This window comes from Adiantum capillus-veneris, chromosome 29, assembly GCF_014529385.1.
Source record: "Adiantum capillus-veneris isolate H3 chromosome 29, ASM1452938v2, whole genome shotgun sequence".
Classification (NCBI taxonomy): domain Eukaryota; kingdom Viridiplantae; phylum Streptophyta; class Polypodiopsida; order Polypodiales; family Pteridaceae; genus Adiantum; species Adiantum capillus-veneris.
In genome coordinates, this window is record NC_140959.1 from 88,343,970 (window position 1) to 88,415,709 (window position 71,740).

The 71,740-nt window shown below is 47.1% G+C and overlaps 1 protein-coding gene across 4 annotated transcripts; it reads left to right on the top strand.

The window, feature by feature from the left end:
- Positions 1 to 610: 610 nt before the first annotated feature.
- On the top strand, positions 611 to 49,008 carry LOC147419547 (O-fucosyltransferase 38-like). 4 transcript variants are annotated; one of them, XM_086505278.1, is made up of 13 exons: positions 616 to 1,098; positions 1,207 to 1,697; positions 1,788 to 1,889; positions 46,114 to 46,180; positions 46,283 to 46,350; positions 46,467 to 46,555; positions 46,719 to 46,899; positions 47,003 to 47,131; positions 47,216 to 47,349; positions 47,557 to 47,767; positions 47,878 to 48,062; positions 48,136 to 48,231; positions 48,435 to 49,008. In XM_086505278.1, exons 2-13 carry the CDS (start codon positions 1,506 to 1,508, stop codon positions 48,667 to 48,669), a joined length of 1,689 nt encoding a protein of 562 aa, XP_086361404.1. In that variant the 5' UTR covers positions 616 to 1,098; positions 1,207 to 1,505; the 3' UTR covers positions 48,670 to 49,008. The 4 variants fall into 4 exon arrangements, with proteins under 4 accessions (XP_086361406.1, XP_086361404.1, XP_086361403.1 ...); XM_086505280.1 differs by having other exon boundaries at positions 611 to 1,697; positions 48,185 to 48,231; XM_086505277.1 differs by having other exon boundaries at positions 616 to 1,697.
- The last annotated feature ends 22,732 nt before the right edge of the window (positions 49,009 to 71,740 follow it).

Consider the following 71,740-nt stretch of genomic DNA (forward strand, 5'->3'; position numbering starts at 1 on the left):
ACTCCACATTGCCCAAATGGATTGATTCACTGGTCTCACTCCTCATTGCCCACCAGTGTTCGGGAAAAATCGTTTTTTCAAACATACAAAATTCCTTTTCTTCATTTTGTAAATAGGAAATTTTAGAAAATTATGCCATTTTTCAGGTTTTTACACTATTTTTCTCTATTTTGGGGCAGAATTTCTCCTTTTCCCCTTATCCTCAACTAGCATTCTTGAAATTGAAAACGGCACAATATTAAGCTGAGACACATTTTTCCCGAACACTGCTGCCCACGGGCCATAGCGTGTCCATGTGGGCGCTGGGCATGGTGTAAATTCCCCCAAATGGATGTCATCACGTTGGGGCGCGTTTAACCAACTTAACGACCAAATAAAGTGGACGCTGGGTATTTTGAAAGTACAAAATGTAGGGGTGGCGCGCTATCAGGACAGCCTGGTCGAGAAACGACGTGGCGAGTGCTTATTGAGGACGACTTTGAGTGCACGGTAATGGAGCAGTGAGGAAAAGCCACGTTGCACACAGCTTTCAGAAACCCCCTCCACACACACACACGCACACACACACACGACCGCGCGCGCGCACAGGCTCATAGCTCCAGCCAGTGACCACCCACTCCCCTCACGCCCCCATCACCCCCATTACTCGTGCCCCCGTCCTTTTCACCTCCCGCACTGCTCTTTTCTTGAACCTTTTTGACTCCCACATCAGAGAAACCCTGCGGTTTGGCATTTCCCTAAACCCTACCCCGTCCTCTGTTCCTTCTTCTTCTGCAAGGTGGATTGCGCTAAGTAGGTCTCATCTCAGGTGAGTCTATCAGTTCTTTGTTGACGCCTTTTCGAGGATGTAGCCTGTTTTTGCTCTTCTCTGGTTTCGCCGAGCTCTGCCTTGTTTCTGCAAAGTCCCCTGCTTGCGAGACCTCACTATGAAACCTGAGTAGATGCAAAGGTTCTTCCAGGCTTCGTTGAGCAGCATGAGATGACCACAGCCACCTGCTTTCATAAAGAGCAAGATGAAACTAACGCTTGCAGAAGTTGTATCAGAGCACGGAGCCAGCATCGCCTATGTGGAAACCAGCAGAGAGGGCTTCCTTGAAGGCATGGATTTTACCCCACAGTTTACTTGTTTTAACACAGGCTTGAACCTGTCGTATCATCAATCCAAAAGCTTAAGACTTGAAATCTGCTTCATGGAGCTACCCGCAGGTTACAAACTGGAATTGCAGAAATAGAGAACCGTCGCCCTCTTCCACAGACTTCAATGACTTTCAAGATGCAAAATTCCTGTAGGTGTTAGGAACATGCACATGGAGAGACAAGCCATTGCAGAATAGCGTCAAGGTCTGCACTCACACACATACGCACTCACAAACACACCCACACACACTCACAAAAGCTTACAAAATAAACAGATACTAACACCCACCCACCCCCACACACACTCGAAAAGGCTTACGACGCGCGCACGCACACACACACACACACACACAGAGACACACACCACAATGCAAAGGCCCTTGTCTGCTCAGCTCTGTAGAAAGAGAATGCGATCAACTACTTCTTGCTATCGTTTGATGTGGATTATTGTCTACCTCGGCTTGGCAGTAGCAGCTTTGTCCTCCACGCTACTTTTCCCTTTTCTTCTTTCCCTGTTCAGATCCCGTGCGATCCACGCCGAGCCGTACAAGTTTCAGAAGGTATATTTACAAATTTTGGGTTGTAGTGCACTCTTGAGAATGCACCATGAAATTGGCCATCAGATACTGAAACATCTTGTGTTTTTCCAGCATGGCAGAGTTGGTGGTCTAACATGGACTCAAGAAGTGTTGCCAAATCTGTCACGCACTATACATTCCAAAGATAGGCAAGCATTGATGGATTTAAACAAGGTGAGCACTAAGCTAACTTGGTGTCAAGTGTTTGTTTCAAAGCTAATGATCAATTTCCCTAGGATTCTCGCATACACACATAGATAGAAATGATTTGTTACTCATGCGAAGCTCAAGGTGAGAGAAGCACAGAATTATGCGGGTTAGATTGGATCAGGACACAATACATAACCACAAATAGGGGTCAAAAATGTGCTTGGAAATCTTTAGTGTACCATATAGTTGTGGAAATCCTCATGGCAAGAGAAACCAACAAAAAACATTTCGTACTAAGTGCAGCTCATGTCCATATTTGAGATTGGAGCAGGACTTTATATACACAGCCAAATGCAGGTATAGAAAAGCTGAAAAGTCTATTGAGCGACCTCTTTTGCATTATATGCCATCTAAATAGTATATTTAAAACATCTATTCGAATAAGGGTGAGTCTAAACATTGCATCTATGGTTGGAGACCACCGTAAATTCATTATGCAGATAATGGAATACATGGCAAGCTTTCCCCACATTAGAAAGATAATTTCTTATTATTGTCTACCCCTATGGTTTAGTGTGACTTTCTTATCGTATATATCGTAATGAGAAGTGCCTTGGTCTTGCAGCACAAGGGTGCATCAAGAACATCGCATCCATGAAGAAGCATAATGTAGGAAGTTCAAGAAGGATGATCGCTTGCACTATGGAGTGTCTTTGAGCTTTGACCACATTTTATTGGTAATTTTAAAAGTACAACGGGAGAGATTCCCTTGTGAGCGCCTGAACAATGGTTGACATTGCCTTTGCATTACTCGCATCCCAATCAACGTATGTAAGGTGCAGCGGAATGAATGTTGAACTTTGCTCAAGATGAGTGCTCCGAACTGTGCTCAAGGGTTCCTTTTATGTACGGAAGGGAGAGCCTTCCGTTCCTTTAGTGAGAGAGTGCAATGGACACAAACAAAGTGAATGGACACAGTGAATGGAAGAGCATGAGACTGAGAGATAGAGAAGAGAATACGACACCAGAGATGTTGTAAAACCCTCCTCCGAAGGCCCCACTCTCTATGGCGAGAGTGGTCTACTTATGATTGCACAAATCTCTACAATGCTTGGACTTGCCGACGATGTCGACGACGATGAGGACGACGACGAGACGAGCTGAAATCTGAAAACGCTAATGGCTGAAATCTGCAAATCTTGTATCTGCAGAATTCTGACTCTTATGTCGATGACGATGTCGATGGCAACGATGCGACGACGACGCGCTGAAAACGCAGATGCTGAAATCTGCGTTTTCCGAGCTGAATCTGTAAACCTTGCGAAATCTGACCGTGCAGCGAGGATCTGCTACGGGAAGGTGAGATCTGCGAGGTTCGGGGGTTCTTCTGTGAGTGCTAAAGGCTGAAAACTGAAAACGCTGGTGCTATGGCTGATTTTGTCTCGATGATGTGCAAAAACGCTAGGGTTGTTCTGCAAACCAAAAACGCTAGGGTTGAAAAAGGTTCTCTGCTACTGTCGGTGGCCTTGCAATGCAAAACGCTAGGCGGTCCTGCTGTAGTCTTGTCGCCAAGCCGATGCATAAGCAAAACGCTAGGCTGATCTTGTCCAAAACGCTAGGTTGTTGCAGATGCAAAAAACGCTAGCCTTGCTGATGGGGGGGTCTTGCTGAGAAGTTGCCTGTTGAGCGGTGCTCTTGCTGCCTCTTCTGCAAGAAAGCGCTAGTGCTCGGTTTTTATTTATACAAACTTAGCAAAATTGCCCTACCTACTTTCCAACAAAAGTCACTTAAAAATAATAAGTGAAAAATGTCAAAAATAGGAAAAATAGGTCTATGCACTTTAAAAATGCTACTGATGGGATCTGATGGGAATCTGATGGTCATGCTGTGTGCAACCAAAGGATATGCATCTAATGTAAGTGTCTGGACATGCACGGTCTGCGAACAGAATCACAAAAGTGCCAGATCACTTCCTATTCTAGACTGACTTGATTGAACTGAACCTTGGTCATGCTGTAGCTTGTCCACGGACACATAGGGTTGGATATGTCACGTGACATCCCCTCCTTTTCAAAGTGAGATACTGGCACCGAATTGTATGGCGTCGAGGGAGATCGCCAATAGCATCCGGAATCTTGGAAGGGACTCTTCGTCGGCCCACTCTGATGTGTGGGTCGTGCAGTACTTGAACTTCATAAAGGTCTGCAACGCTTGCTTCTTTAGGCCGCGTCGAAAGTGACAGTCTTTGGTGGCTTCTTCAATGCTTCAACTTCGTCTATAGTCATGCTTCTTCCTTCTTCAAGAATCTCCATGGTTGAAAATCCCTGAAACCATTTCCAACACAAAAACATGAACATACCTATTCCATGTAAGTAACTGGAAAAAATTTTGGCTTCCTCAAAGACTGTGCATGCAATGTAGATGAACAAAGAGACGGAGTGCTAACCCGTTCACCACACATACGCAAACAATGAGATCGAATCTTGTCGTGTTGATCTAAATCAATCAACTGTGGCAAAACCCAATGGAAATGCCCACGCTTGGTGCTCATACTTTCATGTGCTCTTTCTACAACTGTGTCGTGCCAAGGAAGAGACATGGAATGGTGACTTACTAGAATGCATACTTGTCAGCTTTTCATGAGAATTCCACATACATCCGTGCTCATTCATGAGTGAAACGTGCTCAACGTACAATATGTCATGCCTAGGAAATGGGATCACATAAAGACGCTGACTAAAATATAGGAAACGATCACGAATGAAACACTCGAACAATGCGTGCGTCCTAATCATGCGAACACATAATACTTCCTGTGAGGGTTCTTTGGACCTAGGCTCGAGAGCCAAGATCGGTTCTTCTTGAAGGGGTGCTTTGGACCTAGGCTCGAGAGCCAAGATCGATCCTTCGTGATTGATCGAATCTGCAACGAGGTTGGTTAGCTTCGCTAGAAAAAGCATCAACTAACTCATCATCCTTGTGAACTATCACGTCATCTTCATGCAAATGATCATACTTGTGAGAAATCACATCTTGATCATGTAAATCATCATGCTTGTCATTGTCATCCAAATCATCATGCTCATCATTATTATTCAAATCATCATGCTTATCATCATGCAAATCCTGTGTGTCATGCTTTGGAGAAGATGAGACCGAGAGAGTCTCCTTCTCCTGAATCCGTTCAATCTTCGCCTGCACATTGGAAATGAGAGAGGGAGAATGAACAACTTGCTCTCCACGAATGACAATGGGAGAGTCACTTTTGGCATTGAAAGTGAACGTATTTTCCGCCTTATCAATGAGAGGGTTATGCTCACGAAACCATCGAATGCCCAAAATCATATCACATTCTGAGAGAGGAGAGAGAATTTTTTTCTACGGAAAGCAGCTTGTTGAACTGTAAACAACACATCAAGGCACTCTTTCGTGATGAGAGAGTCTATACCGGGAGCAAAGCCAGAAACCTCAAGTGGAGATTTCTGACTAACCTCTAGGCGGGGTCTCTCAACAAGAGAGGGACTGATCACATCATGCATACTGCTTGGGTCAAACAATATGACAAAACGCTGCCCCGTCATATGACCATAACATTTAATGAGAGGTTCATCAATGGGAGGGTCAGGAGAAACTTCGGACACACTCGTGTTGTCATTGATTGCATTGACAGAGGAAGTGGGTTCTGTGGATTCTTTAAATTCATTAGAGCCAAGCTTAGGACATGTTCTTTTTATGTGACCCTTAATGTGACAATGAAAACAACGACCTTCCTTAGAATAAGTGCTTTGCTCTTCCGACGTGATGTATCCTCCTAAAATTCCTTGTGCTATCTTTTCATCTGGAGTGAGCTTAGGTTTAGCAATTGTGGTAGCTTTACCCTTAGGTTCATTTTGAGAGTTCTTTTCTGAGAGACTATTGGAAGATTGGTTAGAAGAGTTACCGTTCTTACCATTCTTACCGTTCTGAGGGTTCTGAGACGTCTGAGAGGTACTTGTGGAAGTCTTGTTTTCCTTAGGCTTTCCCTTGTTGTGCTTCATCTCCTGTGTGAGAGCAATCGCTACCGCCTTGGTGAGATCGATTGGATCGAGCAGCTCCACATCATACTTGATATACTCGTCCAATCCATAAAGGAATGCCTCTTTGCGCTCATCATCTGACTTGCGTAATTGGGTACCTAGCTGCAAAACACGATTAGAGAAAGACATAACTGGCATACCATTTTGCCCGAGAGCACGCCGATCGTCCTTCAATCGTGCGAGGTATTGAGGTGGCATAAAGCGCGCCTTGAGCTTGTCTTGGAAATCAGCCCAATTGAAGGAAAGGGGCGTGAATTCGTCGGCTTCCTCTAGGTGCGCGGCTAACTGTGTTATCCTCTTGCCATGCGTGGTACCAATTGATGGCATCACCGGCAAGGTACATAGCTGCCGTCCAAACCATGCTATTTCCTGTCTTCTTAGTTGTCGCAAAATAAGCATTAAATTGATGCAACCAAGAATGAATAACCGTAGCATCATTTTACCATCATACTTACTGAATTGGATCTTCGCAGTGACAAGGTTGTTGGAGTCCGAATCACAGCTTGCGCCAGTTGAGGAACTACCAACATATTTGGCTGGTTCGGACTTCGAGGCAAGAACCTGTCGAACCAATTCTTGAGTGCGTAGGTGTCATGTGACACATCCCAACCCTATGTGTCCGTGGACAAGCTACACCACAGCAGGGTTCAGTTAGTTCAGTCAAGTCTAGATTAGCAGTGATCTGGCACTTTTGTGAGTCTATTCGTAGACCGTGCATGCCCAGTCACTTAGCATAGATGCATATCCTCCGGTTGCACATAGCATGATCATCGGAATTCCCATCAGCTTGCGCCAGTTGAGGAACTACCAACATATTTGGCTGGTTCGGACTTCGAGGCAAGAACCTGTCGAACCAATTCTTGAGTGCGTAGGTGTCATGTGACACATCCCAACCCTATGTGTCCGTGGACAAGCTACACCACAGCAGGGTTCAGTTAGTTCAGTCAAGTCTAGATTAGCAGTGATCTGGCACTTTTGTGAGTCTATTCGTAGACCGTGCATGCCCAGTCACTTAGCATAGATGCATATCCTCCGGTTGCACATAGCATGATCATCGGAATTCCCATCAGAATCCATTAGCATCAGTTAGGGGAATTTTCCAGTGCATTTAGCCTATTTTCCTATTTTTGGTTATTTTCACTTATTATTTTTAAGTGACTTTCCAACAAAAGTAGGTAGGGCAATTTTGCTAAGTTAATATATAAGCAAACCCAAGTTAGCACTTTCTGGCAGAAGAGGCAGCAGGAGCTTCCCGCTCAATAGGCAACTTCTCAGTAGTACCCCCCCTCAGCAGTAGACCCTCGCCATCCACTCCTTCCCTTTGGCGTTTCCTCCTAGCAAGCCATCGCTTACAAGTCCTCTTGCCTGGCGTTTTCCAACCTTAGCAGATACATCCCAGCCAGCGTTTTTAGCCTTGACAAAAACGCGAGCATCACTTGCAGATTCAGCGTTTTTTCAGCCTTGTCAAAAAAGCCAACCCAGCAGTAGCAAAAACACAGAATTCAGCAGTTGGATTCTCATAGTTTTACAACCTCTCGGTGTCGTATCTCTTCTCTCTCCTTCTCTCAGTCTCATTCACTTGCACGCACAATATCCACTCACTTTGTTCGTGACCACAGCACTCTACAAGACGGAAAACTCTCTCTTTCCCTAAGAACTAAAAGGAACCTTGAGCAATAAGGATCACTAATCTTGAGAAAATACAACATCATTCCGCTGCACCTAACAGTAGGTCTCTTTAAACCTCATGATCGGCCTCCAAGGCCGCTCGTCTTGCTTCAGCTTCCTCCTTTCTTTGTGCTTTTCTTTCTTTTCGTGCATCGTGCTCGCGTTCCAAAGCAATGCAAGTCGCTTCTTGTTGTTCTGCTTTTCTTTCTAGTTGTGCCATCGCAACGCGATTCGTTTCTTGTTGTTGTGCCATCATCTCCAACATCGACTTGACCATCGCCTCCATAGGATTTGGTACAACTCGTGGCGTAGATGGGGAGGGTCGGAAAAACCTCCTGGTGGGGAAAATTCTTCGTTGCCTCTCTCATTCTCATCACCTCCAAGCGAAGTATTCATTCCTCTTCGAGTATGACCATACACTGTGATCTTGGGTTCTTAAGTTCATGAGGAACTTAGGTTCTTGTGGGTCTTGGGTTCTTGGGTTCTTGGGTTCTTGAGGTTCTTCTTTCGCTTGCAATTTGTGTTAGAGAAGGATCTTCTCTTCACCCGAGTTCTGCTCTTTTCCGCGGGCGCACCCCTTGGCGGCTTTGCGCTCACACCAAGGTTGCTTTTTCCCACCTCGCGTCGATTGGCCGGCCGCTAAGTGCACGGTCCGCTCTCAATGAGTGAAAAGAGGCACAAGGGGAGGCTAGACAAGCCCTTCTTTCCTGGGATTCCTATCACTCTTCCAAAACACGATTAGGAATCGACATGACCAAGTGAACTTGGGTTCATGCGACTGCAACAAGCAAAAAAAAATCTTGTGATTCTTCCTTGAGTGATACAGAACACTGCCAAAGCTCTGATACCAATGTAAGGTGCAGCGGAATGAATGTTGAACTTTGCTCAAGATGAGTGCTCTGAACTGTGCTCAAGGGTTCCTTTTACTTACGGAAGGGAGAGCCTTCTGTTCCTTTAGTGAGAGAGTGCGATGGACACAAACAAAGTGAATGGAAGTGCATGAGACTGAGAGACAGAGAAGAGAATACGACACTAGAGACGCTGTAAAACCCTCCTCCGAAGGCCCCACTCTCTATGGCGAGAGTGGTCTACTTATGATTGCACAAATCTCTACAATGCTTGGACTTGTCGACGATGTCGACGACGATGAGGACGACGACGAGACGAGCTGAAATCTGAAAACGCTAATGGCTGAAATCTCTGCAAATCTTGTATCTGCAGAATTCTGACTCTATGTCGATGACAATGTCCATGGCGACGATGCGATGACGACGTGCTGAAAACGCAGACGATGAAATCTGCGTTTTCCGGGCTGAATCTGTAAACCATGCGGAATCTGACCGTGCGGCGATGATCTGCTACGGGAAGGTGAGATCTGCGAGGTTCGGGGGTTCTTCTGCGAGTGCTAAAGGCTGAAAACTGAAAACGCTGGTCCTATGGCTGATTTTGTCGCGATGACCTGCAAAATCTCTAGTGTTGTTTTGCAAACCAAAAACGCTAGGGCTGAAAAAGGTCCTCTGTTGTTGACGGTGGCCTTGCAATGCAAAACGCTAGGCGGTCCTGCTGTAGTCTTGTCGCCAAGCCGATGCATAAGCAAAACGCTAGGCTGATCTTGTCCAAAACGCTAGGTTGTTGCAGATGCAAAAAACGCTAGCCTTGCTGATGGGGGGGTCTTGCTGAGAAGTTGCCTGTTGAGCGGTGCTCTTGCTGCCTCTTCTGCTAGAAAGTGCTAGCGCTAGGTTTTTATTTATACAAACTTAGCAAAATTGCCCTACCTACTTTCCAACAAAAGTCACTTAAAAATAATAAGTGAAAAATGTCAAAAATAGGAAAATAGATCTATGCACTGTAAAAATGCTATTGATGGGATCTGATGGGAATCTGATGGTCATGCTGTGTGCAACCAGAGGATATGCATCTAATCGAAGTGTCTGGACATGCACGGTCTGCGAACAGACTCCCAAAAGTGTCAGATCACTTCCTATTCTAGACTGACTTGACTGAACTAAACCTTGGTCATGCTGTAGCTTGTCCACGGACACATAGGCGTGTGCTTTTCTGAAAGCATACCAGTCCTACAAAAGAACAGACAGAGCAAGCTAGAGACTACGGGAATTTTATTTGAAGTAGCTTGACCCCGGACTTATTAGTCACTCCCACCCTTCATCGCGCATTTGCGGGCGCGCTCTCGTCTTCACTGCTCATGTCTTACAGTGCATAAACCAAAACGATTACTTGCAAGAGAAGGATCCAAGATTTATTTGAAGTCACTGTTTTTCTCAAAAGCAGTGCCATGCAGATGTTGATGTCTATAGCTACCAAGGACTTGGCAAGCTTTCAAGAATTTTTTTTTGCCCGAAGTTATATGGTTTCTGACATCTTCCTTCGGAGTGCGACTTTTGGCAAAATGGGGTATCCTGAAATACTTGCCATGGACACCCTAGCAGCTTATATCCTGAATTTTCTTGACATCTCTCAGTAGATGTCTCTTTTTGAGCTAAACCTTGGAGGTCCAGTGCGATTGCTATCTTGGGACTACCATCGCCGCCAAAGAAACACTGTTTGTCCAATAGCTGATGGACCATGCTGTGCTCGGCTACGACCCTATGGAACCTAACCCTAATTTTTTGGTGTAGGTTTCAGGATGGAAAGTGACTCGACTTTTTCAGCTCGACTAATGTCGAGATTGCTTTTTAAGTTTGAGTTCTGTTTGAGAACTTGTTTGGTGATCTTGTTTGAAGTTTGTTTGAAATGAATGCTATCTGTTTTGAATCTGTCTTGGTGCCGATTTGAATTGTTTGACATGATTTTAATACTGGTTTCATAGATTGGTGATTGTACTCTCGGGTGGAGAAGTGAGAAATACTGTTTTGGTATTGTTTGAACCTCGGAACGATGTAGGTCGATGCCTGGGGAGCGTTTCGTTGTATGCTAGGAAACCTCCGAACGACGCAGGCTGATGCTTGGGGAGCGTTTGGTTGTATGCTTAACCTCCAAGCGACGCATACTGCCGTTTGGGGAGCGTTTGGTTGTACAGTCCTCTGAGCTTATGGCCCGGATCTTTTTAGGTTATTTGCGGGGGGAGTGATGAGGTAGTCGTTGAGTAGCTTCATACCGCAGACCGTTTGGCTCAAGGGAGTGCTCAGAGGCGCTGTTTGTTGTGTCTGTAACATGCATATGTGAGCATTTGTGTTGCATTGTGATGTGCCAACCATTGAATATTCCTAATTGGATGAGATTGCATGGGTATGTAATTTTAGTGCGTCAAGACACCTGTGGAAGATCAGTGCGGTCTGGGTGTGATGGCTAATTTTGCTACGCAAGAATATCAAGAGTTCCGACATGGACGAAAGAAGAAGCCAACTCCTTTATTAAAAGAGCAGAAAGGAGAAGCCAACTCCTTAAAAGAAAAAAAGCAAACTGATTGTCCCTCAGAAAGTTTTCAGCTAACTTGAGTTGTTTTGCAGATATGCCGTAATCGCGGACAAGTACTCTCTCTCAAGAAGGGGAGATGTCACAAACTGTTGACGTGTCAAAGCCTTGAAGAATGGAGCCAACTTGTAGATCCCGGCCGAGGGGCCTAAACCGTAAAAAGAACAAGTAACAGAAGAAGAAGTCCTACCAACTTATGGGGACCCCGTTTGATGGGGCCCCAGAGACATAAAGGAGTTAAAATAAAGCAGGAAAATTGATGACGTGGTAGATTTTTGGAAATCACGCGGACAGTGTTGACGTGGCACACTCTATGGATTTCCGCGTTTTGCGCTGACTGCTGACGTGGTAGTTGTACGGAATTCTGTGATTTACATTGGCAGCTTTTTGGCATTGCTTTTGGACTAGAAGCTTTTGAGTTTGAAGGCTTTTCATGTAAAACTGCTTTTGGGGCCTAGGGTCTTTAAATATGAGGCCATGGGCTTATTCTCTGGCATGCTTCATGGAGAAGGTGCAGAGTCTGGAGTACCGGCTTGTATTGAGTTGATGCAATATAAAGAAATACTGAAAGGGGCACCAAGGTTTGGGGCCAAAACTCTCTGGGGTGGAATTCCGCCACTCCGTGTCGCGTGCCTCTCTCTCTCTCTCTCTCTCTCTCTCAGTTCAGTTGTTATTGAAGTGCTAAAATTCTGTTCAGTTTGTTCTTTTCTATTGGTACGTGATGCCCGTCTTCTGACAGATCGCTTTTGCATCTGATATATATATATATATATATATATATATATAGAGAGAGAGAGAGAGAGAGAGAGAGAGAGAGAGAGAGAGAGAGAGAGAGAGAGAGAGAGAGAGAGAGGGCGTTGGTATATGGCGGCCCGCCTGTTTCATGCTTGCACCACACTTTCTAGGCGTCCCTGGATGCAATTACATTCACAGATGCAATGCAGACATAGACTTCCTCGCGGGAAAGCGTCTATTTTCCCAAAAAAGCAACCCGCTTTCTCAGAAAAGCAACTGTATTTCCTCAAAGTTTTTTTCCTCAAAGATGCGGAAACAGCGGGCCCGCCAGATGAACCAGAGAGCTAGGCCGATGATGAGCTCCCAACACTCCTCTCTCTCACTGCACCAATCTTGTGGAGTCAGCTCTGTAGCAGGCTGGAGTGTAGGTCGCCCCCCCTGCATCACTATCATCCTGCTGGTGGAAGATAGCTCAAACTGAAGTACCGGGCCCATGAGGGTGGACCAAGCCGCTGCCCCCCAAGTGTACTGTCGAGCCGTGGAGAGGGCAGGCATCAGCCGAAGAACTCCTAGCCACACCTGCTGGGCCGAGGGACAGTCCCAAAGACAGTGACGCTGACTCTCCACCAACTGGTCACAGGGTGAACATGCGGCCGAGAGACCACTATGCACAAGCCAGCTCCCTACTGCTGTGGCTCTGTGTGCAACCAACCACTGGAACAAAGTGACGCGCCTCGGCTGTTTGGAGTCCCACAGCCTCTGCCAAAAAATTGCCAAGAACTCGACTGTGAGGCCCACCTCCTGCCAATGACGTGCTGCAGCGGGGCGGGCCTCTCTGTGTGCTGCAAGTATATGACGTCCAAGCCGAACAGTGTACTGAAGAAAGGGGACTCCTGGGCGATCTGCAGAAGAGAAGGGGTCCCTCCATAGCCACTCACCAGGATCCCACTGTACTCGTGCCAGTGGACAACACTCCCAAGCCCATAGCCTCCAGTGTCCAGTCTCAAGAGCTGCTGGGTCAGGGTCTATGACGCAAGTCCTCCCACAGATGCCCACAACTCGGCATAGTTACCGGGGAACGCCCCCTAGCCCCCGTTCCGGCGTTCCGGGGGGGCAGTTCCCTTCCCGAACGTTCCGAAACGTCCCGAAATGTTTGACGTTCCGGGTGGCTAGTGCAAACCGGAACGGCCGTTCCGGAACGTTCCGAACGCCCCCAAAACGTTCCGGAATGCCTCTGGAACGGCCAACGGCTACAAACAAATTTGGCAAAAATTGAAAAAATTGAAGTAAATGTTTGCGCTTCTTTTTGAAGTGTGCAAGGCCTCAAGGACTCATAAAATGCACCCCCCTCCCCCTTTCTCTCCACAAGCTAATCCTCAAGGCTCAAGCTCTCTCCCTCTCACACTCTCAAGATCTCTCCCTCTCAAGACTCACTCTCTCAAGGCTCAAGGCTTTAAGCCTTCAAGCTCTCTTCCTCTCCCTCCCACTCTCTCAAATCTCTCCCTCTCCCTCTCACTCTCTCGAGTCTCTCCCTCTCTCTCTCTCTCTCTCTCTCTCTCTCTCTCTCTCTCTCTCTCTCTCTCACACACATCATCTAGTCATAGCAAGATTGAATGGTCTTCAAAATGAGTTTTTTGTGAGTATTAGAGTCAAAGCACTCTAATACTCCTCGTATTTAAACACAAGAAGCTAAAAAATGCACTATTTGGGTGTCTTTTATACCTCCCGTTCCGCACCGTTCTCGTTCCGAACCCCTAGCGGTTCCCCCGTTCCGCGGGGATCCCGTCGCCGTTCCCGTTCCGCGTTCCGGGTAACTATGCAACTCGGATCCTCTGGAAACAACACTCTGCTACCTGCGGGGCCTCTACTGCAACTCGCTGTAATCGTCCCCCACTCTGAAGCTCAAAGAACAGGGCTGGGACAGTCTCTGAGCAAGCCCTGACTGAAATGAGAACCTCCAGTCGTGTGAAGGCTCCCATCCACCGGGGTGCTACTGGCTCGAGAGGCGTGAGCCACTCATCTGGAACAGACTCTGAGATGTCCTGACACATGCTCTGCACCCCTCTCATGCCCTGTAGCTGGACAGCCTGCACCTCCTCTGACAAACCTGTGAACTCTAGCCAGTCACCTAGAGAGCGAGCTGGACCTGCTGCCATGGGACCCCAAGAAACATGAGGCCGACTCCCAACCAAGTGGCCTCTCTGAGTGCTAACCATGGGGTTCCAGACGAGTGGCTGCCGTAGGCGCTCCTCCGTGCACGTCGGCTGTCTCTACTCTAGGCCACGCCGTAAGAGCTCCCAAGATCGAAGCAAACTCACAGCGAATCGGTCCTCTAGTCTCCTGCTCAAACCAGCTCGGCGCAACTCTATAAAGATCCATCTGGTCGAAGGTTGCCAAGGGCCTCCTAACCAAGGCACCCTGGCACGAAGCCTCTGCAGCAAGAACTCCTTCCAGGGCTCCTCGCCTGGAAGAAGTCCTCTGACGACGAACTTCCCAAGAAGGGCTCTGCTCTGCTGTGCTGGATCAATGATCCCAAGCCCTCCCTGAGAACAAGGAAGTGTGATGACCGACCAAGCCACCTTGGCTCGGGCAATCTGAGTGTCGCGACCTGACTAAAGGAAGTTCTTGATCAGCCTCTCTTCCTGGCTGATACAAGAACTCGAGAAGATCCAGCAAGAAGTGATGTACCACATAGTCGCCAATAGCACCTAGTTGGCAACTACTACTCTACTAGCCAGCGAAAGTCGTGTTGAGCTCCAATGTAACAGCTTTCTCTTGATGGACAAGAGAAGAGGAGCAATTTGCTGCTCAGGGGACAAGTCCAAACCAATTTGACAACCCAAGTACCGAACTGCAGTCCCTGGAGGAATCCACCTGAAACCCTCTCCTGGCATCCAATCTGGCACAGGAGCACTGCCAACCGAGAAAGCCACTGTCTTTCTCCAGTTGATCAGTGCGCCCGATGCACAGCAGAAGGTCTCCACAGCCTGCTCACATCTGTGTAGATTGGCCTCTTGGCCCTCTAAGTACAAGGTTGAGTTGTTGGCAAACTCAGCGTCCAGAAGCTCATCTCCCCGTATAGGGAGTGGTAAGCCCCTTAGACCAACCTGCTGTGACCAAAAATTTGCTCATCGCCTCCGCATAGAACAGAAAGAGAAAGGGGGCAAGAGGACAACCCTGTCTGACCGATTGTGTGAGCATGAAGCGCTCATCTCTACCTCCTGCCTAAAGCACCTGACTGTGAGACTGTCTGTATAAAGCTGACACCCCTCTGATCCAAGCATCTGAGAAGCCCATCGTGCGGAGCGTGCCCTCTAGAAAGTCCCAGTCAACTCTGTCGTATGCCTTCTCAAAATCGAGAAGAAGAATCACAAGGTCCTCCCCACGGAGCCGTGCCAGGGCAGAAGCCTCCCAGAAAGTGAAGATGTTGTCAAGAAGCCTCCCAGAAAGTGAAGATGTTGTGAAAGAGAAAGGGGGCAAGAGGACAACCCTATCTGACCGATCGTGTGAGCATGAAGCGCTCACCTCTACCTCCTGCCGAAAGCACCTGATTGTGAGCCTGTCTGTATAAAGCTGACACCCCTCTGATCCAAGCATCTGAGAAGCCCATCCTGCGGAGCTCCGCATGCCCTCTAGAAAGTCCCAGTCAACTCTGTCGTATGCCTTCTCAAAATCGAGAAGAAGAATCACAAGGTCCTCCCCACGGAGCCGTGCCAGGGCAGAAGCCTCCCAGAAAGTGAAGATGTTGTCAAGGATACTACGTTCCTTGACAAAACCTGTTTGAGTCCCATGTATAAGGCTCTCCAAAAGTGGCTGAATCCTCAAACTCAGAGCCTTGGCAAGAATTTTGTAGGCTGAGTTGAGGATGGTGGGGCGCCACTGTCGAATCTCATCCAAGGAGCCACCCTCCTTTGGAATGAGGTAAATCAGGCCCTCACTCATGCTATCCGGCATCACTCCTGTGTGCAGAATGTATTGAAAGGCACTACAAAGATCTAGGCCAAGCAGGTCCCAGTACTCCAAGAAGAAGCTGGGAGTCAGCCCATCCTCACCTGGACAGCTACCACGAGGGAGGGCCCTAAGAGCCGTGTGCAGCTCCTCAAGCTGAAGAGGCATCTCTAGCCTCTGGCGCATCTCCTCAGTCACAAGACAAGGCATCTGTGCCCAAACCTGCTTCCTGCATGCATCCTGTCGCTCTGACTGGGGCTCAGCCGATAGTAACTCACGGTAAAAGTCAGTAGCAAGTGCACGCATATCCTCGGGCTCACAAACAATTGACCCATCAGATCTCCTCAACTGATTGACCTTGGCATGCGAGTGCCGAGTCTCAAAAAAAGCACCTGTCACTCTGTCACCCACCTGAGTCCACTGAGATGCCTGTCGGTGAAAGGCAAACTCAGGACGCGTCTCCTCTGTGCAAGCAAGCTCCTGTCGAGCCTACTGTAACTGCTCCTCCAACCATGGACTGTCTGGATGCTGCTGCTCCTCTCTCGCTGCAGCCCGTCGAGCCAGAGACTCCTGGAGAAAAAAGTGGCTAAGCTGAGCTAAGCCTAAGGCCACTCTGTCTGCAGGTAAAGCCTGGCTGTCCATGCCCTCTGTCCATACAGCCTCTACCCTCTCTCTGAGTGCTGAGTCCAACAAGACCCGCTCTGGGATACGAAGCATCGTGCTCCCACTCCTTTGCCTGTCTGCCACTGTGAGGATCACTAGTGCATGGTCCGAGAAGGATGTCCCTGCCAAGATGCCCACTGATCCCCCCAAGTCACTGAAGTGGTCACTAGTGTAGAAGCGATCTATCCGCGATAGATTCACTCCTCCCACTCTGCGGTCCGATCTAGAGAAGGCAAGACTCTCTGGAGGCCTCACAAAGCCAGAATGCTGCCATGTATCCGAGACCCTCAAAGTCATACACAACCTCTCCCAAGCTGCTAACTCGACTCCATGCACAGTAGCATGGTTGCCTCCGATCATGTCAGAAGGGTCCTCCAACATGTTGAAGGCCCCTCCTACACACCAATGGTCAACCTGTGGCAAAGACTCAACAATCTGTGACCAAAACTCTGCACGAGCACTCGCCACATTGGGCGCATAGATGTTCAGGAAGCCCACAAGGCCACCCTGAACGTGCATAGTAATCCACTGAGCCGTGCCTGGCACAATAATCCCTCTGCCCACAATGGCCTGCTGCAATGAGTCCGCAATAGTCATACATACCCCACCCTGGATGCCTCCAGGTCCAAAAGCAGCTGACCAAAAGGTATCATAACGTCCACGCAAAATCTGACCACATCGCCGAATGCGGCTCTGAGACAAATGGTGCTCCTGAAGCATAAGGAGATCAATCTCTCCTCCCACAAGGCAACGCTGAAGCTCCTGACGCAATCGGCCCCGCTGTCGCTGAAACTGGGGCCCACCTAGTCCCTGCACGTTCCACGAGATGATCCTCATGGTGAGCGAGAGAGAACAGATGCTGCCGCAGCAGCAAGACGGGCTATCTTCGAGGCTGGCTTGGATGGGGAGTAATCCGTATCCGAGTGTCCTCTAGATAGGCGAGACTGCAGTGAGTGCCTGGCCCAAGCCCAAGCAGAGCGAGTCGTGCATAAAGCAACCTCCTCTGTCCAGGAGTCCTCATGAATGTATACATAGCAAGGCAAACACTACGTATCAACAAAAAAGTACACCACAATGTGCCTACATCCTGCTGAGTCTGGGGGTGTCACCGCAAACTTGGCCAGTGGCCACAAAGTCTGCAGCAAATCTGTAACTCCAAGTTCTCCCATGTGGTGAGAGAACTCGAGAACCTGTGTATGCAACCATCCCACCACTGAGTCGAGGGACCACTCTGTCTCGGTCCTACCACAGAGGGGGAAGGAGAAACCAACTGCCGAGTCCAAGGCCTCTGTCCCCCTAGCGGCGAGGAACAAAGCATGGACCCTGAAGCAGGCTGTCTCGTGGTCTGCTGCGGAATCGCCGAGAAAGCGAGTGAACCCGTAATCGAAGAAATCCCAGTGGCCTCGGAGGTCAATGCTCCTCAGACCACGAGGGATAGCTGCAAGGGAAGATGTCTGAATCTGCAGAGGGGGCCGCAAGAAAGGCTGATCCTCTCTTGCTAGGTGACTCGCGGCAAAGGCGCTGCCAAGAGATCTCCTAGTCGCCGGCGAGGGACCAGTCTCCTGAGTCGACTGTGGTACTGAAGCAGGAGGAGGGGGAGAAGGAGCTGGGGGGGGGGGGGGGGGGGGGGGGGGGGGGGAGAAGAGAAGCGGGGTGGCACGACAGAGGCAGGGGGGCGAGGTGGGGAGTGGACGGGAGCAGAGGGCGGGGGGGGGGGGGATGAGGAGGAGGAAGAGAACTCTGAAGGTGGGGCGGCTGGCGAGTGTGAAGCAGAGGTGGAGGCTAGCGTAGGGGGCTCCTCCTGCTCAAGAGGACCAAAGCGGTTCCTCGTGGGAACCCACTTCTGTTGAGTAGGCACCTGAGGGCCAATCTGAGTGCCAGGCTGTCGCTGTGGCCCCTGGCGTCGACGGCCATGGGCCTGCTGCCACCCCTCCTCCGCTGGAGCCCCAGGCTCGGAGGGTGGCTCTGAATCTGTGCGCTGTGCCGTTGGCTGTGGCTGCGGCCCAGCCTTGGCAGGCTGGGGCTGAGGCTGAGGTGCAGGTCGTGGCCTCCTCCGTGGACAGGCCTTCGCTAGGTGGCCCATCTGTCTGCAAATGAAGCACTGGTTCGGGAGACTCGAGTACTCCACACTCTGTCTAAACCAACCCCCACTCACCCGAGGCAGAAGGATGACCTTCGGGAGCGTGTGGGTATCTCTGACCAAAACTCGAACTGAAGGGATACCAGCCGCCTTGGCAGCTACTGATGGTGTCGTACGAGGTGTCTCCAGGACAGTCCCGATGGCGGAGCCAATCCTGGAGAGAAGTGGAAGGTACTCCCTCCGTAAACCCGGAAAGCAGACTGAGATGGGGATGTCTGCCTCCTCTACTAGCACATCCGAAGTCGGGTCAAAACCATGTCGCCACTGTTGAAAGTGGGCGCGTGATGCTCGGATGGCCAGTGGACTCATAGCTATGACCTTGGAGGCCATCTCGGAAGTCTCGAACTCGATCTGGTAGTAACCCCGTCCGAGAATCTGGACATCCAAGATCTTGCCCACCTCTGCGAGAAGGCGGGCCTGGAGAAGGTCTCGCAGCTCTCCTCTGCTAGGTCGGGTGCCGTTAACCTTGCAGATGACCGAAGTCGCCTGCAAACGCTCTACCTCTGCGGCAAGGCTCGCTTGCTCTGTCGGCGAAAGAGCAAGTCGAATGGTGGGCTCAGCAGGGTCAGGCGAGGGGGCTTCAGGAGAGTCCCTATGTGGCGAAGCTGGAGCCTCCATCTGTGTTTACTGCTGTGGCGTAAGAAGAGATGGTGGGCGGAATCTGAAACTTGGCACACAAAGCACTGCCCCAAAACGGAGTTAATGCTGTATGTACCGATATGCAGGATGCAACTGTGAGGAAAAAGAGCAGGCGGGCCGGGGGGGGGGGGAGTGGCAACGGGTGGGGACTGCTTATGCGGGAGCAATGGTGGGAGCGGCTGCAACAAGGGGTCGGCAACGGGCGGCAGGGGCGGCAGTGGCGGGCTAGGCTGTAACAGCGGCAGTGTCGCGAGCTGCTTCAGCAGGGGTGGGGCAGCGCGCGGACAAGCAAGGCAGCAAGGGGGGCAGAGAGGGCAGGCGGGCAGCGCTGGGGGGGGGGGGGGGGGGGGGGGGGGGGGGGGGCAGCGTAGGGGGGACAGCAGCAGCGAGTTGCCTTTTCAAAATCATTTCCTCAAAGTTTCCTCTGAACCCATCTACATTCAAGTGCTTGCTCATCCTTATGCACAATTCTAACATAGTTCGGAATTTCCTCCTGACTTTGGAATATTCCCTTTTCGATGCCCTAGTCACCCACCATGTGACGCATCAAGAATACCCATCACCTAGTCCTTTCCTACTGAACTTACGTTACAATCTCCTTCACGATGCTCTATGTCACCCACCCTATGACGCATCAGAGATGTCCGTTCTTAGATGGTCGAATACTTCTTCCTGATGCTCCTCGTCACCCATCTGATGTGACGTATCAAAAGTACCCGTTCTTGGTGGCTTGATAGATATTCCCGTTCGCAGTGCTCCCAGCTTTACTCTGAATGACGCACCAGAAATATCTGTACTCGGATGTCTCTAGTGAGAAAAACCCTCTCACTTATAATTCCAATAATGCATTTAGAATTATTTTTCTCTCAGATAAAAGCTAATTTAGCAACATGATTAGTTTCCAATGCGCATAGTTGTCTTTGGTAAGTTTGTCATTGACATTCGAACTCTCACAGTGCTCTCAAGCCATTCTTTGGGGCTAGTGCATCTTGAATCGGAACTCCTCCATATCGTGTCGACTCTCCTCCTCCTCCTCTCTCTCTCTCTCTCTCTCTCTTTATTCAAGTTTATTTAGTTGTTTGTAGTTCCCTTATGTGTGTTGAATTTGATCATTGATTTGGACTGTCCAAGTCTATTACAATGTACCTCCAAGTGAGCTCTCTCTATAGGTGTCATCCTCTTGTATACTTGCTCTAAGTGGCTCAAGATAGCTTGAGCATTAGTCATACTCCGAACATGACGAAGTGTGTGCTGCGTACAATTGAGGAAGATAAATGATCGGATCCTTGCATTGCAAGCTTCGTCACCACCGTGGAAGAGAGAGACCCGAAGCCTTTGGCCGCTCAATCTCGTTGTGCCCTAGCAAGATAAGGTCATAGGTCTCCAATATTGTCTCCATAAGCACATCGAGTCCTGATAGTTGGTGGGATCCAGCTTTTGATCCCACGAAAACATCGGCAACATGGGAATTTTATGTCAAGTAAATCCTGCAATATCTCGTTATGAGTAGACCTTGACAAACGCTCTCAAAGCATCGTCCATTGTCACAAACTGCCGGCTTGTCAAGCCGCTGAATAACGGAGCCGACCTGTAGATCCCCGATCGAGGGGCCTAAACCCTAAGTAGAAGCAACAGAAGAAGAAGTCCTACCAACTTATGGACCCCATTCGATGGGGCCTAGGGGACCTAAAGGCGCGCGCGCGCGCACACACACACAAAGTAGATGATGATGACGTGGCAATTGTACGAACAGCCCGCATAACGTGCTGACATGTTGACCTGGCACCTGTACGGATTTCCGCGTTCCACAAAACGCGCGGACAGCTTTTGGACCAATTGCTTTTGAGTTTGAAGCTTTTCATAGGGCAAGGGCCTTTAAATTTGTGCCATGGGCTCATTCTCTGGCATGCTTCTTGGTGAAGTTGCAGAGGATGGAGTACCGGCAATGTACTGAGTTGAAGCAATATAAAGAAATCCCGAAAGGGGCGCCAGGGTTTGGGGCCAGTGCTCTCTAGGGGTGGAGCTCCGCCACCTTCTTTTCCGTTGGCACGTGGTGCCCGTCCCTGTTACATCCACTATGTTCCGTTGTAGACTTCTTCAACATCCCCATCATGAGAACTCTTCTCAACATTCTTCTTCTTATGTATCATCGTAAAGACACGTCAAGGTCGTAAAGCAATCCTCCTAGACATGTACAAACCGGTGTTGATGCAATATTAAGAAATAACGAAAGGGGCGCCAAGGTTTGGGGCCAATACTCTCTGGGGTGGAATTCCGCCACTCCGTGTCGCGTGTCGTCTCTCTCTCTTAGTTCAATTGTTAATGAAGTGCTAAAAGTCTGTTCAATCTGTTCTTTTCTATTGGCACGTGGTGCCCGTCTTGTGACAGTGGTATCAGAGCATCAGGCGTGTGCTTTTCAGAAAGCATACCGGTCCCACAAAAGAGCAAACAGAGCAAACCAGAGACTTCTGAAATTTATTCGGGGTATCTTCGCCCTCCAACCCAGACTCGCCCTCCAACTCGGACTTATTAGCCACTCCCACCCTTATTTCATCGCGCATCGGGCGCGCTCCCGTCTTCACCGCTCATGTCTTACAGGGTATAAGCCATTAAGATCACTTGCAAGAGAAGGATCCAAGATTTGTTTCGAGCTGCTATTTTTTCTAAGAGACAGTACCATGCAGATGTCTATAGCTACCAAGCAGCACACTCCAAGGACTTGGCAAGCTTTCAAGAAAATTTTTGCCCGAAGCTATATGGTTTTTGACATCTTCCTTCGGAGTGCAACTTCTGGCAGAGTGGGGTATCCTGAAATGCTTGCCATGAAAACCCTAGCAGATTATAACTTGAAATTTCTCGACATCTCCCAGTAGATGTCTCTTCATGATCAGATGACCTTGGAGGTCCAGTGCGATTGCTATCTTGGGACTACCATGGACGCCAAAGAAACATTGTTTGTCCAAGAGCTGATGGACCATGCTGTGCTCGGCTATGACCTCATGGAAGGAACCTAACCCTAATTTTTTTGGTGCAGGTTTGAGGATGGAAAGTCAGCTGACTTTTCGAGCTCGACTGATGTCGAGATTGTTTTTTTAAAGTTTGAAATCTGTTTGAGAACTTGTTTGGTGATCCTGTTTGAAATGGATGCTATCTGTTTTAAACCTGTCTTGGTGCCAATTTGAATTGTTTGACTTTGGTTTTAAAACTGGTTTCAATGATTGGTGATTTTACTCCCGGGTGGAGTAGTGAGAAATGATGTTTGAGAATGCTTGTTCATACTCTTGGCCCAGACCCTTGTGGTTATTTGCGGGGGGAGTATTGAATGATTGAAAAGTGCCGTTTTTACTCATGGCCCGGCCCCTTGTGGTTATTTTATGGGGGGAGTATTGTTGTTGTGACTCCTGGCCCGGACCTGGATGGTTATGCGGGAGGAGTATTAAGAAGTCTGAGCAGTGGTTACTCTCAGCACCTCCAAACGACGCAGGCTGTGGTCTGGGGGGCGTTTGGTTGTAAAAGACCTCTATATCTCCCGGCCCGGACCTTTTTAGGTTATGCGGGAGGAGTGATGAGGGAGTCGTTGAATATCTCCCGGCCCGGACCTTGTTAGGTTATGCGGGAGGAGTGTTCATCGGTAGCTTTATGTTTCTATGTCTTGTAACATGCATATGTGAGCATTTGTGTTGCATTGTGATGTGCCAACCACTGAATATTCCTAATTGGATGAGATTGCCTGGGTATGTAATTTTAGTGCATCAAGACACCCGTGGAAGATCAGTACGGTCCGGTCTGGGTGTGATGGCTAATTTTACTACGCTCTGCGTTGATCTCACATCCTGCCTACAAGTAGTCTCCTGATGGTATTCCGCCACTCTAGGTAATGTGCCGCCAGGAGTCTGACGTGTTTCCGAGAAACAAATAACGTCTGTTCCTTTAAAGCTATCCTCAAATGTGCCTACATCTAGCTTCATTGATCCATTACAATTCCATGCTGCCATTTTAAGGTTGGTCCCATAGGTCTCGCACCGTCATGCAGTGTGTTTTTCCAACACCACTACTCTCCCTCCCCTGTAGAAAGCAATTTTCCCTTTCTCCCTCGCCGCCTTGATCTCTGGCATCAGCTCTTGCATGTGTGCTACATGTGTTAAGAGTGAGGTCATCACCCAAAACTATCCCAATTTGCTTGAGTGTTGGTGTCTTCTTCAGGAATTTCTTCCTAGCTTCCAATGTAGGGAAACTTACAATGAGTGCTCTTTCCTTGGGCCTTCCTTGCTCATGACTTCCCTTCTTACCAACTCTCCAAGCACATGAGTGTGTGGGTTTAGAAATACCCATGCGCTTCAAGTCAAAAGTTTAATGATGTGTACATCTCATCACGCTTACCAAACATCTATTTGTCCAACTCTTTCCTCACATCTGCATACATTGCTTTTTTGTAAGTCTCCGCATTTGCATATGTCTCTTTTTCAATGTCACCCCTCAAAAGGCTCAGCTTCTCCTTGATCATCACCTGTACCTTCTCATACATTAAGTCATCTTTGACTGTAGACAGCTTCTCTGCTCTCATTGAACCTCGCGATAGTGAGCTCTCTCGAAACCTCCGCCTAAATGTTGCTTTCGATTTAGGAAGGGTTTTATAAATATCCTTGCCCTCGAGGTCAGGTCCATGCTCAAAACCTGCTCACCGATGGCGAGCTGCTCTTGCGTACATGGTTGCCCTCTTTTCTTGCAGGTCGACGCCCTCAGTCCTTGCGCAGTGTCGCCCTCAGCCTCCACGAATCTCGCTTCAGTCTGGGTGCTCGACTCCTCCCCATGTGGGCGCTATTCTGCTGCTCGCTGGTTCTCTTAGCTCGTGTTCATGCGTGCGTGAGCCTGGCTGCCCCGGCGTAGCCTTCTTCGCAAGTTTAATTACGTGCAGCATAAGCTTAGTTTATCTTTAATTAATGTTGACGTGGATTTTGTTGCTGGTTGGGATTTGCTAAGCACCGCAATTAAGGCTGCCAAACTCCCCGTCAGAACAGAGAGCAATCATAGGAAGGGCGAGAGAGCGCACGAACATACGCATGCACAAGGACGCCAGAGAGAGAGAGAGAGAGAGAGAGAGAGAGAGAGAGAGAGAGAGAGAGAGAGAGAGAGAGAGAGAGAGAGAGAGAGAGAGAGAGAGAGAGAGAGAGAGAGATGAAGTAAAATGTAATATTAACGCCTTCAAAAGGCCAAAATGACCTATGAGACCAAAAGGTTACATGTGGTGAATCTAATACCAAATCTGGGTACAAAAAGTACAAAGAACTGAAAAGAAAAGAAAATAGTGGGTAGGAGTGGGGTGAAAGCTGATACAAAGGGTGAGCTGATACAATGGAGCTCTCTGACAGTCGAGGCATCGTATACATATACATCAGTATCCAAAAGGCTATAGAGATTCAATGTCCTCCAAGGTAGACACTCTGTCGGGATGGCTCCTATGTCGCGCTAGTATGGTATGGATCCTCTATCGCAATCTGCGTCGATGTCAAGAGGGCCCCCTCATCCGTGGGCGACAGGACCGCCTATCGCCCGATCAAGCAGTATGTCTCTGGTGCCTCTGGTGTTGTTATGCTGTGGGGGCTGCTCGAACTCCTTTGTCTGTGACTGAAAGAAATCTGTAATCTTTCGTTGTCAATGGATCTCTCTCATTGTGCCCCTCTTCAAGAGGTCCTCTCTGTGTTTGCGAATCTCCAGTAAGTATAAACCGAGGCATCTCTGATCTTGGTATCTCATGACTCTAGAAAGTGGCCCAAAACCCTCTTTGAATAGACAGTGAAAGCAGCCTCGTATCTCATAGTATACTGGGCAGTGACATATGTAATGTAGCTCTGTCTCGGGCTCTATCTGGCACACCTGACAAATCTTGGACTCAACGGGTACTCCTCTAAATCTGCATGTCTCGATCTCTAGCTGATGTGAGGATGTGCGTATCTGACCAATAGCACATCGTATCCCGTGGGATAGATGAGTATCCATGTATCCTGGTCTGATCACAAAACCATTCTCCGTGAGCTGGAGAAGATACTCTTTATAAAAAGTGATCTTCGTACCTAGCTCATGTGTAGGTTGTATCCATGTCCTCTTCGTATCCAACTGAACAAGTCCTGTCTGATGAGCTTGGTAATCTCTGCCCTAGTGAGGGAGATGGAGGGTGCATCCAGGAGTAATGAAATGGGGGTAGCCGATCCATACTAAAGCCATGTAACTGAAACCAAGATGCCATCTCTGTATACCAACATGATCTATCTCCCTGTAATGCCAGCTGTCGCGAAGACTCTAGTGCTAATCGAGCATATCTGTCTCTAGGGAGAGCCCAAGTGCTATGCATAAATGAAACTGATCGAGTGAGTGCCTCCACTACCAATGGAGGAGCAGCGAGCTCCGCCCTAACAATGTCATGTGGTACTGAGGCCTTGGCCCTAATCATCCGAGGAATCATAGACACCAAGGGCTTCTCCATGCATCTCCATCCATCAGTACTGCTAGCTCTGCTATGATGATCAACTGAGGGGCCCCATATCTCCACTCAGTACAGCATGGCTGAAGTGATCAAAGTGTCAAAGAGCCAAAGCTTTGTCCGAGGTTCCTGGAACTGAACTTGCGAACCTATCCTCTCAAGTCTCCCCAATGCTGTATAGGCTCTGGTCAATCGCGTATCTGTTGCACGCCTCAGGGAAAATATTGGACCACTGAAATCTGCCCCAAGTTAAGTGTTGTATCTCCATAGTCCACAGTCTCTCGCCCATTTGTAAAAGTGGGGGCGGACCTCCTTACCCACTGCGCACGAACATACTCATCCACAAGGACGCCCTAGCAATAATGAGAGAGAGAGAGAGAGAGAGAGAGAGAGAGAGAGAGAGAGAGAGAGAGAGAGAGAGAGAGAGAGAGAGAGAGAGAGAGAGATATGATGAAATGAAATGTTATATTAACGTCTTCAAAAGGCCAAAGTGACCTATGAGACCAAAAAGTTACAAATGTGGTGGATCTTATACAAAGTCAGATTAACAAAATGACAAAATGAAAATACTATGCTATGGAATCCTAAACTGCCAGGTGTGAACTAAGCAGCTAGCTGGGATAGCTAAATCACAAGAGAGATCACAAGAGATCCAGCATTGGTCGTTGGCGGATCTCATCAATCTCCTCCATGGTCAATAGTGTGCCCGGGCGTCGTGCATGTTGGGCCAAAGTGATCCGTATCCTCTGATGCAGCCTCCGTCGATGCTGTGTAGTCCTCCACAATCGTGGGCGTCTGGATCTCCCCATCTCGGTCGCTTGATTGATCAGTGTGCCTCTGGTGTAAGGCGACAAACTCTGCTGTGGTGGTAGCTCCTCCGATGTCCAATGTCTGCTCTAAAGAAGTCTGTGGTCTGTCTCTCAGACTGCCTAACCTGTCCTCTCGTCAGGCTCTCTCTATGTCTGCACAGCTCGAGCAAAAACAAACCCAGGCATCTCTGATCCTCGTACCGCATGACTCTGGAGAGTGGTTCAAATCCCTCTCTGAACAAGCAGTGGAAGCGGCCTCGTAACTCGTAGTAGACGGGGCAGTGGTATGTGTAGTGCAACTCTGTCTCAGGCTCCATGTCACACATGGGGCATGTCCTGGCCTCTGTTGGTACTCCGCTGTATCTCCTAGTCTCGATCCGCAGTTGGTGTGAAGATGTGCGTATCTGGCCAATAGCACATCGTATCCCAGGAGACAAGTGGGTGTCCATGTATCTGGGCCTTGTCACAAAACCGTCCTCCGTAAGCCGGAGAAGTTGCTCTCTGTAGAAAGCCATCTTCGTGCCCAACTCCTGTGCTGGCTGTATCCATGTCCTCTTGGTGTCTAGCTGAGTCAAGTCCTGGCGGATGAGCCTGGTGATATCGGACTGTGTAAGAGTTAGAGAGAGTGCATCCAGTGAGTACTGGAAGGGGGCAATCTGTCTATGCTGAACCCATGCGCCTGAAACCATGATGTCATCTCTCCATACCAGCATGCTGTATCTCCCTGCATGGCTAACTGTCGAGAGGACTCAAGTGCAAGGCGGGCATATCTGTCTCTAGGAAGTTCCCAATGCGGTGTATGAAGGAGATAGATCTGGTGAGTGCCTCAACCACTAGTGGGGGGGCAGCTAGCTCTGCTATGATAATGGCACGTGGTACTGAAGCCTTGGCTCTAATAAGCCGCGAGATCATAGAGACCATAGGCTTCTCCATGTCTTCCCATCCATCAGTGCGACCCGTCCTCCCGTGATGATCCAATGAAGGTCCCCATATCTCAGCTCCATAGAGCAATGCAGAAGCCACCAAAGTGTCAAAGAGCCAGAGCTTCGTCCGAGGTTCTTGAAACTGAACCTGTAAACACATCCTCTCTAGTCTACCCAATGCTGCATGGGCTCTGGTCAATCTAGTCTCTGTTGCTCTCCTCAATGAAAATGCTGGTCCACTAAAAACCACTCCAAGGTAAGTGTAAAACAGTAGTGGAATCCATGTCTCTGCCAGCTGTGCACCTCTATCACCATCTCTCTCAATGTAGTCACAAGCCTCATCCACATACATACCAAATAGAGTAGGAGAGAGCGGGCAGCCCTGCTTCACCCCAATAGTGGAGTAAACCGGTGTAGATAGACCCTCCGAGGTGCGTACATGCCCCACTACTGACATGTATAATGCCATGATCCCCCAAATGAGCTTTGTGGGTACTCCCATCTCTTGTAATCTGCGCATCAATCTAGCTCTGGGTACTGTGTCAAATACCTTGCGGAAGTCCACAAAGCTACACAATAGATCCGTCTCCCATGTGAACTGCCCTCCTCAATGATGGCTCTGAGTGTCAAGATATGGTCAAGAATAGAAACACCTCTCCTGAACCGTGCATGTCCGGCTGCGCTTATCCCCTCCCTCTCTGCCCATCTACTCAGTTGTTTCTCAAGAATGGATGCGTACAACCGTGCCAATGTGTGTCCAATCATGATAGTGCGATAATTCCCAAGCTCCATAGGGTCTCCTGACTTGAAGATAGGTACAATAGTAGATAGGCTCCAAGTATCAGGCAAGCCCTCACACATGGCACGGTTAAACATAACGGATAGAAGCTTTGCTAGTAGATCTCTGGCATGCATGAAATGCTCAGCCACTAAGCCATCATGATCATATGCTCTCTCAGTCCTCATCCTGTCAATGGCCTTCTTCACCATCTCAGCGGGTGAAAAAAGCACATGTGTGTGGGCATGGATCGGGGGGGGGGGGGGGGGGGGGGGGGGGGGGGGGGGGTCGAGAAGGGGCGGCTGTCTAGGAATTGTGTACAGAGATGATGCGTATTGGCCCCAGGCCTCTTTAGAGGTAATGGGGGGGGGGGTTGCTCATGAAAGAGCTGCCATGCCTCACGTGAATCCTGACTCAGAAATAGCTGGTATAGATCTTGTTCTACGTGAGCCAAAAATGCCCTCTTCTTCCGCCGCACTAGGCGTCGGAAGTCAATATGTGATTGTCTGTGAGTGATGTCCTCCAAAAGCACCTCTCTCTCAAGTCTAGCTCTAGTCTCTCGACATTCCTCATCATACAAGCTCTTCTAGGGCATGCTCCCAGAATGGCGTCTCTGCTCAGGTTGGGTGTGTGATTATGCCTGTGCTGCTGCATCATGTAATGTCTGTGTCAGTATAGTAGTAAGCTCCTCTATGCACAGGCGTCTGTAGATCCCATGTATACAGAGTCCGTCTCTCGCGTGAAGGTGTAGCGAGTAGGAGCTGCTGCCCGTAGCCTATGTTCTAGACTAAACTAGAAAGAGATGGTCAACGACACAAGAGCATGATCCACTGCCACACCAACCGGTTTGGGTCCAACCGTGAGATCCTGGATACTAGAGATGAGGCTCGGTTGTGTCATGACATAATCCACTGTGCTGGCTCCATGTCTGTGTGGAAAGCATGTAAAACCCCCCGTAGTGGGAAATCTCTGTAGGCCATTCAAGATGGCCAATCTATGTGCCGTCCCCATGTCTATCAAGTGTCGTGCATACTCAATATATTCCCCATCCTGTGATAGTCTGGATAGGCTTGTCTCTGAGCCATCTAGTTCTCTCAGCATCTCCTTTGAAGTATCATAAAATACTGTTTGACGATGGGCAGTCCTAGCATTGAAGTCCCCTAGAACGATGATGTCACCATCTCTAGAGAACTCCCATATGTCATCATCCAAAATAGAAAAGGGGGACTGTCCTCTGGGTGGTGCATATACTGACGTACTCGGGGGGACGTAGCAAATAGCGATGTAAAGATCTGCCTGTCTCTGCTCTCAATCTCACTCACATGTACCTAGCTTGCTCATCCCTGCGGGCTATATGTATCAATGGCTGCAACTCCTTCCTCAATAACAGTGCCACTCCTGAGCCCCATCCTCTGTGCTCTGAACGTGTCTCCTTGCTACAAGCTGTCTCCCATCTGTATCCACTAATGTGAGGCATAGATTGCCCAGGGGCTTGATGTGTCTCATAGTATAAGATGATGTCTCTTCTTGTAAAACTATCCTCAAAAGCACCCACATCAAGGCGCATAGATCCATTACAATTCCAGGTGGCAACTTTGAGTGTGGTCCCATAGGTCTCACACTGTCACGAGGACGTGGCAGTTATTAACCATGTCACAGAGATGTGGCAACTGCTAACCTTGGTTGTTGGTTTCTTTCCAATGGGGTTTATTTTATTTGTTTAAGACCCTCTTTTTGAAGTAGCAAACGGTCAGACATTGTATGGCCAATGTGAACGGTAGATTCACCCGCAGATGGGAAGTGGTCGGCACTGGAATTTGTATGGTAAGAGGATGTCTAGGCTCAGAGCAAGATCATATAGTTCCCCCCGTCGCACTTAGCAAGTTGGTGGATACTAGGAAGTGAACTCAATTAAGGCGTAAAGTCAAGGTGGGACTTCCAACAAAAAGTATCCGACAGTTGGGCCACATTGCATTTTTGGATGCGGTCCCAATGAGGATAGATGGTCAGAAGACCAGTGGGAGCCCAACGGAAGCATCTCCTAAAATTTAGGGAACTGCTATTTTGGGCCACGAAATGTGTTCGCGTCATTACCTTCGGTATGACTAGGGGAACACTTTACAACTCTGCCGCGAAGTCAACTGACGCACCAGTTGAGATATTTTTAGCAGGGAAAGCCCAAACTCGGAAACTGGGCGACGTGTCAGCTTGTGAGCGATTCTGCCACTCTGGGAGGCAAAAACGAGCTGCATATCATCAAAGGGGGCGCCATTTTCAGCCACAGGCGGATTGCAACAGGTACAGAAGCTATTGAATGCTTACCTTGCCCTCTATGCACAGTATGGTGACGGGAGTGATGCCCTGCACGCTACATACTGCTCTCTTTCTCCCCTACGTGCAGTTATGTGATGCCCCACAAGAGGGCTACTCATTTGACTGATGTACAGTTGTGTGGGTTCATGCTTTTGTGCTGAGGCAAGAGCCTCCTTGAGCAGGAACAATGGTAGCTAACTGCTGCTCCAAAGCAGGCACTGGTGAGGGTCATTACCTCACCGTACAGGTGCAAAATCAGCGCTGTGTATGCGCTGTAATTTGACTGTTTTTCAGCCATACGGACGCCAGGATCATTGGGAATCGTGCCCCACTGGCAAAGGACAGTTAGGGGACTGTTTGGGGCTGAAAACAGGGCAAAAACTAGTAAATACAGCGTGCTGAATTTACTGTTTTTGGACAGGAATCAGAGGGTATACGACAGTGCAAGCGAGTTCCAGCAGGGGAATTGATTTCGCGCAAGTTTTGGGGCTGTTATGCTGCCGAAATTTGGCCAAATCAAATGGTATCTAGGTGGATACACGTGAAGGATTCCCAGGACCTTACCTTGTAATTTACCCTCCTAAAGAATAAAGAAATACCGAAAGGGGCGCCAATTTTGGGGCCTACAGGTTGTCGGCGTATGCTCGGAGCATTCTAGCTTCCGAGCCGTGTGTGTGTTTAAGTGTTAATTCCCGTCGCAGGTTCTCTTTGCAAAGTGCTCTGTGTGTGTGCATAAAGTAAAGAATTTCGGGTGAAAGCCAACGCCTACCGCCCTACGGGCCGGTTTCACACACCATCATGTGCAGCGCCGCTCGACAATCACCACCCGACCATCTCTGTAGAAGGCCGTCTTTCCCTTCTCCCTTGCCGCTTGAATCTCTGACATTACCTCTCTCATATGCGCAAGCTGTGTGAGAGTGAGGTCATCTCCAAGGAATATGCCTGTTTTCTTTAGTGTAGGATGCCACTTCAAGAAGTCCTTCTTTGCGTCCATGGATGAAAAACGCATGATTAAAGCTCTCTCCTTTGAAGTCTCCCCATTTCCTTGTGTCTTCTTCCCTACCCTCCATGCCTTTGTATGAGTAGCCTCACTACCCATCATGTGGAGAAGTTCTTTGACTTCCCCTCCCTTCCACATCATCTTGGTCTTTCAGACCGATTACTCGTATGTGCAAAGCTCTAGTTTTCCTTCGCTGCTCTTCTTCTAGAGTCATGTTGATGATTGTAGGAGTGGGGACAGATGTGATTTCTTTCCCTTTCCCTTTCTTAGCGACTTCTATCCATTTCTCGGCCTCATCCGCCTTCTTCTGTGTCTTCATGATCACATCAATCCACAAAGACGTCTTTACCACATTCTGTTTCTCCTCCTCTTTGATCATCTGTACCTGCTCCTTGATGACCTTGATTTCCTATCACCAAGGGCTGGAATTCCCCTTCCTCTAGTCCACTGCTTGCTCTATCAACCAGCTCTTGCTTGAGGGCTGGGACCTTTTCTTTGAGTGCTTGTGAATCGGCCTTAAGTGCTTGTAGCTCTACGTGCAGGTCTTCTTTCTCCTTCCATTGCGCGCCCTCGTTGAGGAACATTTGAAGAAGGTTGGCCTTCTATTTCCACCATCCTTCCGTATCTGCTTTCCATTCTTTCATCTCCCTTTCCATTTGTGTATCCGCTTGTTTGTACGCATGAAGGTTGCCTTTGTATGGGGCTTGCAAGCTGGTGAAGCGCTTATGACCTCCATTTGTATTCGAGTTATGCATACAAAGTTGTCCTTTGATTACGCATACGTAGCTGTCCTCAGTTATGCATACATGGACACCCTGAGAGAGAGAGAGAGAGAGAGAGAGAGAGAGAGAGAGAGAGAGAGAGAGAGAGAGAGAGAGAGAGAGAGAGAGAGAGAGAGAGAGAGAGAGAGAGAGAAATGAAATGAAATGAAATGAATTGTTATATTAACGTCTTCAAAAGGCCATAGTGACCTATGAGACCAGAAAGTTACAAGGTGGTGGATCTGATACAAAGTCAGAGTAACAAAATAACCTAATCAACAGTACAAAACAAAGATATATATTATGGGATTCTAGATTGGTCGATGTGAGATAAAGCCGAAAACTAAGCAAAAAAATGGGCCGCTAGTTGGGATAGCTGAATCACAAAAGATCTAGCATCGGTCGTCGGCGAATCTCATCAATTTCCTCCATGGTTAGTAGTCTGACCGGGCGTCGTGCATGCATGGCCAGCGTGCTCTGAATCTTTTGACGTAGCCTCCGTCGATGCTGTGTAGTCCTGCACAGTCGTGGGCGCCTGGATTTCCCTAGTTCAATCGCTCGGTCAATCAATGTGCCTCTGGTGTGAGACGGGGGGGAGATCTGCTGTGGGAGTGGCTCTTGCGGCTGTCCCGTGCCTGCTCTGAAGAAGTCTGTATTCCGTCTTTGAGACTGGTTAGCCTCGCCTTTCATCAGGCTCTCTCTGTGTCTGCACAGCTCGAGCAAGAACAAACCCATGCATCTTTGATCTTCGTATCCCATTACTCTTGAGAGTGGTCCAAAACCCTCTCTGAACAAGCAATGGAAGCGGCCTCGTATCTCGTAGTAGACGGGGCAGTGGCATGTATAATGCAGCTCTGTCTCAGGTTCCATGTCACACAAGGGGCATGTCCTGGCCTCTGCTGGTACTCTGCTGTATCTCCCGGTTTCAATCCGCAGCTGGTGAGACGATGTGTGTAGCTGGTCAATAGCACACCGTATCCCATGAGACAGGTGGGTATCCATGTATTTGGGTCTCATCACAAAACCATCTTCCGTAAGCTGGAGAAGGTGGTCTCTGTAGAAAGCCATCTTCGTGCCCAGTTCTTGTGCTGGCTGTATCCATGTCCTCGTGGTGTCTAGCTGGGTCAGGTCTTGGCGGATGAACTTGGTGATCTCCGACTGTGTAAGAATGAGAGATGGTGCATCCAATGAGTACTGGAATGGTGGCAGCCTGTCTATGCTGAACCCATGCGCCTGATACCATGATGTCATCTCCCCATACCAGCATGTTGTATCTCCTTGTATGGCTAACTGTCGAGAGGACTCAAGTGCTATGCGAGCATATCTGTCTCTGGGAGGTTCCAATGTGCGGTTTATGAAGGAGACTGATCTGGTGAGTGCCTCTACCACTGGTGGGGGGGCCGCCAGCTCTGCTCGGATAATGGCCCGTGGTACTGATGCCTTGGCTCTAATGAGCTGCGAGATCATAGAGACGAGAGGTTTCTCCATGTTCCCCCATCCGTCTATGCGACCCGGCCTCCCGTGGTGATCCAATGAAGGTCCCCATATCTCAACCCCATAGAGGAATGCTGAGGCCACCAAGGTGTCAAAGAGCCAGAGCTTCGTCCGGGGTTCCTGAAACTGAACCTGCGAACACATCCTCTCCAATCTACCCAATGCTGCGTGGTCTCTAGTCAGTCTGGTCTCTGCTGCTCTTCTGAGTGAGAATGTGGGTCCAGTAAAAACCACTCCAAGGTAAGTGTAAGCGTCTGTGTACTCCACAGTCTCCTGGCCGTATGTGAATGTAGGTGCTGATCTCCCGATCCACTGTGGGGTGGTATTAATAATTAAACACCATAACCTTGGTTTTACCAAGGTTGACAGACAAACCACTTTCGTGGGCAAACGTATGCAAAGCATCCAATTGGCGTTGCATTCCCTGTGGGGATTCGGAGATCAACACAATATCGTCCGCATATAACAAAAGTGGAATCCATGTCCCTGCCAACTGTGCACCTTTATCCCTGTCCCTGTCAGTGTAGTCAGAAACCTCATCCACATACATACCGAAAAGAGTAGGAGAGAGCGGACAACCCTGCTTCACCCCAATAGTGGAGTGAACCGGTATTGAGAGTCCCTCTGGGGTGCGTACATGCCCTACTACTGATCTGTATAATGCCATGATCCCCCAAATGAGCTCCGTGGGTACTCCCATTTCCTGTAATCTACGCATCAATCCAGCTCTGGGTACTGTGTCAAAAGCTTTGCGGAAGTCCACAAAGCTATAGTAGATCCGTCTCCCATGAGATCTGCCTTCCTCGATGATGGCCCTGAGTGTCAAGATGTGGTCAAGAGTAGAGAAGCCTCTCTTGAACCCTGCCTGCCTAGTTGCCCGCAGTCCTTCCCTCTCTGCCCATCTACTCAGCTGTTGCTCAAGAATGGATGCATACAATCTTGCCAGTGTGTGCCCAATCATAATAGTGCGATAGTTCCCAGGCTCCATGGGGTCTCCTGATTTGAAGATAGGTACCATCGTAGATAGGCTCCAAGTGTCCGGTAGGCCCTCACACATGGCACGGTTAAACATAACTGCTAGAATCTCTGCTAGTAAGTCTTTGGCATGCATGAAATGCTCAACGACTAGGCCCTCATGATCATATGCTCTCCCAGTCTTCATCATGTCAATAGCTTTTTTCACCATCTCAGCGGTGAAAAAGACACATGTGTGTGGGCATGGGTCAGGGGGGTTGGGGAGGGGCGGCTGTCTAGGTACTGTGTGCAAAGATGATGCGTAGTGACCCCAGGTCTCTGTGGAGGAAATAGCAGGGCGGGGGGGGGGGGGGGGGTGGGACTGCTCATGAAAGAGCCGCCACACCTCACGCGAGTCCTGCCTCAAGAATAGCTGATATAGATCCTGCTCGAGTCGAGCCAAAAAAGCCCTCTTCTTCCGCCGCACCAGGCGTCGGAAGTTCATCTGTGACTGTCTGTGAGTGACGTCCCCCAACAACACCTCCCTCTGAAGTCTGGCTCTAGTCTGGTGGCACTCCTCATCGTACCAGCTGTTCTGAGGCATGCTCCCAGATCGGCGGCTCTGCTCAGGCTGGGTGTGTGGGTATGCCTCATGTAATGTCTGTGTCAGTATAGTAGTTAGCTCCTCCAGAGGTTGCCCCGGGTCCTCAGTGCATAGGCGTCTGTAGATTCCGTCCATGTATACAGAGTCCGTCTCTGTTGTGAATGTGTAGCGAGTAGGGGCTGCTACTCGTGGCCTGTGTGCTACACGGAACTGGAACGAGATGGTCATTGACACCAGAGCATGATCCACTGCCACCCCGACCGGTCTGGGCCCAACTGTGAGATCCTGGATACTAGAGATGAGGTTCGGTTGTGCCATGACATAGTCCACCGTGCTGGCTCCATGTCTGTGTGGGAAGCATGTAAAACCTCCCGCAGCAGGAAATCTCTGTAGGCCGTTCAAGATGGCCAATCCATGTGCAGTGGCCATGTCTATCAGGTGTCGCCCATACTCAGTATATTCCATATCGTGTGATAGTTTGGAAAGGCCCGTTTCTGCCACATCTATCTCTCTTAGCATCTCCTCTGAAGTATCATAAAACACTGCCTGGTGATGGGCAGTCCTAGCATTGAAGTCCCCGAGGATGATAATGTCACCGTCCCTAGAGAACTCCATATGTCATTATCCAAAATAGAGAAAGGGGACTCTCCTCTGGGTGGTGCATAAGCTGATGTACTCGGGGGGAAGTAACAAATAGCTAGATAGAGGTATCTGCCTGTCTCTACTTTCAGTCTCACCCACATGTACCTAGCCTGCTCGTCCTTGCGGGCTATATGTATCAGTGGCTGCAGATCCTCTCTAAATAACACTGCCACTCCTCCCGAGCCCCGCCCTCTGTGCTCTGAGCGTGTCTCCTGTCTGTAGGTTGTCTCCCACGTATATCCACTGATGTGAGGCATGGATTGCCCAGGGGCCTGGTGTGTCTCAGAGTAGAAGATGATGTCTATTCCAGTAAAGCTGTCCTCAAAAGCACCCACATCAAGACGCATAGATCCATTGCAGTTCCAGGCAGCTACTTTGAGTGTGGTCCCATAAGACTCGCACCGTCATGTGGAGTGTCGCTCAAGTATTACCACTTTTCCGTCTCGGTAAAAAGCGATCTTGCCTTTTCCCCTTGCCGCTCTAATCTCCGGCATTACTTCCTGCATATGAGCGATCTGGGAGAGGGTGAGATCATCCCCGAGAAAGATGCCAGTCTCTTTAACAGTTGGTCTTTTCTTCAAGAATGACTTCTTTGCCTCCATAGAGGGAAAACGGAGGATGAGTGCTCTTTCTTTTGAGGTTTCTCCAGTGCCTCCATTTTTCTTTATGTTGCCCACTCTCCATGCCCTTGTGTGTGTCGGCTCATGAATCCCCATCAAGGCTGTGAGTTCTTTTACTTCTTCGTCCACATTGCCTTTGTCTTTAGGACCGCAAATTCTCACATGTAAAGCGCACTCTTCTCCTCTGCTCCTCCTCTAGTGTCTGGTTAATGATGTTGTTGGGTGTGGACGTGGGCGTTATCTCCTTGTCTTTTCCTTTCTTGGCCACCTTGATCTATTTCTCGGCTTCGTCCGCCTTCTGTTGGGTTTTGGTAAGAACATCCACCCAAGAAGTCGTCATTTCTTTGTGCTGTTCTTCTCCCTCTTTGATGGCCCGTACTTGTTCCTTGATCGTGTTGATTTCTTCGATTACTGAGGGTTGCAGTTCGCCCTCTTCCAGTGTGTTTCTTGATCGGGCTTCGGTGAGTTCTTTCTTGAGTGACGTGATCTCTTCCTCTTGGATCGTCACTCGGTCTTCCAGCGTGCTTATTTTGCTCTCTTGGATCAGCACACGTCCTTCGAGTATGTATATTGTGCCCCAGAGACTGCGGTTCATTTTGGTAATGGTCTCCGTCATTTCCTCTTTACATTTTTGAATGGCATTCTCTAGGGGGTCGGCTTTATCGTTCGTCTTCCTCATGCTTGATCGTCGTCCGCAAGGGGGTTATATGTACGTGTGCACCCACCCTAGCAGCGGGCGCGGCCGTTGGGCGTGCGGGGGGGAGTCGCCCGCAAGGGAGTCGCTAGATGCACGTGTGCACCCACCCTAGCGGCGGTCTCAGCGAGTGGTGGAACGCGAGGCGGTACGGCCCGGGGGAGATAGCGGTAGTTACAGATTGGAGAGAGAGAGAGAGAGAGAGAGAGAGAGGAGGGGGGGGGGGGGGGGGGGGGGGTATGGTAGATAGAGTGGGGGGAAGGGGGGCGAGCAGAAAAAAAATAAATAAATAAAAAATTAATTCCCTACGCGTAGAGGATAGACATCCTACGCGTGAGAGAAAAAGGGGGAGGGCAGGGACAATCTACGGGTAGGAGAGAGGGGGGGAGAGACATACTACGCGTAGAGAGTGATGGCACATTCTACGCGTAGAGAATAGGGGCTAGGGCAACGTGCAGCGGGGGGGGGGGGGGGGGGGGGGGGGGGGGGGGGGGGGGGGGGGGGGGCTCAGCAGGGCGCCACGGTGGTGCAGCGCGCGAGCAGGGCAGGGCAGAGGGCACGTGAGTGCGGGCAGCGTGGGCGCGAGGGGCAGTGGGGACGCGAGGGGGATGGGGGTGCAGCGCGGGTGCAGGGCGGGGGTGCAATGCGAGAGAGAGAGAGAGAGAGAGAGAGAGAGAGAGAGAGAGAGAGAGAGAGAGAGAGAGAGAGAGAGAGAGAAATGAAATGATATATTAACGTCTTCAAAAGGCCAAAATGACCTATGAGACCATCAGGTACAAAGTGGTGAATCTAATACAATGTCTGAAGTAAAAGTACTGAAAGTAAAAATGAAAAACTGAAATGAAGTGTGAAATGTGAGATGTGAAAATGTAGAATAGGCCCTCAATGACAGTCTGGGTGTCGAGCTAGAATGCCTCTGATCCTCTGCTGGAGTCTCCGTCGATGTAGTGTGCTCTTGTGTCTCGGTCGTGGTCGTCTCGATCTCCCGAGCTCAATCGCCCTGTCAATGAGGGTGCCTCTAGTATGAATGCGGGTACAACCCTGTGCTGGTGGTTGGTCTCTTGGCTCCCTCGATCCAAAGAAATCTGTGATTTGTCTCTGCGACTGTCGTACTCCATGTCTCCCCAACAGACTGTCTCTATGTCGGTGTAGCTCAAGTAGATATAAGCCAAGGCATCTCTGGTCGTGATACCTCATGACTCTATATAGGGGTCCAAAACCCTCCCTGAATAAGCAATGGAAGCGCCCTCGTATCTCATAATACACAGTGCAGTGGCATATGTAGTGTAGCTCTGTCTCTGGCTCTCTACCGTATAGTTGACATATCCTAGCCTCTGGTGGTATCCCTCTGAATCTACCCGTCTCAATATCCAGCTGGTGTGAGGATGTGCGAATCTGACCAATAGCACATCGCAGACCATGAGATAAATGAGTGTCCATGTAGTTTGGACGAGTCACAAACCCATCCCTTGAAAGTTGGAGAAGGTGCTCTTTGTAGAAAGCCATCTTCGTGCCCAACTCTTGTATCGGCTCTACCCATGTCCTCCTGGTGTCCAACTGTATAACATCCTGATGAATGAGTCTAGTGATCTCCGTCCGTGTGACTGGCAGGGAGGGTGCGTCGAGGGAATACTGAAAAGGAGGCAATCTATCCATGTTGAAACCATGTCTCTGAAACCATGAGGTCATCTGTGCATACCAACATGATGCATCTCTCTGCATCGCTAACTGTCTAGAGGACTCAAGAGCCAGTCTAGTATATCTGCCTCTATGTGTATCCCATAGACTGTGCATAAAGGACACTGATCTGGTAAGAGCCTCAATCTCTATAGGAGGGGCGGCTACCTCCGCTCGAATAATCGCATGTGGTATTGAGGCCTTGGCTCTGATCATCCGAGATATAAAAAATACCAAGGGTCTCTCCATGTTCCTCCAACTGTCATGATTCACAGATGGTCCTCAGACTTGGACCCCATAAAGCATAGCTGGAGCAACCAAAGTATCAAAGAGCCATAGTTTTGTTCGTGGTTCTTGAAACTGAACCTGCGAATACATCCTCTCTAGCCCTCCTAATGCCGCATAGGCTCTGGATAGTCTAGTCTCTGCTGCTCTCCTCAGGGTAAACCTCGGTCCCGTGAATACCACCCCCAGATATGTATATTCATCTGTGTACTCCACAGTGTCCTGGCCATATACGAGTGTAGGTGCCGATCTCTTGACCCACTGTGGTGTGGTGTTAAACACTATAACCTTGGTTTTACCAAGGTTCACAGACAGTCCACTATCCTCTGCTAAGTTGTGCAATGCATCCAAATGTCTTTGCATGCCCTCTGGCGACTCTGACATTAACACAATATCATCAGCATATGATAATAAAGGGATCCATGTCCCTGCCAGCTGAGCGCCTCTGTCACCCTCTCTGTCAATGTAGTCAGAGACCTCATCTACATACATACCAAAAAGTGTAGGGGACAAAGGACACCCCTGTTTCACGCCAATAGTGGAATGAACAATGTCAGAAATCCCCTCAGGAGTGCGTACCTGGCCAGCCACTGAGCCGTATAAGGCCATGATTCCCCGTATGATCTCTGTGGGTACTCCCAACTTTAGTAGCTTGTGCATCAATCTGGCCCTTGTCACTGTGTCAAATGCCTTGCGGAAGTCCACAAAGCAACAATACATCCGTCCCCCATGTGCCCGACCCTCCTCAATAATGGCTCTGAGTGTAAGAATATGGTCCAAAGTGGAGAAACCCCTCATGAATCCAGCTTGTCCTGCTGCTTGTATGCCCTCATTTTCTGCCCATTTACTCAGTTGCTGTTCAAGAATGGATGCATACAACCGTGCCAATGTGTGCCCTATCATAATAGTATGGTAGTTCCTTGGTACCGTGGGGTTCCCTGCCTTGAAAAGAGGTACAATAGTAGATAATCTCCAGGACTCGGGTAGTCCCTCACACATGACACGGTTAAACAACCGCGCAAGAACCTCTGACAGTAAATCTCTAGCATGTATCAAGTGCTCTGCCACCAAACCATCATGATCATATGCTCTCCTAGTCCTCATCCTATCAATGGCGTTGTCGTGCTGTGACACGTACATAGTGGGAACGCATGCTACAAGATCTATCTTGTAACTTTTTAGATACATATTATGCATATTTAAGTATAATAATAAGCCTTCTATCTTATCCTATTATTTTTCTCAAGGGTAACCCATCCTTACTTTACCATCAGAAAATACTATGGGAAAAGCTCAATAGCTCCGCCTCTTTAACTTCGGGCAAAAAACATTGATTCTTTATTTCTACTATCTCATTATCATCTCACACCCTAGCTAGATCCTATATCTAGGGTAAACTCCAATATATATATATATTCTATGTATTTTTTATACTTTTCTTATATTTCTTTTTAAATAGCTACTAGGAGGGAATCAAATCCTAGTGGGACACTAGGTGGCATGATTTCAAAGATACACTTATTTTAATGCATTATTGTAAGCATGATTACAACACTTTGTCAATGAGCAATGTCATGCTTTCATATGGCATGAGGTGTCCTTTGGAATTAAATGAAAGTCCAGGCTAAGGGGACCACGGGAAGACTTTTGCTGCTAGAAATAAACCCTATTTTGATGAATTTTTTACACAAGGTTCCAATCCGAATTGGAAAATGATTTTAAAATGAAAATCGTAGCTAATGAGCTGAAGTTTCTGCCGATATTTTTACTTTTTTATTTGGAGCCACGGTTGAGGAGATATGATCAAAATACTGGACCCCAGTCTGCCCACATCATGAAGGGACAACTCATTTCCAACTTTTCCAATTCCTATTCACACTGGCTCCTCTCTTCTTATGTAAACCCTTAGGGGTTCCCTTCACCTATAAAAGGGGACCTCTGCTTCCTTGAAAAAAAAACTCAAGCATTCAAGCCATTGATGAGAGAAATTCTTGAAGGAGTGAGTAGTAATGCTTAATTGTACTTAGCCCCATTAACATAAGCCCAAGACTAGCCATTTTTGTACGCTATCCTTGGAAGATAAACTCTAATAAAAGAAGGTGTTGTACTTGGCGTATCAATCAAAGTGGAGTGCTCCTCTCTTCTTGTCTGTCCATCAATAATGGTGCCGAAAGGTTTGTCAAGTAAGATGTATTCTACATTGATGTTTTCTTGATTTCTTGTTGTTTTCTTTTTCATCTTTAATCCGACATATATATATATATATATATATCTCATCTCCTTAACCAAACCTATCTGTCTCATTCTTAGTAATTCATCCTCTCTGCAAATTCTAGGTGCTCTTTTCTACAGGTACATCTCTCTCCGCAGTATCCTTATTGCCTACAGGCAAGAATAGGGCTTGGGAGGGAAACTTCTCATCTCTTCACTTCTCTCATATCTACATTTCTGACATACTATCCTATATGAATAACCCACATGATGATCATTTCTATCGCTTTCACTCTGTACGATCTATTAGAATCAACGTATGGATTAGCCAAAAAATACACTTTCAACAACGTATAGTGTTTCTCTTTGGCCCAGAAAAGCTTAATGAAATACTTCTATCACCGGATCCCATCATACTACCTCTCATAGACTATAACTTTTCTTTTGACGTAAGCGTAGTTATCTTGCTATGAACCAAGAGGATTTGTATACACAATTAATCCCAATCACTAGACAAAATATATATATTATGGCAAGCACAAAACTACAATTCCAAAGAACAATTCGTAGCCTATTTGGTCAGTCAAGATTGAATGCCATTAACTCATCTATTAACCCTTTCATATTACCCATGATACGATATGACCATAGCCTTGATGTTTTCATTTTCGTATTGTTTTGACATTCTCTTTTGTGTTCTTTCTTTGTGTGTGTGAGTGCAAGAGAGAAAGAGTGAGTCTTCTTTGATTGCACTTCTTTCCAAACCCTAGTCTTCATGGCATCTATGATTTAACTCCTTCATATAGTATTTGTTGAGTTCTCTCACAAACTCTCACAGCCATAAGCCCGGTGCTTTCCTGGCAAGACCGCAAATTTCTCAACAGCGTTCTTCACCATCTCAGTGGTAAAGAAGGTACTAGTGGTTGGACATGGCTCTAGAGGGTCTGGTAATGGTGGTTGCCCAGGTACTGTATATAATGATGTTGCATATTGACCCCAAATCTCGGGAGAGGTAATCACTGGAGGAGGTGAGTGCTCATGGAAGAGACGCCAGGCCTCACCTGAATCTCGGCTCAAAAAGAGCTGATACAAATTACGTTCCATCTGGGCTAAAAAGGCCCGCTTCTTCCGTCGCACTAAACGCCGAAGGGCAATCCGAGACTGTCTATATGTAATGACTCCAAGTATAAGCTCGCTCTGAATCTGAACTCTCATCTCTCTGCACTCCTCATCATACCAACTATTCTGAGGCATGTTCCCAGAACATCTTCTCTGATCTGGTTGAGTGTGTGGGTATGCCTCTGCTGCTGCCCCGTGCAAGATCTCTGTCAATAAAGTGGTGATCTCCTCCACTGTATATACAGGCTGGGCTGTCCCCATCCGTCTGTAAATCTCTTCCACATAGACTGAATCCGTCTCTGGTGTAAAAGTATACCGTGTGTGTGCAATCCTCCGTGGTGTCTGAGAGACACTATACTAGAAAGAGATTGAAAAAGTCAAGAGAGCATGGTCCACTGCTACTCCAACAGGCCTAGGACCCACACTGAGATCTTGAATATGAGAGATGAAGCTCGGTGAAGTCATGACATAGTCTACTGTACTGGCCCCATGTCTGGGTGGAAAGCATGTGAAACCCCCTGACGAAGGAAAAATCTCTAGACCATTAAGTATGGCCAGACCATGTGTAGTTGTCATCTCCATGAGATATCTCCCATACTCTGTGTGCTCATTATCCTGTGAGTGTTTGTCAAGTCCCATCTCCGATATATCCATCTCTCTAAGCATCTCCTCCGAGGTATCATAAAATACCGTTTGGGAGTTGGCTGTCCTGGCATTAAAGTCTCCCAAGAGAATGATATCTCCATCTCTAGAGAACTCCCATATGTCAGCATCAAGTATAGAGAAAGGGGATTGCCCTCTAGGTGAGGTATAGACTGATGTGCTAGGGGGAAAGTAACATATAGCAATGTATAAGAATCTGCCTGTCTCAGCTCTCAGTCTCACCCACATGTATCTCGCCTGGTCATCTCTCCGGACAATCTGTAATAGCGGCTGCAACTCTTCCTTGAATAAGACTGCTACCCCTCCTGAACCTCGACTTCCATGTTGGGATCTAGCGTCTGGCCAACAAGCTCTCTCCCATAAATAGCCAGTTACACTTGGCATCAACTGTCCAGATTTTTGATGTGTCTCCGAGTAAAAGACAATGTCTCTATTTCTGAAGCTATCTTCAAAGGCACCCACATCCAGCCTATATGATCCATTACAATTCCATGCAGCCATCCGGAGTGTGGTCCCATATGTCTCGCACCGTCATGCTGTGCGTTTTTCCAAAACCACTACTTTCCCTCCTCTGTAAAAGGCAATTTTTCCCTTCTCCCTTGCTGCCTTGATCTCTGGCATCAATATGTGCTATTTGTGCTAAAGTAAGGTCATCCCCCATAAATATTCTAGTTTTCTTGAGTGCTGGTCTCTTCTTCAAAAATTCCTTCCTTGTTTCCAAAGTCGGGAAACGCAAAATAAGTGCTTTCTCTTTGACGTTTCCCTTCTCATCCACTCCCTTCTTTCCTACTCTCCAAGCACCTGCATGCATAGGTTCCGGGATGCCCATGCGCTGCAAGAGTTCCTTCACTTCGTCTTCTACATTTTCGGTGTCTTTGATACCAGTAATACGCACATGGAGGGCTCTAGTCCTCCTCTTCTGTTCCTCCTCAATGGTCATATTGACGATGGTAGAAGTCTGTGCGGCTTTTGGCATCCGGGCCTTTCCTTTCTTTGCACCTTCAATCCATTGTTCTGCTTCGTCAACTTTATCCTGTGTTTTAGAAAGGTGCTCCGCCCATGAGGAAGTCTCTTTCGAGTTTAGTTCTTCCCCTTCGCGCAGAGTTTTCACTTGCTCCTTAATATCTTCGAGCTCCTTTAACATCGAGGGCTGATTTCCCCCTTCCTTTTTGGGCATAATTTTGCACGCTGCAAGTATTCCTTTAAGCTCTTCAATCACTGCATCTTTTTCCTTCGTGCACTTTTCCACATTGGTTTTCCAAGATTCAAAGCTTGCAATTGCTTCATCCAACTTTTTTTGCATAATACATTCCATTACATTCACTTCTGCCCGCATTAGAGCCTGCATCTCCCCTTTCACAGATAAATACATCTCATCATGCTTACCAAGCATCGCTTTATCGAATTCTTTCCTCATATCTGCATACATAGAATTCTTATAACTCTCTGCGTTTGCGTACATCTCTTTCTTGATGTCATCTCTCATAAAGCTGAGCTCAGATTTAATCATCACTTGAACCCTCTCCATCATTAAATCATCTTGGATTCTGACGGTTTTCCCTGCCCGCAATGATCTTGGCGAGAGTATGCTATCTCTGTTCCTCTGCTTGAAAGTCGCTTTCATTTTCTGTGGCGTGGTGAAGCCACTTGCATCACCATCCTCGACTGGTTGGTCCATCCGAGAGAGAAGAACAAAGGGAGCACTGAGTCAAGGCCCTCACCAGCTGAGGTCTGCCCTCCGCCCTGGTTGGCCTTGCCCTCGTCACCAAGTCCTCGCCCTCGTCCTGGCTGACTTGACTGCTCTCCTCCTCGCCCTGGCATTGGTCTCGTTTGGTCGCCCTTGGCTCTTCTAGCCCTTTCCCTTGGTAGGCAGCTAGCTCTCGCCCTTGGCACAGCTCGCCCTCGTCCTTCAGAGGTTAGGGCCCTCGTCCTCGCCCTTGGCAAGCTGCTCGCCCTCTTGACACAGGACCAGCAGCTCGCCCTCGTTCCTCGTCCAGCAGAGAGAGAGCTTGTCCCTCGTCCTTCGTCCAGCAAGTTGGCAGCGCGAGAGGGTCCTTCGCCTCAGTCTCCTCCCCTCAGGCCTGCTCGTCCTTGTCAGCCTGCTCGCCACATAATGCTCGCCCTCCTCAGGCTGCTCGCCCTTGTCCAGCTGCTCGCCTCAGGCTGCTCGCCCTCGCCTCAGGTTGCTCGCCCTCACCTCGGCTGCTCGCCCTCGTCCAGCAGGTGCAACTCGTCCAGCTGCTCGCCCTCAGGCCAGCTGCTCACCTTCTCCCTCGCCCTCAGGCTCATGCCAGCTGCTCGCCTTCGCCCAGAGAGAGAGAGAGAGAGAGAGAGAGAGAGAGAGAGAGAGAGAGCCATGTAGGGCAATTGCCAGACATTCAGTCTCTTGAGTATATTGTCTCTAGTTCTAGTTCAGTTTTTACTTAAGTACAGTCATGAATATACACACATAGTAAGTGTATTCTTCACATGGCATTTGTACGGTGCCTGATGCGGCACTTGCTCCAGTGTACAGTCCAACATGCTGATGGAGCAGCTTTCTAATGGATTATTGGCTTGTTTTGCTTTTGGACACTGCTGTAAATATGTGATGCCTTTTGTAGCTTTTGGGGCTGTTCCCTAATAAATAGAGGCCACTCTTAGATAGACCATATGAGTGGTCTCACATAAAACAGTTGTAAATGCGACAGTTCATTGATATAATGGTATCTCCATGGTTTGTCTATGCTTATCTCTGATTTGATGAGAAAGATGTGGTCAAGAAAAGTGTTAAGGGTCCTATACTGTGTCCCTTCAGCTTCTGAGAAAGCATTGTCTTTTATTGTTCAGCACATGCTATTCAAGAGTAATAGGATTTTTTGAGACTTTATTACATGTATAGAGTTGACGGTTGGGAACTTTGGTGCATGGAGGGAATTCAAGAAGCTTTGGAAGCCTGCACCAAATCGAGGATTTGGACCATGCATATCCCCACGGAAATCTTATACAAGTAAATTGGCTTTTCTAAGTTTTTACGATTTCTATTGAAGTGTTTCTCCTATGTATTTTTCTTTGCCTAAACATATGTTCTGGCTGTCATTGGATTGTGCAGGACTCATTGTACCAAGAGGCTATTTGCTTGTGCATGCCAACGGTGGCTTGAATCAGATGAGAGCTGGGGTAAAGACCTCCTTGTTCACCTTCACGTTTAATTATCCACATCCAACGACTATTAGGAACGAGAAAAATTCTATTTTTGCCAATGAATCTGTTGATGATGGTGCTTATCTGCTCAGATTTGCGATATGGTGGCTGTGGCACGCTTAATCAATGCAACACTTGTTATTCCCGAATTAGATAAACGATCTTTCTGGCAAGATTCCAGGTAAAGCTCCTGCTAGTACATGTCCCTTCAAAGCTTCTTCGTAATAGTGCATGTACGGAGCTAATGTACAGCAAAGTTATGGTTGAGCCGCATTTTAGACTGTCTTACTTTATCCAAATGCATTGGTTTGATGGAGAGCTTGCAATTTTTATCGTTCCTGTAGCAACTTCTCAGATGTGTTTGATGAGGAGTATTTCATCAAAGCACTAGAAAATGATGTTCCCATAGTTAAAAAGCTCCCAAAAGACTTAGTTTCAGCACTAAAGGCCCAGAAGCAGTTCAGAAGCTGGTCAGGGGCAAAATATTATCAAGAAGAAATTGCGCAGCTCTGGGAGAATTATAAGGTATTTTTCACGTACCTAGCAATTGAAGTTATTTGGTAAAGCTTCTGTAAATGGTGTTGCTTTGGTAAAGCTTCCAAAAGTGGTGTGGCTTTTGGCTCCGCAGATCATCCGAGCGTCCAAGTCAGACTCACGTCTGGCAAACAATAACCTTCCAGCAGATATTCAGAAGCTGAGATGCCGTGTACATTATGATGCTCTTCGCTTTGCGCCCCCAATTGAGGCTTTAGGCAAAGCAAGTATTGTCTTCATATGCTTTTCAGCTTAAGATGAGAATCACTTTGTCTGTAGAGTCAACCTGATGTTTTGCTGCACACAGAAGCTTTTGGAAAGGATGAGAGTCGATGGACCTTTTATTGCTTTACATCTGCGTTATGAAAAAGACATGTTGGCTTTCAGCGGGTGTACATACGGCTTATCAGATTCTGAGATTGAAGAGCTGACATTGATAAGGTGCAGTTAAAGTCTATTGTATTTTTGTTTTAGATACATAGTATTAAGATTTAAGCTCACAAGTGTTGCTGCATATACATGCATGCAGACAAATATGTTCAGTTGCGTATTTTTTCCGTCGTGTCTAGCTTTTCAACAAGGTTTCAATCATTTCTTGGTAATGTTTACATGGTATGAAGGCACTCATAGCAGTATTCGTGGTTTCAGAGAGACCACCTCACACTGGAAAGTAAAGTTGATAAACTCCACTGAGCAGAGAGTTAAGGGATTTTGCCCACTTACACCGAAAGAGGTTGGAATCTTCTTGCAAGCGCTCGATTATCCATCAAATACCAGAATTTACATCGCGGCAGGAGAGATTTATGGTAATGGGAGTATGGCAGAGCTTCAAGCACGCTTTCCAAATTTAATGTGCAAGGTGGGTTGTCCAGTGTGAAGAGCTTGGCTCATACTTTATGAAGTCAGTGGTACCTGAGTTGTTCATTATGAGTAACTTCACAATTTTGCTCTCCTGTTAATTTAAATCAGGAAACAATAGCAACAGCGGATGAGCTCTCACCATTTAGTGGCTATGCGTCACAACTGGCAGCCCTTGACTATATTGTGTCTGTGGAGAGTGATGTCTTCATTCCATCCTACTCAGGAAATATGGCTCGTGCTGTTGAAGGTCATCGTCGATTCTTGGGTCATCGTAAGACCATTATCCCAGACAGGTACTGCGAACTTGCGTACTCCTTTAGGAAATTCTCATGGTACACAAATTAATGGGAGTTAACTTTTCAACAGGAGGAGGTTGGTTGGCTTGTTTGATAAACTTGATTTGGGGCTTCTCCAGGAAGGGGATGCGTTTTCCTCTCTTGTCTCGGAGATGCATAGTAAACGGTATGCTCAGAGTTTTCATGCAGATCAAGTTTTTTTGCATTCAATCATTAGGGTATGTATTCATTTGTAACCCTATCATCTATAGCTGTAAAGAATAACTACATGAGGGACAAAAATTCGAACTCTAGAATTTATCTTTAGCTCTTCCACTAGCCTATGATTGTTTTAGCTGTGAAGATCAAGCTTGCATTAATGTCTTACAGGCAAGGGGCACCCAGGAAGAGGAAAGGACCATTTGCAGGCTCTAAAGGCAGAGAGCGATTTAGAACAGAGGAAGCTTTTTACACCAATCCTTTGCCAGACTGCTTATGCCAAAAAAGTAACCCAGCTGTGTCTGCTAAGAGGATGGCACATCCAAAAAGGAGCAGAAACATGTCACTTTCCATAAGTGAAGGCAACAAGATGCAAATGCTTCACAGTTGGCAAGGCATAGCATAGCAAGCTTTTACAAGGCATAGAATTAGCAAGCTTCTACAAAGCATTCAATAGCAAGCTTTTACAAGTACAGGTACTCACGCGGCATGCTTTTTTGTCACATTTTTCAGAGTTTCCAGGATCCAAACCTTCGTATTCAGGAAGATGGACTTCATTTTTCTGCCCATACCATATTCTTTTATTCTTTGTAGTTCCAACTGTATATGATAATCAAACATCGAGATATAGTAAGCAGAGTGCTTCTTTATACACCTTGGTCCCTACTTACTAACCGCTGCTTTTAGATCTCAAGTGCAGTATTGGACATCTTATAAATGTGTACAAGCAGAATGCAGTTAAGCTTGTTGCAGTTGAGGCGCTCTTTTTAATTGATTCTAGTTGAGAGATACTCTAGTTTGAACTGTTAGAATCCAGAAACGACTGGTCTCATTGCTCAATGTTTTGTATTGCTTATGAGGTGTTACATTCTTGAGTGTTAACCTCTAATTAGAAGCTCGGGCGTTCACTATATGTGAACCCTCCATATCACATGCATTAAGAGCCTTATTTAAATACCTATGTATGTCTATTTGTCATCAATGTAACATTCACTTTTTCTAGTTCAATCTGTGTCCCCTCTGATTAGTATCCTTCTATATGTTAAAAATGTAAATAAAAGGGGCCGAAATAATCCCTAACGTTGAACTCATGTGCTATGTTCACATATCTGCGAACACCCTTTGCTCTTGGAAGGTACTTTTCACCCTTTGCTCTCGCCTTCTCCCTTGAGATCTTCACCATTTATGACATGTCACACCTTTTCTGGCTCTTGCAATGAGACACCTCAGTTTTGGCTTTCTGAACAGCACAAACAATGAGCTGTGCCTAAGAAATAAAACTCCTTTTCCACCAGAGTCGATCTGCTTTATTATATGCCTTCTTCAGTTATGATGCCAAGTCTGCAGGCTACTTTTCTTTTCTGCAGTGCTGATAAGGAATGACTGCAATCACATTTTGCAATATTGTGGCTTTATTATTGCTTATTTTGCCTATTGGTAGGGGCCCTTTAGAACTGTTTGTGGATTTTGGTTGAATTGCTATGAAGCTAAGCTGTTGAACGAAGTTCCTGTGTGCATTGAGCTCTAGTGGATGTGGCAGGATGAGTAGCGGCCTTAGGTATTTTTCCTATCATGATTTATCTTCTCGTCTCTTTACAAGCCATCAACGAAGAAATCACAAGATACAGGGCCCTCATCATTCCTCAGTCTATCAGGTTAGTACATATTTCGGGTGACTGGTCGAGGGGTTATCATCAGATATTAGCTTGCGGTCTGATTCGAGGATTCTCGACTTTACGGTAGCATTTGGCAATAGGGTTTGGTTCTAAGGTTGATCAATCTTTTCCCCAGCATCTCTTGGAGATGTTAGGAGTTTCCATGCCGTAGTTTGGTTGACTACGCCCTCGGCTGGTCTTGAGTTCTCACCGTGCCTAGCATCTGCTCGCAGCGTATCCGCCAACAAAGGGGTGCTCAAAGGGTTGCCAGACCTAGTTGTCCAATGCGTTGATGATGAGGACTGAGCAGGGGGTGACTGGTGGAGTAGGCGGAACCAAAGGGGGTCCTGAACATGGGTAGGCCCGCTAAGGTCGTGGATGTAGAGAGACCAATGGCCAATAGGGTTGTGCGTTTACTCATCCAGTAATTCAAGGCCACTTGCCTTCTATGAGAGATTTCATCACTATCACCACTCTCGTCATTGCTCTCTCTTTCTAGCAGCTCTCTTGACGAGGATCTCCATTCTGCATGAATGCCCCATTCCTCTCATGGTGCCATGGCGGAGAGAGGTGGTTTGCCATCATTATGCCTATCTTTGAGTTTCTCTCTCACGTTTTCTCGCATCTGAGTTACCAACTCTTCGTTTAATGACTCTACTTATTCCTACCGGGATGGGTGATATTAAAATCAAACATTAGCAAGATCCCCCCCCCCGGCCCCCCCCCCCCGCCCCCCCCCCTCTTCTAAAGTCCAGTCCTCACAGGGCTCTCTGCTCGTGCAATCCAGCCTGCTGCCCCATCGCCTCTGCCCTCACCGTCCATCGACCGAGAGAGAGAGAGAGAGAGAGAGAGAGAGAGAGAGCTCTGCCTGCGTGAGAGAGAGGGCTGCTCTGAGAGAGAGAGAGAGAGAGAGAGAGAGAGAGAGAGAGAGAGAGACAGAGAGGTCTAGGCTGTAGTCGTGGTCGACACAGACGAAGGGGAGAGATGTAAAGCGCACATGCACCGTTCACCCTCCCGGTCGATCAAGCTCGAACGGGTGCTGGCCAACTATGTAATGCGCACATGCATAGCGTTCATTCAATCCACAGATCGTTGATTTTCTGCTGAGCTCAGCATCGCAAGTCTGCAGGCAGTTCAATCAGCTTCACGCCCTGTAGCTTGCAGCTTTTGCAGCTCTGCGGGCAGCGCAGTCGTCTTCCCGCGTTGCCAACGTTTTGTGAACGTTGCAGATCGTTATGAAGGGGGGGTGCTCCATTACGATGACGACGTTCGCCATCCGGTTTTTGAGGACAGGTGCGTGGCGGGACCAGTTGATGTGGAAGGCGCTTTTTGGCCGAACGTAGCTCTGAACACACGCATGTGCGCACCATAAGAGAGCAGCGGGTTTTCACCTGTAGTCTCGAGCAACGCATGAGAGAGAGAGAGAGAGATGAAAAGGGCAAGAGAGGGGCATGCCCTGCACGTGGCCTGTCCCCTCTTCCCTCCCTCACCCTTCACTTTCCTATCTACCTCTCTCCCTTCCCTTTTGTAGCTCCAACTAATGAGCGATTTTCCCATTTTCTCTCTGAGTTAATTTTAATTCGGTACCTATTGGAAGGACGTAAAATAAAATATTTAGATACTTCAAAGATCCCCCTGTCTTATTTGCCTCCTAGCTTGCACCACAACTCCCTCTACCACTCACAGAGTTGGAACTCCTCCTTCCTCGTGAGCCTGCATCACAGCTCCCCCTACCACTCATAGAGCTACACCTACAGAGAAGATCTCGAGCTTGATCGCCACTACACACACATCCTCAGACGAGAGAGAGAGAGAGAGAGAGAGAGAGAGAGAGAGAGAGAGAGAGAGAGATTTTCTCTTTGCTTGTGTCCACTGCTCTATGAATCGTCCTTGTAGCGAGGATAATGTGTCGTGCTCTCTACAGTGGGTGGTCCTTAGTGCAATGTGCGTGACAATCTCGCTCAAACAGACTGAACAAAAAGGAAACAATAGACATCAACAGAGCTCACAAAGACACAACATTAGACTAGAACATATGACTCGACTATCTCAAAGACTGATACAAACTCTTGCATGGCAGCACACTCAGCTCCAACCCAGGACTCACATGTACAATGGGGGTGTCGAGGCGCAAATGTGCAGGGATGGTGAAGCCGTGCTCTGTGTATCGACTCACTCTAGACGACTACGTGAAAGATAATCCTAATGGCCCAAAACGACTACTCATATGTACAACCATAAAGAGCCACCAACGGCTCATAAATGTCCAGTCAGCTAAGTCTATCTCCAAACTGAGTGGTGGTGGTGACCTGTCCACGATGTCGACTAGACAACCGTCGGTACCCTGCCACGTCACTCCCCAGTCCAGAGGGTCCGTCCAGTGTGAACCAGACCAACTGTAACTAACTATCCAACTGTCTGTCTGTCTTGTGAAGTGACACTGTAGCCCTGCTTACAAGTTGCCCGCCACAAGACTGGTCACCGTCTCGGTGAGCCGAACACTGAAAAATTGCAAAAAGTAACCATATGTATAATGAAAAGAGTAGCAAGTAATGCGGTCCTGTCATCCAAGAGAAAGTGTCGTTGCCACTGCCGCACCAGAAGTCTCGACGTCCGGGGGAGCCATCAAATCGATCGTGTAACGCTACGGCTGCTGGACTATGTTCTGAACTAACTGGCTCCCTGTGGTTGGAGCAGCCACCTGCTGCACAGCGGATGGAAGCACTTGCCCTGAAGTGTACTCAGGATGCCTAGTGACACAACCATGGCGGTGTGTACCAGCAACACCGTCACAACAAGGAACGCTCTGCACCTGTGGTATCTGACCTTGAGGCCCCTGCGAAGTATAGTACTGGACTGGGGGTTGCGTGTACGATCCCAAGAATTGCTGAGAGGGACCTGCTGATGCTCTGGACCTGTGTCCCTGGCTGTGTGTACGATTCCAAGAACTGTTGAGAGAGACCTGTTGCTCCTGCATACCCATATCCTGTACGAGTCTGGACCTGAGTCCTTGGCCCAGTCCATCTGTATCCCTCAGAAACTTGTGTAGATCTATTACCATACAAAAGCGTCTCTTGAAATCTTGATAGCTGTGCTCTTAGGTCGTCAATGATCTTTGACTTAATCTTCAATGCTTGTTGTAATGCGAAAATCGTAGCATCTCTATCTGCGATGGCACTCTCGACGACTCTCAGAGATCCTTCCATAGCTGCATACGTGGCGGAGTGATGCTGGTGCGTGGCAGCTAGCTGCTCTGTACCTAGTTCTATGGTGGTAATAGCAGTCCGTGAGTCGTGAAGTAACTTCTCAGAAAGCTGAAACAGAGAAGTAGAGTTGGGTATCCCTGAAGATTCCTCAGATGCATGGGATGTTGGAGGACGTGTAAGTGGCACAACCGGCGAGCAAGGAGGTGGTACAACTGGTGTGGTAGGTACCTGTGAGATGGTTATTGTAGATAGAGAGTGAGATATGTTGATTGGAGTATGAGTGAAGATGGGAGAAGAAGGGAGAGGATCCTATAAGGGCGCTGCGGCCATCCTGTGCTGAGGAGGGGCGGTAGTAGAGATTGGTGCTGGTGCTGTAGACACTGGTGTTGCTGGCACAGTAGAACTAGGGGTAGAAGTAGATGAAGCGTGACTCGGAAGATTCGTCACCCTAGTCTGCTGGCTCTCTGAAACTGGCAAGGAGAGTAAAGGTTGCACTGTATCCTTCGCCACTTTTGCTTTTATCTTCTTTCTTTTGGTAACTGTAGGGTCAGCCTAAATACTTACAGATTTTCACTTCCCTTTTGAGGTTTCCTGTGGATCTTCATCCACCTCGTCGAGGCTAACATATATATTTATGACCCATGCCAAAAGAGGTGCTGCAAAACATTTGAAGCTTAATTGCACAGATTGCACTTGGGCCCGAAATCTTTAGCCCTAGACAGTAAAGAGGTAAAGAGAATCTGGTGGAATCCAGAGGGTATGGTGTGGATGAAACAGTAGAGGCTGTCGCAGTGGGAGAAGATAGTGGGAAGATCACCTTTTTCTTTATCTTCTTTGGCTTCTCTAGCGAGAAAGTAATACTTGAAGATCGCGAGAATCCGTTTGTTCCTTTCATAGTTTGGGTGATCCGAACTGAGCAGTTCTTGACATGCTTGAATTGTTGCATCCTTGGACAGCTTAGAAAAAGTGCGTGTAGCCAGCTTCACAGATGGAAAGCTAGTCATATCCATGGCATGGCCAAGCCTTGTAGCTGTCAACTTGTGGCCCCTTACTTTGGGAAAATCCTTTAACATTTGATGTATCATCTCCACAGGAACATTGGTAGGTAGATTGGCATCAGCCAATGCTGTGAGACCCAGAGTTTGCAACTGAGCATTGGAAAAGACCTCGCTGAGTGATGGTCGAGGCAATTGTAAATAAAAATCCAAAGAGAATGCGGTGCGATTTTTGGATGTTGCAGACCTCTTGATTATATGAATCATGATTGGTTGTTTCCCTTTCTTTTGAGCTGATTTTGTATGGTCCTCTTGATCACTCAAAGCATCTGACTCGGAGTGTGCTTCTGACTCAGACAGCGAGTCTGCTTTGTAGCTTTCATCACTGGGGTCGGTGGAAGTTATGTCATCCAAGCCGTGGCTACTGCTTGCTGATATCTCCTCACTCTCTGATTCCTCTGATTCTGCAGCCACAGCTTTCTTCTTTCGCAACAATTCTTTTTGCTTGCTACCACCTTCTGCTGTCTGTTTCTTGCTACCTCCTGCCATAGTGAGTACAGTTGGAAGAGTTTGTCAGGTACGAGATCTCGACACTAGAAGGAGGTTGATGTAGCGAGCAATAGATTCTATAGACACGTTTTTGAGATTTTTGGTAGGGTCGAGTGGTGTTAGTTGAGGCGATCCAGTAGGGGCGAGGCACAAAGTGGTAGGAGGGCGAGGATTCCGGCAAGTTAGTACGAGCCAAAGCCAAAGGGAATAAGGCGAGGGGTGGGGTAGAAAGCCAAAGGAAATAAGGCGAGGGGTGGGGTAGAAAGCCAACGGAGATATCTTGCGAGGGGTGGATAGGTGCGAAGGGCAAAGAGGGTAGGGGCCAGGTACAGAAAGGGTAGAGGCGAGGGAGAGGGTAGGGGTGAGGGGGTGGTTAGAGGGTAGGGGCGAGGGATAGGGTATGGGGAGGGGGTGGGTAGAGGGTAAGGGCGAGGGGGTGGGTAGAGAGAGGGTAGGGGCGAGGGTGAGTAGGGTAGGGGCGAGGGGGAGGGTAGAGAGAGGGTAGGGGTGATGGTGGGTAGGGTAGGGGCGAGGGGGTGGGGAGAGGGTGGGTAGGGTATGGGCGAGGGGGTGGGTAGAGAGTATGGGCGAGGGTGGGTAGGGTAGGGGCGAGGGAGAGGGTAGGGGCGAGGGGGTGGTTAGGGTAGGGCGAGGGTTGAGGGTAGGGTAGGGGCGAGGGATTGGATAGAGGGTAGGGGCGAGGGGTTGGGTAGATTAGGGATTCAAGAACTACAATATGTGATGGGCTCAAAGAGAGATTTCGTATGTTTTTTTTTTTTGCAATTGGAAGCATCTACAAGTTATCAACTAGATATAAGATTGCCTAGCTCGCATTGGAGGTGGTGGTGAATCCTTGGCAAATATCCAATGGTAGGGGCGAGGTAGAGAGAGGGTAGGAATCGGATGTAGTGGGCAGATACACATGGAAGAGAAGTTGAAGCTCTTAGAGTGGGAGAATTAAACTTGTGGAAGTTGAAGCTTAGAGAAAAGAAATATGGTAGGCAAGTATTAGGAGATTAGGCTCACAAGCAATTTTTACTCGTAGCAAGTTCTGGAGCACAACAGTAAAGAAGCTCAAATGGCCCATTCCTGGAGGTAGAATAACAACTGCACTGCTAATGGGACCAAAGATTTCAAAGACGGTCCTAATTTCTTATCTGACATAACTCACTCTACCATATTCTTCACATAGAGATTAGTGAATTTTGAGCCTCATCAAGTCCATGATTACATATCATTCACTTGCGCAATCGCCATCTGAGCAGATTCCACTCGTTCAAACTGAACAAAACCACGACCCTTGGAGACTCCCGACTAGAAGCTTAACTGGAAAGACCTTAGTACTTCACGGCAAATAACACTGAAGATAGAAACAATTAGAGAAAGAGTGTTTGGACTGAAGAAGTTCAAGACAATACCCATTTACCGAGACTGAGTGGAGAAAAGATACCTTAGGAGGACAAGGCGGAAACTTCTACAGACATAGCAGAAACTGAGATAGTAATAGAACACCCATTTTGGTGGAAAGATAGTGGGGAGGAGAGCAGAACCCATTCTGGTGGAAAGATAGTGGGGAGGAGAGAGATGGGATATAGAACCTACAGATGGCGGAATAGTTGCAGATCGTTTACTCAGAGGAGTAATAGCACTTGATTCTGGAGCCATTTACCAGAGGCAATGGAACACCGTCCAAAGTTACTAACTGGATTGCTCCTTGTGGCAAAATTTCCTGTACCCTGAATGGCCCTTGCCAGGTTGGAACCAGCTTTGTAGCTTTCTTTAGATACTTAGCTTGATATAGTAGCACCAGGGAACCCTATGTTATTTTTGGCTTTTGGAGATGGCGATCATGCCACGCTTTGCGACGAAGTTGCTCGGCTTGGAGAGCATATGAAGCTAGCATCCTACGTTCCTCTTACAGAGACGAGAGAGATTTGCTGAAGCAATCCCTGCTGTGACTCGAACACTTCCCATTCTTGCTGAACCCGAGTTGAACTCATATGGTGCAACTGCTTCTAGACCGAAAGCTAGCTGGAATGGGGTGTAGTTAGTGGTTGCCTTGAAGGAGGTGCGATAAGCCCAAACTGTGCCGAGGATATCCTGAGCCCAAGATGTTGGATGCAGGTGACAATCTTTCTTTAGAAGCACGATTAGCACTTTGTTAGTGCTCTCAGCTTGCCCATTTGCTCTAGGATAGTAAGAGCAAGACTTGCGATGAAAAATCTTGTAATTTGTGAGGACTGTGGAGATTAGGTCGTTGACAAAATGACTACCTCGATCATTGGTGACTTCTAGAGGGCACCCAAACCTGCAAAAAATATTTTCATACAAAAATTTTGCGACAGTAGCGGTTGTACAGTCGATGGTAGCCACCACTTTGGCCCACTTCGTTGCATAATCTGTTGCTACCAGGAGATACTTACGATTGCTGGATTGAGCACATGGAGTAACTGGACCAACAAAGTCTAATCCCCACCGCTCAAAGGGCAACCATGCCATAGATACCTGCAGAGGGCGATTGGATTGCTTGCTAGGCTCGGGTGCACATCGCTGACAGACATCACAAATTTTGACATGAGCAATAGCATCTCTAAATATATAGGGCCACCACAAGCCCGTCTGTAAGATTTTTTGCGCCGTGATGTGACTGGGATAGTGGCCACGTGTAGGACCACTGTGTGCATCCTCTAGAATGTGATCTACCTCATGAGGGAGACGCACCTTCGTAGCGCCCCATTTGGCCCAGATTTATAGAGCTGTCCACCAATCAGGGAGAAAGGTCTAGACTTTAGCAAGAGTCTTCTTTTTTGCAATGGAGAAGCATTCTCAGGATATAGGCCAGTAGAAAGCAGATGTAACACATCTCCATACCATTCTGGGGTCGTGTCGACCTTAAAGAGATGACTATTAGGAAAGTCATCATCAATCCCAGTTTCGGGCTCACCTGAGTGTATGTGAGAGAGATGGTCGGCCACGACGTGCCGCCTGCCTAGACTAAGAACTACTTCGAAGTCAAACTCCTGGAATATCAGTAGCCACCTCCAGACTCTTCCTACAACTTGGGGTTTATTAAGAAGATAGCGTAGCGCATGATGATTAGTGATGATAGTGAAGTGAACCCCTAACAAGTAATGGTGAAACTTTTGTAAAGAATACACCATAGCCAAACCTTCCCTTTTTTTGGTGATGTAGTTGTGCTCTGCTTTGGTGAGTAGGCAACTTGCATAGTGAACATGGCGATCCATGTTGTACTCTTTACTAGGCTGAGTCAGCACAGCCCCCACAGCCGGTTGACTGGCATCCGTATGCACATGAAAAGGGAGAGACCAATCTGGAGCCACTAACATAGGTGCTTCAGTGAGGTGCTTTTTGAGATATTCAAATGCTTCAGCCTTAGGTTTTGACCATTTAAAGGGTACTATAGCACTAGTGAGTCGGGTCAATGGTTGAGCCATCTGTGCATACATTCGTATGAACCTACCTGTGTGGCCTACAAAGCTTTGAACACCTTTCGGATTGATAGGAGGTGGTGACTTCAAGATTGCCACGATCTTCTCTGGGTCTGGTGCTAAACCTTTGGCAGACACCACATGGCCTAGAAGTGTGCCCTCAGTGACCAAAAAGTGACATTTGTTAGGATTGAGTTTTAGCCGTGCGTCTCTTCACCTGAGGAAGACATCAAAGAGCTGAGCGAGGTGTTCCTCTAGATTTTCCAATGGGGTTGAACATTAAGTACCTGAGAAGGTCTAAAAATCGTCCATGAAGATGCAAAGATGATACGTAAGCAGAGGACAAAATATGAGATATACCGCTCGATTGAAAGAAGGTGGAGCGTCTTTTCAACCTAAAGACATTCTAGTGTAGATAAAAATACCCCAGAGAGTCACAAAAGCCGTTTTCAACTGATCACCTGGATGGATGCCCAACTGATTGTATCCACTAAACCCATCCATGAAACTGTACAAAACATGCCCTCCTACATCTTCGAGCACACGCTTAGTGAAAGGTGTGGGAAAACCATTTGGAATAGTTACCTTATTCAGCGCGCGATAATCTACATACACCCGAATTTTATTGGACTGCTTCTTAGGCGTTATCACCATGGGTGATAACCACTCAGAGTGCTCCATAGGTATAATGATCCCTGCCTCTTGCATTTTTTCGAGCTCTGACTTGACAGCCTCTGCATACTTTGGGTTGAGCTTATAAGCTCGGCCTCTGACAGGCTTAGCTCCTTCAACCAGAGGGATTGTGTGGAGACCCAATTCTGGTGGGATCCCTTCCAAATCCTCGTAGGACCAAGCAAAAACATCCTTGAAAGAGGGAATAAAAGAAACTACTTGGTCAAGTAATGCGGGATGCTCCGATAACCAAGCTGCTAAGAGAACGTACTGAGGGTTGTCAGGGTCACACAGGTTGACTTTTTTTGACAGGGTCAGGAGGTGTAAATGTGGAGGGTACTTCAGAAGTTGAAAAATGAGCTGCCTCTTGGAGATTCGAGACATCATGTGCTGGCATTTGATCGATTGGAAACTCCGCATATTCTTCTTGTAACCATCCAGGCGGAAGCTCATCGAAGGGTAAATCTTTAGACACAGACATAACATGGTGCTTTAGAGTGGGCGAGGCATCCGACTTGGGAGATGTTAGAGGAAGGGAGAAATCATTGGCGAGTTCATGCAGAGGAGATTTTCCCCCCCTTCGGTGATGTGTGATAGGTTCCCCGAGGCCGAGGGCTTCCATAGGAGGATCATCTGAATCATGAGAATTTGGGGCTGACCCACTTACTTCTTGGACTGGTCCACCGTCTGCTGTAGGACTACTGTCTGCTGTAGGACTTGTGACATCTGTGTCCGCCTGAGGAGTTGGAAGAGAGAGTGTTACCGACACATGTGAGTTTTGAATAGAGACCATATAGCATGGCATCAAGGCGGTAGCTTCCAACCACTGCAGCAGGTCTTCGTCATACCCGTCAGGTGGATGGGCTGCTCAGGGTCGGGGTTGGACTGTACTGACAATGAGCTATGATGAACCACTGGATCCATACCTCCTTTGAGCCGAATTGGTTGCATGGGGAAGCCAGGAGTATGTATCCACATGGCGTCGTTGCCCCAATCATGAAGTGCCTTAGTATGCCTCAGCCATGGTCTACCAATCAGCAAAGGAAATCCTCCCTCCACCTGAGGAAGACTAACCACCACAAAATCCAAGCTAAATTGTGAAGTCTTGTATCATCAGAGGCACCTTCTCTACTATGCCCACAGGGTAGACTGTCCTCTGGTCTGCCAATGTAACAATGAATGGAGCAAGGCGGGTAGGCTGTAGACCTAAGGCCAACATAGTAAATTCTGGCATCAGATTGATCCCAGACCCACCATCCACTGTGACGCTCGAGAATTGATGCCCAAGAATAGACACCGTGAGATGAGGACTTTTATAGTCGGTGAGGGAAGCAACTGGATATGAAATCATGTAGGACTCCAAGGGTTGCACAGGTAGGTGCCCGCACTAGGCCCTGCACCAGGGTACAGAGATTGGATGATGGAAAGGGTGTCACTTCTAAAATTTGCATCAAGTCGAAGCATGTCGTACAGTGACACTTGCTGAAAAGTGTTTTTCAAGATAGACTTTGCTGTGGGCTTTTTTCCTTTGATTAGAGCTTGCTCTGGTATCTTAAGCTTCTGTAAGTCCTCTACTGCTTCGATGAAAGCACCATCAATATCTGATAGAAGCGAGGTAGGTTGGCTCTTGACACTACCTGCTGGTTTGTCAGCTACTACTGGAGTTTGACTCATTTGTGTGATAGGAGATGGAAAGATTGGACCGCCAGGGAGGCTGAGGCCAAGAGCAGCTCTCTATGCCCGTGTGAGCACCCCAACCGGCTCTTCCACTTGCTGCAATCCTTCTTGAGAGGCAACTACAAGAGTGGAAGGCGGTGCCTGTGGAATGGAGCTTACTGTGATGAGGTTAAGCTTTGGAAATGTAAACTCCTGCTGGTTTTGGCTTGTGCTTGCAGATGTGGACGCTCTTTGTTTTGGGCAATCCTTACTATAGTGATCCTTAGCTTCAGGGCAATGTCGGCAAGGAGGGGACCCTTCTGGTAAGGGACATTTGCTCTGATAGTGTCCATACTCCCCGCACCTGTAGCACAAAATTGGTCTATTTGAGGGGCGAGGTGGTCTCGGCCCTTGCTGCATTGGACCGGATGCTGACGTGTAGAAGCTTTGGGGAACTGAAGGAGTACTAGCATGATAAAATAAGGGGGATGTAAAGTTGTTGTGCATACCTTGCATAGGAGGTGTTGTCAGCAGAGATGGCATCGGGTTCTGATGGCTATATGGTGACACCATGTTTGATGCAGGCGTAAGGCCTTGTTGGAGAGAAGGACCTAGACTTTGTTGTATCTGCCATAATCCCTTAATATAATAGCAATCCTTGTCTTCGTGCCCAGACTTCTCGCAGAAGTGGCAATAAGCCCGAAGGGGACAGTCTTGTGGAGGATGTCCTGGAGAGCGACACAAGCTGCACCATACCATAGCCTTAGTCTCCTGTTGAGACCGAAGCTCTTCTAGCTCTCTCTTGATTTGATCCAAAGCCTCAAGATGTGGGGGTTTCTCTTGGCGATGAGAGATACTTTTCTCCTCTTGAAGAGTGCGTTGTAGTTTTAGGGCTTCAAGTTCTCTACGTAAAGAAGGCAATGGATTAGCAAGACTTTCCGAAAACACAGAGGGGGTCTCTATGCGAGGGGAGTTGTTGAAGAGCTTCCTAGCCCCCTCTATCCTAGTAGCAGCTGCGATGAACTCCTCTAACGTGGCGTCGGGTCAGAGACTCTCTCGGAGTTTTTGTTGAGAAGTTTTGGGAAGCGCCTTCTCTACCCACTTCTTAACCATGAATTCACCGGGTTGCTGAGGAAGCTTGGCAACCAGAGACTTGGTCTTAGTCATAAGCTCTGCAAAAGTCTCCTCTGGCTGGAGCACCATGTTGGCTAACTCATCCAACACCTTCTCCTGGTAGTCACCGGGCCTGAAAGCTGCATAGAACTGTTGCCTTAAGGCCGCCCAGGTTGCAAAATGGTTCTTTGCAAACTGGCTGTACCATTTTTCAGCTAAGCCATCCAAGGTGGATGGAAAGAGTACCAAATAAGCATCTTTCCTGTTAAGACCACGACCCCTACAGAGAGATACAAATCTCCTTGCATGGTTGTTAGCATCTTCTGAAGAGATCCCTTTGAATGTAGGGAACTTGATATTTACCTTAGCCAAAACGCTAGCCAAGGGCTCCATGGTCCCTTGCTGAGCCTGAGCCTGAGCCTGAGCCTGAGCCTGTTGCTCAGTAGCCTGCTGTAGCAGAATAGGAGAGAGCTTTACTGGAGAAGGTGATCTGAAAGATGTGGAAGCGGATGAAGGAATGGGTGATGTATGTGGAGGTATATGTGTGCGCGTATGTCGCACGTGTCAATGCAAGGAACTTGCTGATACACCGCGTGCGAGCCACAAATGGCTCCAAGCACACAACAAGCCTAAACTAGTAAGCTCAAAGATGACGATGGTGTGTCACTCACCGCTCTACGCTTGCTTCGTGGAGGATTCCTCGCTGCGAAGAAGAGGGAGACGCCACTACGCCGCGCTCAACCACCTCGCCGTCGTCGTGCCGCCGCAATGCTCGATCGCACACACACACACACACACTCTCTCTCTCTCTCTCTCTCTCTCTCTCATGCACACACACAAGGAGATGAAGAAGAAGAAGAAGAAAGATGACGATGGTGTGTCACTCACCGCTCTACGCTTGCTTCGTAGAGGATTCCTCGCCGCGAAGAAGAGGGAGACGCCGCTTCGCCGTGCTCAACCGCCTCGCCGCCGTCGTGCCGCCGCAATACTCGATCACACACTCTCTCTCTCTCTCTCACGCATACACATACACACACAAGGAGATGAAGAAGAAGAAAATGGAGATGGAGCAAGAGCACTCTTCAATTGCACAAATGAGAGAATGAGTGAATTTTAGGTTTAGTTGACTTTTATTTGAGCTCACCCCATTTACACTTGGGCGCCCATGCTTAGCCAACTAATCCCTTGAATGTTCCAGTTAGAGTGTGCCTCTCATCGGCGATCACTCTTACCCTTTTCCTATTGGACCGACAAGCCCGGTACCTGACTTTACCAAGTAAATAATACAACGTCCGTCGTAGGTGATATCGTGTCCGTGAGCCGTGAGGGTTAACATGCCCCCCTTCCTGATGTAGATTCCGTCCTCGGAAGCTATTGAGTTGAAGCTCGTTTGTCGAGGTGGAAGAGCATTTGAGATGAATGTCCTTAACCTTCTTCAGTCACTGCAAAATCAAACAACATTGGCTCAGTAATTGCATTCCCATAAGCAATTAAAAAGCATATGCAGTTGTAGGCAAACAATGTGATTGGTAACAGAATTTTAAACCATTTGTCAACAATAAAGATTAAATTGCAATATAATCAAATGCATAAACAGATGTAAATGTAAAAATTAAACAAGTCTGGGGTCGCTAATTTAACGATCGAAAGGCACTAGAGATCGATTATTAATACCATGGGTAAGCTTCTTATTTTTCTCTGGTCAATTAAGTTGTTTAATTGCGAGAGCCAAGTATTTAATGTTCGAGGGCTGACTAGAGGCTATACCTAGAAGACCTTGTAGTTAAGCTACGATAAAAGGAATTTCTCATGAAATCATCGCCTGACTGATTAACTTTTCTTTGACCCCCCAAAAGTTTTTTCACATTGATTCGATTTTGATGTGTGTGCTTATTTTATGCCTTGTGTTTTTTGCTTCAGAAAGAAAAGCGCCCACACTGGGAACCTCTAGGGCTCTAGTACCATAGGCGATATATGTGAGTGAAGTACCAAATCAAGCTGAGGTTTCTCTTCCAGCTTAAGATTTTACATTGTGGCACTTTGATTTTTTTTCTGTTCGTTATTAGCATTTTAATTTTGTAACTTTGGGGGGTCATATAACACTGTTACACCTCCCCAGGCTCATCACATTAGTAAACTCCCTTTATAATACTTAAGCTAAAGGTCAATAGGGACTAAGCCCACTAGAAAGCCCTAGTACATTTCACACAATGCTGCCTAAATCGGATTAAGAACTTAAGTAACCATTAATTATTAGGAAGGCATTCCCCATGGTATTAAGAGAAGATCTCTAACACCTAGCTTGGTCAAACTAGCTTAGTCGGACTACTTGATTTTTAAACCTAGACAAGTGATTATGACAAAAAATTACATTGAATTTAATGTTTGGTATTAAACAAAGGCACTAAATATTATGCTACCAATCACAATCAAAGCAGACAAACATAGATGCAAAAAAAATAAGAGGCAATGCTAATGGACAAGAAACACTTGTTTGTGTTGATGGTCGCGCTTAATTTGAAGAGTGAGTCGAGATAAAGATTCCATGAAGGTCCAAATCTTAACAACAGCAACACGCTCCTGTACACACTAGGAAACACAAGGAATATCTCTAGGAAGCACATAAGTGGGAAAAGGTACCAACACTTATTGAACACAAAAAAAAAAACATAAAGAACCCTAACCTAATTATTTGCACTCCCCCTAGAGAGTCAAGGGAATAGGATATTGTAAAGATTGGGGGAAAACCCTAAGGCTAAACCCCTATCCTCGTCGTCGAGATAAACAAATCCATCATCCATGAGACCATATGTGCCATCCGTGTAGTCATGTAAATCTTCTTCTTCATCATAAGTACCCATGTTTACTAAGAAGGTCACTAAACGCGTATAGTCATCTTGGTCAAAAGGGTAGACTTGTGCAATGGGAGATACACTCTCCACTAAGTATGGATCAGTCGTGGTCAAAAGACGTATCAACCATTCTAACTCCTCGAAATTCCTCTCACATGCTAGCGTACCTACCAAATCCCATTCACATGCAAGCATCGGAAAGACCATGTGGAACATTGTGAAAAGTAATGAGGGTACCTCTCACCCAAGGCAGGAGTGGATGACTCTAGCGTACTAGCCATATCTGTACACGCAAATAGATGATGGTTAGAGTGAAAATATTACAAGGGTCGTGTTCTTGTGCATAATGTGTTTTTATGATTTTTTGTTATGGCTCTTGCTCTTTTACTTTTTTATCTTGTTTTTGTGAGCATAAGGCTTTATATATACATTCCCTAAGATTGGAGATTGAGAGGTCAGGGAGGAAGGTTGAGGGGAAAGCAAGTGAATGATGGATGTCAGCAAACACTCCCCCCTTCCTTGGATAGATCATACCTTTTGGAATGATGTCATCACCTTTTGAAACCAATTGTTCCAAGTTGTTATGGGTGAAGGCTTTAACCAATAGTTTTCGACCTCCCTATGCATTTCATCTAGTTGCAAGGGTGGTAAGGTACTCTCCCATGATTTTATTTGCAACATTGTTGTAGGCGGTGAACTTACAACGGGAGGTGCAAACTCTTTCTTGCTTGTATGGATATGTACAATGGTAGGTGGAGGTTGTGTTGAAGCTTCTATTTCTATATAGGAACTACATGAAGAGCAAGAAGCTTCATTTGATTTCGCTGTTCCTGAGCCAGGGGAAACAAATCGTTCTTTCTTCGGTACCCAAACTAGCTCTAGAGCGGGTGTGTAACATTCCGTGATTTTTTTCTTTCCGCGATCTTCAATTCGTTTTGGAGCCACAGTATTGAGCTCACATGGGCCCGATGACAAGTAAGAGCACAATTTACGTTTTGACACCCAGATTTGATCATTTCCTTCATAGTAGCTTTGGGCTTCCAATAGTTTTTTAGGAATCCAACGCAAAATTTCTTTACATTTCTTGGGGCGAATGGGACGTCTCTTACCAGGCTTCTGTCTTTTAGCACTGGCTATGGTCACTAAAGAAGCTTTAGGGACCCACTTGTATATTTTCTTTGTTATATGGGGATGGGTCTTATATGTCTCAAGCTTTATTTCAACTACATTAGTTGAAGCTCTAGAGAGTTGGGCTATGGGGATATATGGTTCAACCTCTTGGACATGCAATGTTTTGGGTTTTATTTCCTTAAGAGGCAATATCTCAGGGACTATGGCTCGAGTGGCAGGGCTAAGAGTTGGTTTCTGTGTTGTGATACCCCCTGTCCCCCAATCAATAGTGCATTTGGTGGCTATCATCCACATTCGTCCTAGATTTATATTACCCTCCATAGTTCCAACAGGCATGACCAAAAAGTCTTGAGCTACAACCCCATTGTCATAACTGAGACCAAAAAGTCTTGAGCTACAACCCCATTGTCATAACTGACAGAAGTGTGTCAGATTCTAAAACCGAAGTTTTTTTCTTGTTGTCACCCTTAACTTGGATAATACTCTCAGATAGAGGTGGCTTTCCTAACTGACACCACACCCCATATGATAGCAGATTATATTTGGCACCCGTGTCCAATAAGGCGTTATATAGCACTTTTCCATAGGTGTTGTCCAGCTCAATAGGGTATCGTAGAGGTGTGTCAGAGTCCAACCAATCCTCGTCGATTTCAACGTGGAATGCATGCGTGACTCCAATGTTAGCCTCTCGTTTTTGTCTTATACGTTGTTGTCGCTCCTTAGCCTCAGCTTGAGCTTATATCTTCTTCAATTCTATTTGTGCGTTGACTGCCTTTTTTGTATGGATGGCACGCAGCTCCTCTTGGCTTAAAGGATCATAGTATCTTTTAAATTTGCTCCCATTGAGGAATCCAATGGTTTCAACTCCATCAAGAGTCTCCACATGAATGGTTCCTTGTGGGGTGATCTCACATACTCTATATGGTCCTTTTCTCCCATATTTTAACTTTTTCTTTTCGTTACGCTCTCCATACATAAGGACTTTATCACCAACATTGATATCTTTGTTCTTTAGATGACGGTCAAACCAATTTTTTCTCCTATCTTTCTCCACAAGTGCATTTTGCACAGCTAATTGCCTCTCTTCATCTAGCTTTTCAAGGATATATAATTGCTCAACTACGGGGTTACCATCCCAAACTTCTTGAGAAGCTATTCGAAGACTAGGAACGACAAACTCCCATGGCATAACCGCTTCTTGGCCATACACCATCTTGAATGGTGTGCAGTTAATGGCAACTTTGTACGCAGTATGATAAGCCCATAGAGCTGATGTAAGCTTTAAATCCCAATCTATGCGATGAGCTTCCACCGTTTTGGTCAAGATAGAGATTAAGGTCTTGTTGGTGCTCTCAGCTTGGCCGTTTGCTTGTGGATAATAAGGTGTGGACTTATGGTGAACTATCATAAAGGTGGTAGTGAGTTCTTTTATTACTCCATTTATAAAATGAGTACCATTGTCACTCACAATCTCAAAGGGACAACCAAATCTTGTAATAATGTTCTCAAAGAGAAACTTGGCAGTTGACCTCGCATCGGCCTTACGTGTCGCACTAGCTTCCACCCACTTTGTCACATAGTCAGTGGAAACGATAATATATAGAGATTTGAGTGCTACGAGCTGCTGGACTAATTGGGACTACAAAGTCGAAACCTCATTTTTCAAATGGTTGAGTCACTTTAACAGGATGTAAGGGCATCCTATCCTTTTGTTGTGTGATCTTGTAACGTTGGCATTCATCACATCCTTTTGCAAAAAGTGATGCATCCTTAAATAAGGTTGGCCACCAATAGCCTGATTGCAACACCTTTTTAGCTGTCAGTTCCTGTGAGAAATGTCCTCTGGCTATACCCATGTGGGCTTCTTGCAGTATGTATAAATACTAATCCTCACGGGCACAACGTCTAAGAATATCATCCTTCCCTAGCCTGTAGAGAGTTCCTGCAATGAGAGAGTAAGGTTCGCATTCTTTTAACAGTTTTTGAGCTATGTCTTTATGAAGCTCTTTGGGTGGAAAACCATTAACTAGAAAGTTCACAATCTTCTCACTCCATTCAGGTATGGTTTCGACTAGGAATAGAGAAGTATCGGGCAACTCATCATCGACTCCAATAGGGGCTTCACCATTGGGTACGCGAGACAAATGATCCGCCATGACATGTCTTTTACCAGGTCTCACCACAACGGTAAAATAAAACTCAAGGAGAATTAACAACCATCGTGTAATTCTTCCCGTGGAACAAGGTTTATTTACTAAATACAACAGTGCTTGATGATCAACATAGAACAAAAACTTGTTGGCCATAAGGTAGTAGCAAAATTTCTTCACTGCATAAATCATACCTAAACCTTCTCGCTCTGTAGTGGTGTAGTTTCTCTCAGCATCATTCAACTGATGACTTGCAAAGCTAATGGGGTAGTCCAGTTTATGTTCTCCTGGTTGAGCTAGAACACACCCAATAGCAAAGTTCAATGCATCAATATGCATGTGGAAAATTACATTCCAATCGAGCACTCGTAGAATAAGAGTGCTAGTTAAGGTCTTTTTCAATGACTCATAAGCATGGTCACACTCCGCAGTCCATTGGAACTCAATAAGAAGCTTGTACAAAGGACGAGCTATCTCGACAAAGTTTAAAATAAACCGTCGGTAATAACCAACATGGTCCATGAACCTTTGAACTCCTTTATAGTTTGTAGGTGGTGGCAATTCAGCAATGGCTTTAATTTTTCCCTCATTTGTGGAAATCCCATTTTTTGACACTATATGCCCTAAAATGACTCCATGTTTAACCCAGAATTCGTATTTGAAAGGGTTTAAGGAGATGCGATACAATCTACACTTCTCAAACACTTTTCGTAAGCATGATAGATGTTCTTTCCAAGAGGAATAAACACAAAGGTCATCTAAGAAAGCTTCACAAAACTCCCTCAAATATTCTCTAAAAGCAGTGTTTATTAATCTTTGAAAGGTAGCTGGGGCATTGGTTAAGCCAAAAGCCATAACACGAAATGCGAACACTCCAAATTTGGTTATAAAGGCTGTTTTAGCTTGGTCCTCCACCGCAATTGTGATTTGATTGTAGCCAGAGTACCCATCTAAAAAGATATAAGCTTCCTTCCCTGCAACTCTTTCAAACACATGTTCTGAATGGTCCCTCCTAGTGGCGGCATTGACCTTCTTAGATCCACGCACACTCTGAGTTTCCTATTCTTTTTTGGAAAAATCACTATTGGAGACACCCATTTTGAGTGCTCAATAGGGTATATGAATCCGCAATCCACAAGCTTTTCAATCTCTTCTTGAATGATTTTTGCATATTTAGGATTCATTGGGTAGGGTCGTTGCTGAACTGGTTTAGCCATGCTATTCATGGGGATTGTGTGTTGCACCACGGAAGGTGGAACACTTTTCATATCATGATAAGTCCAGGAAAATATATCCCTGAATTCCTTGGGAAGTTCTTTAAGTACACACTCCTCAATCTTGGTCAGATCTTGCGCAATGAAAACAGGTTTAGACTCTTCTCCTGGGTCTGCTAACTCTATTTCCTTAACTATCGCTGGACCGTCATAGACTCCATTGCTCCCATCGATAGGTTTTCTTTGAGCCTTTGTATACACAACCTTACGTTCCTCTGTGGTATAGGATTTGAAATGTTCAGGTGCAGGGTGTAAGTTTGTGGGGTCCTGTTGTTCTATGGACTGTGATTTCATTTCCGATTCCTTTTGTTGTTGAGCTAACTCTTGATTTTGTCGTCTCCTTACAGTACGGCTCAACTTTGGCTTCTCTGTAGCCTCTAGTTGTGCGATGCCAATGGGTTGTGGACTACACCACATAACGCTTTGAAGGTATTCACCCCAATTATCTACCAACTTTCGATGAGCATCATATGCCCCTATATAATTAAACCATTCTGTGGTAGATTTCTTTTCATTTATTCTAGCACGCACATTTTCTCGATATCGTCCCCTCTTATATCTCTTACTCTTCTTGTTTAATTCTCGATTACGGCCGATCTCTAGTGAAGAGTCACTAGATGAATCACTACTTGTGTCTTCTGCTCCCTTGGATAGATTGTCATATAGGTTACCACTGGGCCCTGAATGGTTTGTCTCCACATTTGCACTAAGATTTAAAGCAGATTCTTCGTCCTCAGAGTCAATTTCAACTGATGATTCTGACCCCAAATCATGTGGGCTATAGTCTTGTGAGGCGCTACTGGTTCCAATGCCAGTCAAACTTTTATCTTGTAGATCATCAGAAGCTATATGCATTGCTTCTAGCATATTTAAGGGTACAAGTGGTGGTATTTCATCCCCCTCAAGTGTTACCCAGGTTGTCCCCCTAACTCCCCAAGTGTCTATGGTTGCTGCTAGGTGGACCCAATCCACATTGTCCGACTCAGTCATCCCAGGTAGTACATCCATATAAGGAGAATCTTCCCCAACATTAGTGTCCGCTTTACACGTGTAACAATATTGCAATGGGGCCGAGTGAACTGTTGTGTCAGATCTATGATCAATTATAAACCTGTTTCCTAGAGGATGTGCTCGACCAGTAACAAGATCCACTTGAATGACAGAATCTTGGAACTGCAGGTAGACATGGTTTTTAGACCAGTCATGCACCATTTTTGCTTCCCTCAAGAAAGGACGTCCTAAGATCATCTCCGATGCCATAGTGTGCTTGGAGAAATCCATAACAATGAAGGTAATCCTTATTTTATGTCCAAAGACCTTGATCTTGAGATCTTCTAGCATCCCAATAGGTTTAATGATAGACCCATTGGCCATTTTCACTACTATGGGTGTGGTCACAAGGTGAGGTCTTCCCATAGTTTCCCAACAATTTTTAGTCACAATGCTAACCCCAGCGCCACCATCAAGGATTCCCTTCACAGTTAATCCCCTAGTAGTGATTGGTATGGTCGCAGTGGATTCATCAACCTCAAAGTATTGTCCCAACTTGTTAACATGTATTTCTATAGCAAGGTTCTCATCTAGGTTGGGTTGTGGATCTAAGTGGTCCTCCTCTATTGGCATCTCCCAGCTCCATCCATCTGGGAAAATTGTGGTAGCCCAAACTTAAGTTCTCCTTTGAGGAAGGCTCGAAGAGCTGAGACTAGCTCAAGGTCTTTATATAGTTTGGACATGATGGTGGTTCTAACTTCTGAAGACATGAAATCCATCAATTTGGCAATGTTTAATGGAACCTTTTGGACCTCAGTCCCTTGACGTGGGGAAGATGGGATCTCCATTTCTTTGATAGGATCAAGTAGTCCCTCTGTAAACATTCTTTCCATCAAGAAGTGAGTACGCCCACTTTCCCATGACTTTAAGTCACTTTCTTCTTGGATGACACTAGGTATGGCTAAGGGTCTATGGTCTTGGTGAGGTTTTTGTTGTGTAGGGAACACGGTGTCTGTAATCTGGATCTTCCTAGGTGCTGGTTCTAGATCCCTTTGGGTATCTTCTACCAAACTCCTTAATTGCTTGACTCGATCGATCTCCTCTGTAGGGTTTGGATAAGTTCCTATCTTCTTCTTGGATCCTGGCCATTGTGGCTCATGAAGATCTTCCTTGTTGGTTTCTATCTTAATGGTCGTTTTGGTCTCCATGGTTTCTCTTGAATCAGAATCCTCTTCAGCGTCATTCATATATACGGGGTTGTCACCAGTCCCTATGTTGGTCTTTGAACTGGGGTCTGACTTCGCTGCTTTTTGCGATCTCTTCCTTCGTGTTTTCTTCTTTTTCTGAGATTGGGCAATTGATGCCGTGTCTCTTTCCTCAAGAATTAAGTTTTGTTTTTGGAGCATCGATCGTGTGAGTACGTTTACTGGTACCACATGTGTACTTTGTGATGGCTCATCGGTAACTTCAATCAAGTTTAATGGCGTGATCTTCGGTGCATTTGGATTATTTGGACATTGGGCAATCAAATGATCTATGCCACATCGATTACACATGAGTATTGGCATTGTAGACGTGCTCGCTTGATTGGTTTGCATAAGTGTGGCGTTCTTTTGTAGCCTAATAGGACACTCGGCTACACGATGTGGACCTCTACACTCATAGCATTGAAGAGGTGGTCTCTTAGCAGTGTAATTGATATTTTGGCTTCTTGCCGCAAGAGTAGCTACTTGATAGACATGTTTGACTTGTCCCCAATAGTCCTCCATGTAGTATTGTGGACTT

Bases quoted from the DNA above. Each gene is read 5' to 3' on its own strand.
- LOC147419547 (XM_086505277.1), top strand. From the start codon at position 1,506: ATGCAAAGGCCCTTGTCTGCTCAGCTCTGTAGAAAGAGAATGCGATCA. The intron at 46,351-46,466 runs GTAAAGACCTCC...TTATCTGCTCAG, and splicing joins TGAATCAGATGAGAGCTGGG to ATTTGCGATATGGTGGCTGT. The intron at 46,900-47,002 runs GTATTTTTCACG...TTGGCTCCGCAG, and splicing joins AGCTCTGGGAGAATTATAAG to ATCATCCGAGCGTCCAAGTC.